This window comes from Sabethes cyaneus, chromosome 3, assembly GCF_943734655.1.
Source record: "Sabethes cyaneus chromosome 3, idSabCyanKW18_F2, whole genome shotgun sequence".
NCBI lineage: Eukaryota > Metazoa > Arthropoda > Insecta > Diptera > Culicidae > Sabethes > Sabethes cyaneus.
In genome coordinates, this window is record NC_071355.1 from 59,110,488 (window position 1) to 59,178,340 (window position 67,853).

A 67,853-nucleotide genomic window follows, 5' to 3' on the forward strand; every position below is an offset into this window, starting at 1 on the left:
AATACTGTTTTCTCTTACGACCACTTATCTTGTGCAGAAGGAGCAAAACGACAAGCAGAGCTAATATTTTCTTCGCACACTGGAGACACGAGACTATTCGCTCCGTATCCCAAAGAGAATTTGCGACAGACAATTATATGAACTGGAACGATTTGCTCCGTGACCTTGAGAGCATGCATTCGGAAGCGCTCCGGCAAAAAAAGAAAGATGAAACCAAACTGATGCTCACTCGTCGGCAGAGCAAAACAGCAAAGCACTGCAAAAGCAAAACAAAACTCATCGCGTCGGAGAAGGTAACAACCGACTGAGGGAGAGCAAATCGATTCGTCTTCTGTGCTTTGCAGGTAAAACGCCGAGAATTGAGATTTTTTGCAGAGCACGGAAGAAGCCTGCATGAACGGAACCGACTTAATGAAGATAAACGCGTGGACGGAACCGTTCGTGTATTTAGTGACCGCGGACTACAAACTAATAAGGAAACCCAGCTTTGCGTTCAAGTAGGAAATCGGGTATTTTTTGCCCTTAACATCTAATACAGTAAACATCGAAACGTTGAGATAAATTTGGAACTTAACACTTGCTGAGACAGATGAAAGTCGAACACTGCTGAACCTCGGATGAAAGCATGTTGTAGCCCAGTGATGGCGCTATTAGCACTCTAGTTGGTGCCACGAAAAAGCAGGTTAAGTAAAGGAATCGTTCGCAACACTTTTAATGGTGCGTTTAGAATTTCGGGACAATCGATGTTGGACGTCAGCGCACTGCTTCTCGGTGTAGTTCAAGAGTGTCTATTCGAATGAGCTGACAGCGATCCTCGCATCGTGTATTCCTCATCGGCTGTCTCAGCATTCGAAGCTCGTAGCGTTTGAATCAGCGCTGGATGCTTTCGATGCGTTGAATGGCATTGTTGTAGTGAGGAATCTTGCCTTGTTCGAGCGGAAGTGCCGTGGATGATCGGAGTACAAACTGAAAACGGAGAGTGACGTAGGCATATACATTGCGAGCTACAGGCATTATTTGGAGAGATTCTTATCGAGCATCTGGCAAAAGTCGGTAGGCTGCGATGGGTCTGACATGTTGTAAGGATGCCGAACAACACTGCGACGAAAACGGCTCAACAACCTAACCGGCTTCAGGCAACAGAATGACCCAAGATGGTTCCGCCTGGTCGAAAGCGACTTGTGACTTCTAAGACGCCTGGGAAATTGGTGACGAGCGGTCCAAAATCGAGTTGAACAGTGACGACTGCTTGAAACAGCATGAGCCACCCAGGCACTATGCCGACTACGGCGACCACCTACTCGAACTCGTTTCCGTCAACTACTTCACTATTGCCTATGTGAGTTCGATCACGCTTGGTTCATCTTGCTAACAGATACTTGGTTTATACGTATTCACCACTAATCCAAACTTCACTGCTTCACGGTTCAGTTTGGTATACTGCTCAGCCACCGCCTGGAACGTGCTTCCGACAATGTCCACGTCGCCAGCGAAACAGATAAATTGGCTAGATTCATTGAAGATCGTGCCTCACATGTTAAAACCCGCACGTTTCATAACACCTGCCTGCGAGATTTTGAACAGGCGACAGGACATACGCGTTGTTGCCTTGTCGAAGTCTCCGGGCTAGATAACGCACCCGATATCCTCACATAGCATTGTATACCATCCATCGTGACCTTAATTAGTCTTGTCAGCTTCCCGGAAAAGCCGTTTTTGTCCATAATTTTTCATACTCTTACAGTCGATAGCATCGTAGGCGGCCTTGAAATCCATTAATACGTGGTGTGTAAGGACTTGGTATTCGCGACATGTTTGGAGGATCTGTCACAGCATAAAGGTTTGGCCCGTTGTGGATCGCTCGTCCACAAAACCGGGTTGATGACTTCCCACGAATATACTTGTTATAGTCATTATTACTGCTGTCTTGAGACTCTGTCTCCACACCATTCAGATTCTCATTAAAGTTCTGCTTCCACCTTTCGATCACCTCACGTTCATCCGACAAGATCCCTCCGTCTTTATCCCGACATGTTTCCGCTCGCGGCATAAAGTGTTTGCGAGATAACTTCAGTTTCGTGTAGAACTTACGCGTTTCCTGTGAACGGTACAACTGTTCCATGTCCTCGCACGCCATTTCTTCCAGGTAGCGCTTCTTATCCCAAAAAGAATGGGTTTGCTGTCTTCGTTTTAGTTTATAACGTTCCACTTTTTGACGGGTCCCCTGCTGCAGCATCGACACCCGCGCTGTATTTGTCTCGTCTAACATCCCCTGGAATTCCTCGTCGAAGTTGTCGTTACGTCGACTCTTCTCAACGAACCTAATGGCATCTAGCGCTGCGCTGTTGGTGGTTGCTTTTAAGCTATTCCAGCAGTTCTCGAGATATGCTTCGTTTAACTCTCCTTCACCTGGCAGTGCAGCCTCAAGGGATTGCGCGTACTCAGCAGTAGCCTCAGTTGACTTGAGTTGTTCCAGATCGCACCGCGGCGGGTGACGATACGGAATATTGGTAACAACGGAAAATCTTTGGCGGACTTTAACCATCAAAAGGTAATATTCAGAAACGATGTTTGTACCACGATAGGTTCTAACGTCGATAATATCGAAGAAGTGCCTTCCATAAATCAAATCGTGGTCGATTCGCGAGTCCGTCTGCTGTGGTGATCTCCAGGTGTACCGATATGGGTGGCTGTGCCGGAAGTAGGTACTTCATATGGCAAGTTGGAGGTGGCGAAGTCAATGAGTCGATGACAGTGTTCGTTCGTAAGCGGGTGTGCGCTGAACTTTTCTTTAACCGGTCTGAATTCTTCCTCCCGGCCAACCTGAGCGTTGAGGTCTCCGATGACAGTTTTGACGTCGGGTCTTGTGCAGTTGCCGTATTCACGCTCAAGCTGCACGTGGAAAGCATCTTTATCGTCCTCGTCACAGACCCCTTCCAGCATACCTCCTGTAGCGCTATAATGTCGAACTTGCGGGCCCTTATATAAGGTGGAAAGGATGCTGGTACCCCCCAGAAAATTGAGATACTTGCATTTCCATGTTCCAAGCTTCCAATCGTTAGTCCTTTATCGTTGCCTTCATCTATGCCGATTGTTTCGTTCCAGATTTACCTTATATGCTTCTTGTACTGGTATTTTTTACGAATGGCTTGTAAGGCCTGCACCAACCCCCTGTGTCACCGGAGGACCATCGTGACAGTACTGTGTTACTGGTTACCCGATGTCCATTAAGGTTGCTCGTATCCCGGCTGGTACCAAGAGGATGCAGGGAAAGGAGTTGTTTGATAAGAGACTAAGGATGTTCTGCCCCAAGTTACGTGACAACACATACCAAGGGGTGATTGAAACTTAGGACTGAGGTGATGGTTACATTCGTTAGAGGGATCGGATAGTCCGGCGTCAAGATGTTGCATTGACCAACCTCGAAGTCTTGCATCTCAATTAGGAACTGTTCAGCTATGGTCTTGCAGGGACGCTGGTACCGGAGGCAATGGCGATAGCTCAAGCGCGATTGACCAACTAAAGTGGCGAGGTAGTAAGGACTTTGCGAATGTTGGAAGCCATCTGGTGACTTGCTGAATTTGTGGATGCAATTCGTGGGTTTTTGAGAGGCAGTGGAAGCAAGTTTTGGACAAGAACCAACTTTAGTAGATTTATCATTTGGGACGAACCAACCACCGGTTGAAAGCCCCATTAAAAAACTGTTAATAAATAAATAAATAAAAAGTTTTACCGTTTGGCTGTGCGTGTAATGCGGCGCTTGGGCAAAAACGAGGGACTTTTGAGCGCGATATGCATCGCTATCCTGGGAATTTGTAAAATAATTTACTTGTAGATCTCAAATCGTAAAAAACTCCTTTGGAAATGATGATGTCGTTTTTTTTCTGATACAGTCTCAATCATTTGTGACAAAACCGATAGTCTCATTACAACGCAACGAATCGGTAAAACAATTGTAGTTCATACTGTGCCAGAAGTTCAAGGCTTAGACATTACCAATAACGATTTGATTTTTATCATGTTTTTTTTTTCTCAATATTTCATTTCTAGATGGCCGGAACCTTGGTGACCTATGAGCTGGTACTAATGGATCAGGTGAAGCAAGCACCCGATCTGACGAAGGATTGTTTTCTGTTTTGAAACGACAAGAACCAGCTGTCGCCATTCTCATCGTTTGTCACGATTTTTCAGATTACTATATAGTATGCAAAGTAAATTGCATTGCACCCTGCAGCTAATTGCATTCTACGCAAGGGCACTACTGCACCAATAAAATGTACAGTGAATGGTTGAAAAGTACGCCCATTAGCCTTTCCGGTGCCACAGATTTCGTCAGTTATCGAGCTCTTCCGGAGCGGGATGTCCAGCAGCGAGATTGATGATTTTTGGGCGGCTCTACGACCGTTCATATTTGTGTCGCAATTATTCTCCTTCTTTCCGGTGGGTGGCGTTTTTTCCAAGGACATCCAGCGGATTACTTTCCGATGGTTAAGTCTGCGAACCTGCTACTCGTTGTTGTTACTTGTGTTGGGTGCGCTAATTATTGTGGCACAGGTTAATCATGTTGCCCACTCTGATGTTACGGCCGGCGGTATTGGTGAGTACGAAAATCTTTAAAATGTAGACATCGTGATGATTTATTGTTGTCTACCGGTTGTAGCTGCAATTTTGTACTATGCTTTCAATTACGGTGGTATAATTTGCTTTCTAATGATAGCACCGCAGTGGCGAACGATCATGCTGAAATGGCGGATGTACGAGGAGGTGTTTCTTCATCCTCCCTATAGGCGGAAGGGAAAGAGCTTAAAGTTCTACATTAGAGCGGTGGGCTGTACTGTGCTACTACTGGCATTCGGTAAATATTATTTTTACTATTGCTTTTGTAATTGATATTCTGTTTCAAACTTGTTTCAGTTGAAGACTGCATTCATGTGGTATCCTGTTACGTGAGTAATCAGGAGTTTATCGCACGTTGCGACAACAGTACCCCTTTTTGGGAACTATTTTACATTCGAGAACACAGCCACGTTTTTGCATACATTCCCTATAACTTGTTAGTGGCATTGATGGTTGAGTTTGTCCACAAAGTTTATCTTTTCACGTGGTCCTTCATGGATTTATTTATTACGCTGATAAGTATCGGCTTGTCATTGAGACTCGAACAGTTTTATGCCCGCATGCAACCCCTGAAAGGAAAAGCAACTTCGGACTCTTTATGGGCGGAATTGCGTCAGGATTACATCCGATTGTCCAACTTGGTTCTGTACATGGATGAAGTTCTTTCGCCTATGATTTTACTCACCTGCGGTTCGGATATCTTTTTCATTACCTACCAGTTGTATATGTCCGTTCAGTAAGTACTCACAAATTACCATAAACGTCTTATTGATGAAAGATTTTATTTCGTTTTTGCAGAATTAACGCTTCTACCCTATCCACATTTTACTACTTGATGTCACTAATGTTCCTAATCCTTCGAGCGCTGCTAATGTTACTGGTTTCCTCGCACATTTTTGCCGCCTCCAGAAAACCACTGCAAATTTTAAGGGCTGTTCCAACCAGCTGTTGGGATGTGAACGTGCGACGTTTCACTAATGAAATTATAAACATTGACAGTGTACTCTCCGGGCACAAATTCTTTTTCCTGAAGCGAAAAATCATCTTAGCGGTACGGAAAACTTTTTTCAATACAAATTCTGGAATGATATTTTGATTGTATATTTTTTAGATGGCAGGAACTATGATTACATACGAGTTAGTGATGCTGAGTGAGGTTAAATCAACTAATCGCGCCGATTTCTGTGAAGGTTCTCACCGTTTGTATTGAAATCACGAGCAACTGTTTGAGCTTTTTTTTCCATGTGTGGACTCATTACTGCGACCAGTATAGTTGATCTATTGTAATATCGCCCGGGTGTTTGCTGTATGACCTGCACTGCATTTCTTTTTTGCTATAATCGCTATTGAATGAGCGATATGCTTATTTTAAATTGTATGCGTGCTTGCGTGTATTGGGGTTTACCCTTCCTTCAATGCTTGATCTACTTTACCCACTTATTCCTCGCTGCCAGCACTATCCCATATTATAGCCGTCCCTGGCGAGGACTCATTCGTACCTCTGACCCAGTACACTTAACTATAGGAGGGACATTTGCACTGTCAAGAGGCTTCAGAGGGTTAAATATAGAATTCAGCACGAAGGAAGGGTAAATGGAGGGGCCTGAGAATAAACCCATGCTAAAGTCACTTGACATCGAATGGCTTGATTCTACTAAGATTCGAACCCACGACCACTCGCTTGTCAAAGCAGACTCGGTAACCTTGCGGCTACGGAGCCCCCCCTGTTTGAGCTTAGAGCAATAAAGTTAAAAATATTAGCACATAAACCAGTATTAATAATCTTAATAAAAAGAGAAATCAAATTAGTTTCCTGTCTAACTATTCCGACAAATTTTCTATCTTTAAATCATTCATTTTATCGGATATTTTCAGTTCTTTTAAGGTACCGTTTAGGATACAGAGAGTTCAAGTATATGTTTTTGTCTATCATGAACAGTCCAATGCCAAGCCAAGGCCGCAGCCTAGTGGTCGAATTGAATTTTTGATCGACACCGATGAGTGAGCAAATTTTGCGTTCAACCAGGGATGTTGAACCACCCGTGCGTGGGGTAGGTAAGGATTGCCGTCCTAATTGGCTGTAGTCATTTAGTACTTTCATTCTGTCGTTACTGGTTGGTTGTTTCCCCTAGTTCACGCAACATGTTGAAAACCGATTTCAGTCCGGGTGACGAATTAATATTTGTTCAGCCGTTTAGAAGTGTGATCCTTCCGAAGTTTTCGTTAAAGACTAGTGATGCTAACTGATCGCATCTTTTGCAGAAGAATTCCATGGACAGCGAAAACAGGTGAAATTGGACCAGGATGCCAGCTTCTTGCTGGTCATGTCCCCAATTATAGTGCTGGGACAAACATTTGGAATTTTTCCGGTTCTTGGTTACAGTGCTGATGCGGCAAGTAAAATTCACTTTAAAGTACTTTCCTTTCGTATGTTCTATACCGTGTTGGTTCAGTTGGGTGGTTTGATGATGTCCGGATTTTCACTCGCTACTTTCTGGACCACGGGAGTGGAGTTTTCCAAAATACGTAATAACTCTGTTGCGTAACAGAGGGAAAATTGAATAACTTCCAGCTTTATGTTTCAGTATCCTGGATGTTTTTCACGATCAACCTAATGATTACGATTGGATTCACGGCTTTGGCTAGAATGTGGCCGAAGTTGATGGTTGAGTGGGAAAGCACCGTGCAGACTCTTCCCGAGCGACCACAACTGGCGGCGAGTAATATGCAGCTGCGTAGCAAAGCCAAGCTAATCATGACTTCGCTAATGTTTAGTGCATTGTTCGAGCACGTCCTTGCCAAACCTGCTGGGCTCTACCGGGCCTATAAATGTGGAATTAGGAATCTTTTGGAAGCACACCTGAAGCAAGCGTTCCCGGAAATGTACTCCTTCATCCCGTACAATGTTTACCTTGGTTTCGTTTGTCAGATAATAACGTCGATTCTGACATTTTACTGGAACTACATTGATCTATTTTTGATTGTTCTGTGCATTGGGTTGCGACAGAATCTCAAGCATGTCAATGATATCATTGTACGGTCGTCGTCAGAGTATGGATCGCTTCAATTCTGGCAAGTTCATTGGAAGCATTACCAAAAAGTTTGCGATCTCGTTCACCTGTTTAAGGTTAAATTAGCATATTTTGTTTCCATATCTTTCGCAAACAATTTATTCTTCATTTGTATCCAAATGCTTGGCTTGTTGAAGTAAGGCTGTGTTATTCGAGAATTTTTCGCAGTATTAGATGAATTCCACTTTTAATAATTGTAGGGATTATCCCGGTCTAATCGTGGCAGTTTACTATTGGTACTCGTTTGGTCATCTTGTAACGCGAATGGTACTCGTAGCACTCTATGCGGCTGATATTCATGACGAATCGAGAAGACTGTTGCCTCTTTTTAGGACTATCTCAACGCAGTACTATAATAAGGAAGTAAGTAAAGTAAAGTAAAGTAAGTTAAAGCTGAATTTTGTTATGTTTTGACTGTTTTGAAAAACATTGTTTTATGTATTCGCATTTTCAATATCATACGTCGCTAGTCTAAACCGCCTTCTGAAAAGTGACGATGACATGTAAGATAAAAGATGCAAGAAAAGAGGAGAGATGTCGAGATGGATGGATGGATGGATGGATGGATGGATGGATGGATGGATGGATGGATGGATGGATGGATGGATGGATGGATGGATGGATGGATGGATGGATGGATGGATGGATGGATGGATGGATGGATGGATGGATGGATGGATGGATGGATGGATGGATGGATGGATGGATGGATGGATGGATGGATGGATGGATGGATGGATGGATGGATGGATGGATGGATGGATGGATGGATGGATGGATGGATGGATGGATGGATGGATGGATGGATGGATGGATGGATGGATGGATGGATGGATGGATGGATGGATGGATGGATGGATGGATGGATGGATGGATGGATGGATGGATGGATGGATGGATGGATGGATGGATGGATGGATGGATGGATGGATGGATGGATGGATGGATGGATGGATGGATGGATGGATGGATGGATGGATGGATGGATGGATGGATGGATGGATGGATGGATGGATGGATGGATGGATGGATGGATGGATGGATGGATGGATGGATGGATGGATGGATGGATGGATGGATGGATGGATGGATGGATGGATGGATGGATGGATGGATGGATGGATGGATGGATGGATGGATGGATGGATGGATGGATGGATGGATGGATGGATGGATGGATGGATGGATGGATGGATGGATGGATGGATGGATGGATGGATGGATGGATGGATGGATGGATGGATGGATGGATGGATGGATGGATGGATGGATGGATGGATGGATGGATGGATGGATGGATGGATGGATGGATGGATGGATGGATGGATGGATGGATGGATGGATGGATGGATGGATGGATGGATGGATGGATGGATGGATGGATGGATGGATGGATGGATGGATGGATGGATGGATGGATGGATGGATGGATGGATGGATGGATGGATGGATGGATGGATGGATGGATGGATGGATGGATGGATGGATGGATGGATGGATGGATGGATGGATGGATGGATGGATGGATGGATGGATGGATGGATGGATGGATGGATGGATGGATGGATGGATGGATGGATGGATGGATGGATGGATGGATGGATGGATGGATGGATGGATGGATGGATGGATGGATGGATGGATGGATGGATGGATGGATGGATGGATGGATGGATGGATGGATGGATGGATGGATGGATGGATGGATGGATGGATGGATGGATGGATGGATGGATGGATGGATGGATGGATGGATGGATGGATGGATGGATGGATGGATGGATGGATGGATGGATGGATGGATGGATGGATGGATGGATGGATGGATGGATGGATGGATGGATGGATGGATGGATGGATGGATGGATGGATGGATGGATGGATGGATGGATGGATGGATGGATGGATGGATGGATGGATGGATGGATGGATGGATGGATGGATGGATGGATGGATGGATGGATGGATGGATGGATGGATGGATGGATGGATGGATGGATGGATGGATGGATGGATGGATGGATGGATGGATGGATGGATGGATGGATGGATGGATGGATGGATGGATGGATGGATGGATGGATGGATGGATGGATGGATGGATGGATGGATGGATGGATGGATGGATGGATGGATGGATGGATGGATGGATGGATGGATGGATGGATGGATGGATGGATGGATGGATGGATGGATGGATGGATGGATGGATGGATGGATGGATGGATGGATGGATGGATGGATGGATGGATGGATGGATGGATGGATGGATGGATGGATGGATGGATGGATGGATGGATGGATGGATGGATGGATGGATGGATGGATGGATGGATGGATGGATGGATGGATGGATGGATGGATGGATGGATGGATGGATGGATGGATGGATGGATGGATGGATGGATGGATGGATGGATGGATGGATGGATGGATGGATGGATGGATGGATGGATGGATGGATGGATGGATGGATGGATGGATGGATGGATGGATGGATGGATGGATGGATGGATGGATGGATGGATGGATGGATGGATGGATGGATGGATGGATGGATGGATGGATGGATGGATGGATGGATGGATGGATGGATGGATGGATGGATGGATGGATGGATGGATGGATGGATGGATGGATGGATGGATGGATGGATGGATGGATGGATGGATGGATGGATGGATGGATGGATGGATGGATGGATGGATGGATGGATGGATGGATGGATGGATGGATGGATGGATGGATGGATGGATGGATGGATGGATGGATGGATGGATGGATGGATGGATGGATGGATGGATGGATGGATGGATGGATGGATGGATGGATGGATGGATGGATGGATGGATGGATGGATGGATGGATGGATGGATGGATGGATGGATGGATGGATGGATGGATGGATGGATGGATGGATGGATGGATGGATGGATGGATGGATGGATGGATGGATGGATGGATGGATGGATGGATGGATGGATGGATGGATGGATGGATGGATGGATGGATGGATGGATGGATGGATGGATGGATGGATGGATGGATGGATGGATGGATGGATGGATGGATGGATGGATGGATGGATGGATGGATGGATGGATGGATGGATGGATGGATGGATGGATGGATGGATGGATGGATGGATGGATGGATGGATGGATGGATGGATGGATGGATGGATGGATGGATGGATGGATGGATGGATGGATGGATGGATGGATGGATGGATGGATGGATGGATGGATGGATGGATGGATGGATGGATGGATGGATGGATGGATGGATGGATGGATGGATGGATGGATGGATGGATGGATGGATGGATGGATGGATGGATGGATGGATGGATGGATGGATGGATGGATGGATGGATGGATGGATGGATGGATGGATGGATGGATGGATGGATGGATGGATGGATGGATGGATGGATGGATGGATGGATGGATGGATGGATGGATGGATGGATGGATGGATGGATGGATGGATGGATGGATGGATGGATGGATGGATGGATGGATGGATGGATGGATGGATGGATGGATGGATGGATGGATGGATGGATGGATGGATGGATGGATGGATGGATGGATGGATGGATGGATGGATGGATGGATGGATGGATGGATGGATGGATGGATGGATGGATGGATGGATGGATGGATGGATGGATGGATGGATGGATGGATGGATGGATGGATGGATGGATGGATGGATGGATGGATGGATGGATGGATGGATGGATGGATGGATGGATGGATGGATGGATGGATGGATGGATGGATGGATGGATGGATGGATGGATGGATGGATGGATGGATGGATGGATGGATGGATGGACGGATGGATGGATAGATAGAGAGAGATACAGAGGGAATTCCATCAATGAAATGAAGATCGTATTTCAATTGGTGAAATTTGATAATATTTTGGTCGCTTTCTGTGGATTTTGGAAATCTAAGAGTAATGAAAGGGCGTATACTGTTGGGATTTTGTTGAATAAGAAAAGCATCAGAAAATCCATAAGACCTTGCATAGCAACTGTTCGTAGCAATGAAACTTTACACTCTTTATTATACCAGCTGTAACTCAAGCACTATTAAACCGCAATTACAAAGATATTACGCCTTAAAAGCATAGTTTTACAGGTTCAACGCTTCCATGAGCAGGTGCAAAATGACAAGGTGGCATTATCTGGTTTTGGATTTTTCCACCTTACGAGGCAACTAATTTTGAAGGTAGGTTGCACATCATAATATCTTGATATTTACTGTAACTACACATATTTGTATTCCCAAAACTCTTTTTTGACATTTCCATAATTTATTGAGATAAAACTGCTTAATTTATAATCTTAGCTGATGTATCTTACTTCAATTTCCAGATCGCTGGCACCATAGTTACTTACGAGTTGGTCCTGTTGCAAGTAAACGAAGCAGAAGAGAAAAACGGTGATCAAAATCCCTGTACATAAAAGTACTCCAAATACTCCAAGTCACATCTAGGTCCGTCTCATCCTGCACAAATCGACCTCCGCTGGATCATCTTGATGAAACTGAATCAGCACAAGTTCGTAGGTTATGATTGAACCGGTAACCTTCAGCACCAACTTTCTCGTCATGTTGAAGAACTTCATTCCGGTCAGTGCGACCGTATCGTTAACGACTTCTTCGGCGAAACGTTTCGCCTCCAAGCACCATCCGTCACGGGGAATCGTTCGAAGAACTTCGATCGGCCGTTTTGATTCGTCGTTGACCTGAGCGGAGTACATCGTAACCGCTAGGGTTCGACTGATGAGAAAAGATAATCCAACCCAGAAATACAGCATATGGACTACGGACGGATGAGAACTGGAAGCAAGTTTGCAGTTAGTGAATGCAAATTTATGTTTAGTGATATTTGATACGAACTTCATGCTGTTCAAAACGGATACGCATATGTAGAATAGATTATTAGAGATCGACAACATAGTGATGATGGAGATTGTGTCGTCTACGTGTTGTACCAAATCGCAAATATTTCGATAGTTTTGGCGTTGTTCAGCCCAGAATTGTTCTGTCATTTTCTGAAAATAATGTTAAGCTTATGCATGTAATATGAATGAATTCTTACCTCCCGCTTGTGTTTCATCAAATATTCGTTGATTCTTTCGAAGGTGTGCGACAGTCCTATACTGATGACAACCACAAATAGGTCGATATAACTCCATACAAAAGTACTAATTCCATTGATAAATTTCACCAGAAAACCGGAAATTTTATAATAGTGAAAATAGTGAAAAATAAAAAGAAAATTGGTTTGAAAATATTTATCCAATGGATCCGGAATCGCCGGACAATTCGGCGTGTAGTAAACAGCTGCTATAATCGAAAGCAGATGCTCGCTCAACGACATAGTCAGAGTGCTCATCGCCATAATTTTAATTCTCTTGGCCAAAACTCCCCGTTCCAGTATGTTGCTGCTTTGGGGCAGCAGTTGCTCCGCTTGGTGCCACTTACACATAAGTGTAGGCCACTTCTGGGCAACTTGTATGAAGCAGTACAAACCGTACAAGTTGTAAGTGTAAAAGAAAACAACGGTCATTCGGGTAAAGTTGAAGCTTCTCATGAAGAACCGGACGATGGCGTTACCGACAAAAAAGGCTGTTCCGAAACAAACTAAATAGGTGTAAATAATTCGTTTACTGGTCCAAGTGAAATTTAAAGCTTTCGGATTCTTGACCGTAATTCCGCATACCGGCATGACAGCAAAAAACTGGGCTACCACGAGCAGACCAGCTACGGCATCGTGGAACGTTCCGTCGTTTATCCAGTTGTCGCGTGTTGCCCGTTTGGGAAAACTTAGATGACCTGTAATTAGTTTACTGAAGGTTAGAAATCATTTCTTGAATTGTATCGAAAGAACCTTTTAAAAATTTCCATTTGGTTTTAGTGGGAATGTAGGCATCAGATGTGTCTTTGAACCTGGAAACAGGAAAGTATTTTTATAGATCATTTTAATATGATAATTTAATGAGGTGGCTATTGGATCATTCAAAAAGTTAGTGCATGATTTTACGAGAATATTTATATCAAATCTATCGATCTACAATTCCAGGTCCCAAGTTTTAATTCCATGTCCTTGGTTCATCGTCTTTGTCCATGCCGAAAGTTTCGAAAAAAATTTTGTTGATTGTTTGTATTGTGTTCAATTTAGGTAGGTGGCCACACTGCGAGTCTCTTAATGGGGCTGCCATCTTATAGTGTCGAGACAATACAGTGCCTTCTTCCCTGTTGGTATACGACCTTAGTTCTCACCGGGGTTTGTTACCCGATCTTCGCTAAGATTGCTCGTATTCCTGCTGGTACCATAAGGCGGAAGGGATAGAAGTTGCCGGATAAGAGTCTAAGGACCACTATGAGATCTGTATTACACATTCAGTGCACACATTCATTAACTCTTCGTCATAATTATGCTGATTGATTGTAGGCGTTGTGATTTAAATTTTCCAATCACTAAGAAAATATATGAGGTAATTGTGGTCGATATACAAATTGTTCTACATAATTATTTGAGAAATTTTACGAACGTTTCATAAAGTCGGTTCCTAGAAAAACTTATTGATGGTGACACAAAAGGTCATTACGACTCAAACTTCTTAAAACCTATAAAACACATTCCAGCGTTACGGGTCACAATCAGCAATAATTTTCACTGTGTAAATTGGCTCTTGTTTCACCAAATTTTTGGCAAAAAGCTTGAAAAATTGATGACTAAAGGGGACTTTACTTTCCAGTTGTTTGCCAGGGATGGTTCAATAGGATGTGATTTGTGGGGTTGGCATAGTGTCCCGTAGCGCTGGAATGTGTCTTAGAAGCAATTTCCGTCTGATTCGACTGAGCTGCTGTTCTTTGTTAGATAAGCTTTGTTGGCCCTGTCTGTTTCTGCTGGCATCTAGTTGTGCAGATTATTTGTAGAAATAATCCGAACTGCTGGCTAATAAAGTGTCTTAACTACTCGCGTATGTCCACCCACAATAGTCGTGAATGTGACACGTTTACGTATTACTTTTGAAATGCCACTGAATTTCCAGTGATTCTGATGCATAAGCGAAATCATTACAGTTTCACTAGAAAATCTCCCACCTGATTAATATCTGGTTCAGTAGTTCGTGCTTGTGTATGAAGTGTGTAGGCAGTAAATGAGAGGACCTTGTGCAAACAATTTCGTGAAAACGTTTACCTACCTACTTGTCTAGCTTACCTTACCACCTTGTTGACCTTTCCTTGTTCAGACAGGTCCTTTCGTAGCGACTGTTTGGCCATAATCGGAAATTACGTCAAACAAGCGTTTTCACATTGATGAATGATGTGTTCTTAGTAGTGATTCAATTGAAACCTAGTACTGTTGACTGTAGTGTTTGTTGTCATCCAGCAGACAGACAGCACTGTACTAATTGGGAAATTGACTTTTTCATTTCCATTTAAAAACTTCCACCGGAATTGAGTGGTTGACCGTGGAAGGACTGAGCTCTTTATTATACCGGTGATTAACAATAAAACTCATATCACACAGGATTATTATTGACACCGTAAACCAAGGATATGTGCGTTTACAATGAACCACAGAAATTAGCAATGCTTGCACAATAATTGCAGCCAATCGAGGTTTAATTTGCCTGTGGGAACCCAAGCATTATTATGTGGCGGAAATGTCGCCAGCTGACTGGCAGGTTGAATAGGTTGTTGACTGTGCATTCCGAGTATTAATCAATTAATTATTCAGTCGGCTTCTGGTGGCAGTGAGATGGTAATTGATAAATTTCTACGAAACGTTGTTTGCGCAGTGTTATTGTAGCTGCAGGGTAAAATCGGTTGTGTTATATTGAATCAACACTTCGTTATGACACCGTCGACTAAAGGGAAGCTCTTATTGCACCATTATTGGTCAGAACTGGCTGGCGATGAATATCAACAGTCTGTAACTGCTGTCACATTATGTAACAATATTTTGAGTTTCAGCATGACGGGAGCTGTAAATAGCGAAATAGAGAAAAAAATTCAACATTTTTCTGTCCAACTTAGGAAAGCCTTACACTTTACTTCTACCACCCTGAAGCCCTGAACTCGTTGGGGCTGAGTTGCATGGGATTCCCATGTTCGGAGCAAACTCGCACGCATTTACAATCGAACAGATTGAATTTAATATTAAACTTAGTAACGAACATAACTGGAAAGACGACAATCATATGCACAAAAAACTTTCTCCCAGATGCATACAGTTGGTACTAAATCGTATCGAATGTACATTTTTGTTCGTGCGATGTCATTTCGGTCTTGCCGCGATTTGCTGCTGTGAATTCAAAAGCTCAAGTGATAACTGTCGGTGTTTGTAAATAACATTAGAAAATCATAATCATTCTCAGTTCTGCTTCGTTCCCGTACGGTGTCCAGTCCGGTTCGAAAAATAAAAAACAAACACACACACTGGGCGTTAGCGCACCATTATTGATAGGTAAAAAGAGGCAATACCCAAGTGACGTAGGATTGCCCCGCCGCCGGCGGCGTGATGTGCTGACCAGTGATGATCGACAGTAGCCAATTAGTAGTTTCAACTCATTACTGACCGTCGGACTGGAAGAACCCACCAGTGACGGCAGGCTGCTTCGTCGTCTATTCCCTGTGTTTCCTGTGAACATTTGCGGTTTTGGGAATCGCGTACTAGCTTAACCGCTGTCAGTCGGGGTTTTGGATTTCAGCAACTGGACGCGTGACAGTTTCGCGCTGCTTTATGCGAGCAGTGGTGGATCATTACTACGTTTGCACCTCCGAGTTAGTGATTGTGTGTTTAATTAAAATGAAGAGCTTAACAGTAGCAATCGTAGCCGTTGCATGTGTCATCTCCAATGTTGGTGCCGGATGGCCGCGGTTTTCAGGATGTGAGTTCAGTAACGAATGATTTCAATTTAAGTTTTAATTACTCCGGTGCAATTGTTTCCAATGTGTCGTCCAGCTGGGAATTTGTTTGCGGGTAGTTTTAATTAACGTGTGTTTGTTGGCCGATATGTTTGAAACGGTAGTTTGATGCAGAATATTATGGTTTGACTTTGTTTACTGAAAAAATGTACATATTGCAACCAGTGGACCATATTCGAACAGTGGTAATTGAGGAGAGCATAATTTCGATACTCATTCAACTGCATATCAGAAATTACTTTCTGATTAGCCAATTTCTGGCGAATCTATTTGCGCTGTATGATACTCTCCTCAATAAATCACCAAACAGTTTTAAACGATGATGTTTAGTAAGTTAAGAGAGCAAAATTGCAAAAAGCCTTGATCGCTGAAGTTCATTGCATTCTACCATGTCTTAGTATCGAATTTGCGAAAATCAATGTAGGGTCTTTTTCTAATTCCCGTCGTAATAAGTAAAACCATTCTAATTCTCATCATTTGCTGGATGGATTTAATGAATACTCCAAAAGTTCTTGTGCTGATTTGACTAAAACACACTTACCTTCCGATCCGTGAACTTTGAAATCACTGAAAAGCGACTATTAAAGCATATTATTGAAATTACGCAACTGACTTTATTTCTTAAATTCGTCGTACCGTTTTACAATCCGTCCATCAAAATTTTTCATCGTCCGAACTAAAAATCACAACAATATTTACGAAGCTAACGCGCATGTATTTGTGTAGGACGGCATGGAAAATGTTATTCTACAAAATTTCTGCAGGTCAGGCAAGTTTTCCAGGCTGTAGAATAACGACAATGCCTTGCGTGAGTTATTTTCATTTATGAATGACGGAAATTAAAACGATTAGTCGACATTGTCTTCTTCGTCGAACGAAAAAACGTAGGAAATTTCCCAGGTAGCACCAACTCGTATATCAATGTACGAAAATTATCGTAAATATCTCCTAACAAACTTGAAATCGTAACTAAAGCTGGATAAAATTGGACCAAGTTGATTTTCTATCGTATAGAATGATAATAACTGACATACATACGATTTTCAGCACAAAATCGTATAGCCGTACGGAGCGACTCGCGCTTAATCGGATATTATCGTATATAAATACTTATATAGTCGTAACGCTCAAAATAATTTGTAATCACGTATATCGCCTCCAAAATAGTACGGATATGCCAATTTTACGCATCAAATACGATTTATTGGCATGTATATCTGTACGTAATGCTAATTTTTACCTTTTTTATACATATGAAAATGCTAGCTGGGTTGGCTGGTAGGACTTCTTTAATGATAAAAAGCATTTAAATAGATCTCAGCTCAGTTTGATTGATCGCGTATGATAGACAACTAACTAAAATATTATGGAATAACTAGTTTTACATTGTGTGTCATAAAAATGCTGATATTTTTAATAATTTGTGTTGGATAGGACGGGAATAGGCAATTACGACGATGTAGCAACATACCCTATGTATGCAGAATACGCTATAAAATAAACAACGTTGCAAATAAAAACAATGACAATGACCAAGATTGCTTTTCTGGGGAACATTAAACAAGGGAATAATTATAAAACATTCTTGGAGCACAGCTAAACACTTTAGCCGCTGTAGGGTAATCGACCTATGTTGATCCCTATATACAGCTTTATATAATTGGATGAGTTCCATTAGATTTGGCCGTAAGTGTTTAAATTATGTACAGCTACAGATGGGGTCCAAAATAGGTTGCTTAATCTATACCCTGCGTTTGCTATGGTAGTTTTATAGTATGCGTCAACATTTATTTAGAAGGGATAAGTTAGCGTTTGAATTGCTATTTACCACAGTTGCTGATTGGATACGCTGCAGGTTTTAATAATATAATTTTTGTAACGATCGGTTCGAGAATTCGATATTAAATTAATGATGAAGTTGGTTTCATCGGAGAACTCGACATTTTAAGCTAAGGAAATTCAAAATCTGATGTCAGAAGCATCAAGCCATGCACAAAGCTTTCAATTTTAAATCAATCTAACCCCAAGTAATAAATTCAATTTTAAGTAGTTTACAACACTTCACTAATAATAAAACTTGATTTATAGTTCTAAAATGTGTGCTAACTGATTCGTAAAATCAGTCCTGAATGTCCTGAAGTATTCATACAGTCCTAAAGTATTCGTACGAACTATTGTATTTTAAGAAACGCTTCGTGCATTATACGAATACACGAAAAAGCCTACGATAAAAATAGAATAATATCTCAAATGTTGCCTTCCAGTTGGCGTTGAGGTACGTTGTATATTCAAATCTCGGCTGATAGAGGCTGTTAGAATCCATAGGACCAAGTTTCTTCGAGACGCGGTGAGAGTGCTGCTGACAACTTATCCTGCATGGTTTTAAACATCGCTCTTAAGGTGATCCGTGGAGCAGATATCGAAACAAGAGGTTTAATTTTCAGTACTTAGAGGTACATGGATTTTTTTTTTTTTCCATGTGTGGACTCATTACTGCGACCAGTATAGTTGATCTATTGTAATATCGCCCGGGTGTTTGCTGTATGACCTGCACTGCATTTCTTTTTGCTATAATCGCTATTGAGTGAGCGATATGCTTATTAAATTTTATGCGTGCTTGCGTGTATTGGGGTTTACCCTTCCTTCAAAGCTTAATCTACTTTACCCACTTATTTCTCGCTGCCAGCACTATCCCATATTATAGCCGTCCCTGGCGAGGACTCATTCGTACCTCTGACCAGTACACTTAACTATAGGAGGGACATTTGCACTGTTAAGAGGCTTCAGAGGGTAAATATAGAATTCAGCATGAAGGAAGGGTAAATGGAGGGGCCTGAGAATAAACCCATGCTAAAGTCACTTGACATCGAGAATGGCTTGATTCTACTAAGATTCAAACCCACGACCACTCGCTTGTCAAAGCAGACTCGGTAACCTTGCGGCTACGGAGCCCCCCAGAGGTACATGGATACCTCGATATAAGACAATTTATAATTTCAAAAAGTTGTCTTATATCGAAATTGTCTTATATCGAAACATGATTTTTCCACAAAAATTTGGCATTAGTAGTCACCAATTTTGCTCTGTGTTGTGTGTTTATGTTTTTTGAACTATTTAATATTGTTTGAGCTACTAGTTGTATACAATTTTTATGATTATTTTGAAATAATGAATAAATTTATGGCGCCGCTTTTGGAAAGGAATATGTGCTCTGCTGTCGTTACCAACTATGTCAAAGGGATTTGTCTTATATCGAGGTAAAAATTGTATTATATCGAATTGTCTTATATCGAGGTTGTTTTATAACGAGGTTGTCTTATATCGAGGTATCTCTGTAACTTCTTGGCTACGCAGGTGACTTTGTTATTAAAACCAGAAACTTTGCCACGGCGGAGGACATCTGCGCTAGATTTAAAGCGGAGGCTAGGAGCAAAGATGTGCATCGAACCTTCTTTGCCCTTCGCAATATGCTACGATCAAGAGGTAATGTACATACCCCCTGTTGGAACGATAGTTTTTATGGATTTGACAATGGAAGACATACGTGCCCTACAGATACTATAGATTACAGAGGCGACAAGGCACTCAAAAACCGCTAAATTTTGAATCATAGCGGAGAGTTACCTTTATTTATAATGGTACCTTTATTTATAAGCGAAGAGTCAGCTTTGATTCAAATTTTAGCGGATTTTGAGTGTCTTGTCGCCTCTGTAACCTGTAGTCTCTGTAACGTGCCCTTGCGGACGACATTTGGCGGAGTATAAGCTAAAAACAAAGAGTAGCGGAGGTGTATGAATCAAGGGCAACACACACTGATTAGGAAGATTACCAACGTACATTTGGCGAAAGTCGGTAAGCTACAATGAAGCGGACACGTCCTGAAGAAAACGGTTGCATACATCAACCCAGCGGCACCCAGAACAGAGGGACTGAACGTGGGAGATGGCTCGTCCAGATCTAAAGCGACATTTTTTAAGTGAAAAAACTGCGACTTCAGAGACGCCTGGGAAGTGAGCGACGAGTAAACCAAGAGTTGATTGGAGCTTATAACAGTATGAACCACCCCTGATCTAAGCTTCAAGCTTGAAAATGTAGAACAAATTTTCTCTCCGTGGGGCCGGGGCGTAGGGGGGTTTGAACCCCCAAAAGCTCCCCCGTCGCTACGCGCATGCTTCAGTGGTATTACTTCGAAGGTTTAATTACAAAAAGGCCTATCGATTTACATGTAATGAATCTAAGGAGAATTTTCAAAATCATGGCGATAGGACCCACTTGCCTCATTTACCGGGGCAAGTGGGACCTATGTTCGAAAATGATTAAAAAGCACAAAATAACAGAAAATTTTAAATGTTAATATACAGCAACGTTAAAGTGTTGAAAGAGCAACCAAAGACAATGTTTCTACTATGGTTCATCTTCTATGGTTCTTCTATGGTTCATCCAAATATGCCGTAACAAAAGCAGATTACTATTGAAGCACGACGGGCGACTTTACAATTAATATAATACACAATTCGTGAGCAATTACGGAGTAATGCAGGATTGTAACGCAATATAGTTGAGTATGTAACTGTATCCAATTGGTGCGAGACGTAGTTTATGATTCACGTTTTATTAGTTCGTAAATACGATTATGATGTTAATTCTATCAAGCACAATACGACAGAGATAATCGTGAAACGATCATAAGAAATAGTTACGGTAACAACAATAATGGGCAACAAATATTTATTTGTATAATTGCTTATACGACTGTTATAATGCTAATATCAAAGAAACGAGCGTAGAATAAGCTATCAATAAAATTGTTGGGTAACGCTTTATTGTTTCACTTCCAGTTGCTGATTAGCTCAACCTTAACATAACATCGGTTATGTCACGCCAGAATGTGCTCGAATTGTTCGCTCTCTCATATGCCATGCTAATAGACTTCTTTTTTGGGACCTATAGGTTTAGTCCTTTTCGGTTTTATTTTGTAGTTTTACCGATATAAATATTATGTAATTAAACTAAAAATGTTCGATAATACATCTAGAACAAGTAAGATTTGAAGGATTCTTTTTTAATTTATTACACTTTATTTTTAATAGGTCCCACTTACCCCGGGTGCTCTGAAGTGTCGCCTTCATTTCGAACCGTATATTTATTGCCGTTTGTTCAATTATACATTCGTGTGTATCTTGTTGATATATTAATTATGTTTACCTACTGTCAGAAAAGCATGTAGGGGAGAGTAGTCAACAGTGAGACAACAGGAACAGAGACACTTCGGGAATAGCTTCGCCATAAAACATACAAGATCCATGATATTTTCCTGCAAAGTAAAGTTTGTGAATCTGTGTCACATAATACAGTTTGAGAAAAATTTGTTAATTTTTTAGTATGTTTTTCAGCAAAAGTCGTTTTTGGGGGGGGTCAAAGTAAATTTTATTGCGATCATTTTCAGGTGATTTTTAACGGCAAATCGCATAACTAATCCAAATTAAATTTACTACATGGCATCTCATAGGAATGAGAGATAAAAATAAAAAAATATAAGACCATCGAATTGTTTGCTAACACCACTATTTCACTATTTCTTACAAAACATTCCTATTGGGAACAGTGAGACAAACAGATGTGGGTAATTTTCAAAAAAAAAATTTGTGTTGAATTGTAAATCAATCCATATGAATTGATTGTAAATGAGTTCTGAAGGTAAGTTGAAGGTCAGATAACCAGGATTGGACCTTTATATGAATATAAATGTAGATGTGAGAAAAATCGGAATTTTCAATAATGCACAACAGTAATGTATCCTTTATGCACAAAATAAACAGTACGACCTCTAAACTATTCTTTGTAACCAAAAAATATGGTTTAAGTATAATTCTAATATGTGTCTCAGTATTTAATACTCGTTGTCTCACTCTTCCCACCTACTGGGGAACAGTGAGCCAAAAAGACACCTTCACATTTGCGTTTGTAACTATTTTAGCTTTCAACCAAAAGGGCTGAAACTTTTTTTCAGACAACTAGAAGGATATACCCTTCAAATGAATTGAAGACCTCGTTGGTAACTATCACTAAAAAAATTTTAAAATTTTTGGAAAAAAGTGTCTTCTTTAATGTCCCAGAAGAAAAAATTCCCTAATTGGTAGAAAGCGGTGAAAAATTTCTAGCCGCTGGATTATTTAGAAGGTTGACTGAATTTTCTTTAAAGAGAATTGACAACATCCAGCTTTCAAATATTTTTAACAGGGCGGAGAGGGTTGATGTTTTCAGAAGTGATGGGATGTTCTCCTACGAAAATGGTTTCCTTCTTATAACCGTTCACCCTGGTGATCTCGAAAATATATTTTGATTCAGTTTCTTTTCCTTCCTTGCTCAGTAGAAGAGTTTCCACACAATGAATCATGTGGTAAAAAGAGACCATTTTGTTTTGAAACGTGTGTTTGAACATGAAAGATACCATCCCTTTAGTATTAGATGGTTTCTCATTACATTACATTACATTTTATCATCGTTTGTATAATAGCTTCTTACTTTTTAGTGTCTTTCATGCCTGCCGGGCTGCTCTAGCACGTTACAGCGCGCTGCACGTGGTGCACTGTATTTTAGGTTAGGCATGGATGTTAGAATAGGTATGTGTAAGCACTAGGCTAGTATTTATATTTATAAGCTTTACCTGAATAAGTAAATAGTTTTAAGTATAATCTAATATAGTTTAGTTTCACTTTAGCTTTTAACTAGTTATAAGTTTTAATCCACTTTAGTATAAGTTTAGTATAAGTTATATAAGTATCACTTGTAGCGTAAGTATGAGCGGGCTCTCTTCGGGAATGGTGTTAGCTCGGGTGACCAGGTGACCGCTCCCTGCGGTGACAGCCATAAATAGCTCACATAAGAAAGGAGATAGGAGATTCCCCATAGGGGTTCCTTTCATTTACTCATTAAAGTTGTCTCTAAATTCGAAATAATTTTTCTACAAACAAAGTTGGGCCAATCTCAAGTAGTCCTTAATCTTTGTTCTTTACTCATTTGCACTACGTTGTGAAAATAGCCATTTTTCAAAGGTTTTAAGGTTTCGTTCACAGGAACGCTAGGAAACAAGGCCATTACACCTACTGATATCATAATTTCCTCAGTTCTAATGTTACCTGAAGTTTTTAACTTTTCAATGAAATCTCGTGTGCTCTTAATTGATCGGTCTGGGTATTTCTTTAGCCCAGATTGAAACTCCTTCAGTAGCCACCTTGCTGCTTTTTTGGTTGGGGATAATACTGCAAAAATAATTTTCTCTCATTTTGATATCAGGTTCTTGTATTTTTGCGTGTCCCTTTATTCTCGGAAGAACAGAGTTAGATATACGAAGACTTTTTCAGGTATTACCGATAATATTTTTATGATCGTCAGTAGTTTTATCTACACGTTTTACCATTCCAGCAAGGGGATTAGTCCTTCGTTGCCTGGACCATACAGGCGTTATTATTTTCTGGAGCATCTGATCATCATACTTAGTTCTGTCCATTATGACGGTTTTATTCCCCTAATCTGCTTTTAAATAAAATACTGATTTTTCCTTCAATTCCGTGATAGTCTGCATATCAGACTAATTTTCATGACGAGGGAGCTCGTCTTATAAATTTTCGAAGTACGAATAAATTTGTCGGATGTTTCCGAATCTCTAAAAAATTTATAAAGAAAATCCATCTAACCTTCTAAATCATTGGTCCTCAACCTGTTTAGATTGATAACTTCCAGACTAAATTCTGTTACTTTCTTTCTTGCCTTCTTTTCAATTCTTCATGATTTTAAAATTTTTGGTAAACAAGTGAATGATCGTTAATTCAGTAAATTCTTTAAATTTAATCATAGTGTGTAAAATCGTTATGGATGAGATATTAGTTGGAGCAATTGACAGTAGACCAAATCGAGGATTGCCTTGGAATCCTCTAACGATGGAGCAGCTAAATGACCTCGATCTAGCCGACGACATTGTCTTGCTCGCACAACGCCGAAACTGGATAACTGGATATCCAATGAGGAACTCCATCGTCAGTGTCATCAACGGCCGATAGCAACAGAAATTCGTGAGCGTAGGTGCAAGTGGATCGGACACGCCTTGAGGAAAAGAGCGAACGAGGTTTGCAGAGAAGCACTCGATTGGAATCCATAAGGACAGCGTAGTAGAGGCAGACCCAGAGGCGCATGGCGACGCAGCCTAGCCAACGACATTCGGGCTGTAGACGAGAACCTGTCCTGGCGGCAGGTAAAAGCCATGGCGGGTAATCATCAGTAGTGGAGATCTCTGATTTCATCTCTTTGTTCTGCCGGACCGGCGGACATAGACACATAAGAAAGTAAATTGTGTGTAAAATTCGATTACAAAACAAGAGTAACTGAAAGAAGAAGAATTCGCATTTTCCAGCTGGCAAACCCATAAACAATAACTTTACCAATATTTTTGAAAATTATGGTTCGTAATTCGAATCCTCAAACGATCTGCGTTTTTTGACTTGACTGATGCAAAAACACTTGGTCCACGTCATTACATATGGCGGCTTCATTATTGTGCTTTTTTCATTTATGTGAAGCCACAGGATAGCCCTGCGACGAGTTAAGCAATCCAGATGGTTATGCCAAGCCCAAAATAAAATGAGACCCAAAAAACAAAGCAAAATAGGATAAAAAGAAGAATTTTCAGCATTAAATTAATGTTATCGTGAAATTTTATGAGTTAAACAGATAAAATATGACAATTCAATCACTAATAGATTTACCGAGACATGTAAACATGTACCTAATGATAACCTGATGATAATATACTTAAGGAACTTCCACGTCCGCTTAATAAGTTTTTATTTTTGCCGCTTATATCCTATTAAACATTATTATCTCCAGCTTGTATCAGTCTTGTTATGATCAGTCTGGTCCATTTGTTTTGTTTATTTTGACAAGCAATTATTTTTATATCAATATGCAAAAGCATATCATAATGGGTGATAAGCTTAAAAATTTTGAGTTCTTCTAGTAAAAGTTTATTCGTTTGGTTTAATACTGCATTGCGTGAGCATAATTCTGATTTAAATTGCGCTTAGATACAGAACACAGTCAATTACGTATGAATCGGTTGCTTGTGAAACCCCACATGTGATTTTAACACAAAAAACCTAATTTTCTCGAAATATTTTCAACGTCAACTAAAAGGGGCTTGTGAAATCAACTTTTTTTTCAGAATTTGAGAGAAAATGTCGGAATCTCCGGGGATTCAAAACTGTCGAACACTCATGCAAGTTGACTCATGTCAAATAGTGCTTTTGGGGTTTCCCAAACAAACGATTCATATAGTAACACAAATGTAATTGTATTCCACTTAAGCCACTTTCTAAATATTTCCTATTTGGCAGTGATCCACAACGAAGGCTGTGCGAACCCTTACAAACAGGCCGGCCGGTGTGTCTTCGTCGGCGAGTGTCAAATCGTGCTGGCTGTCCTTCGAAAGGAAACCCTCTCGACTGATGATGTGGCTTTTCTGTATCTTAGCGAGTGCGGTAGAAGGGAAGGAAAAAGTTTGGTTTGCTGTCCGAATTATTCCATTGTCAACGCCACCGGTGGTGGTGCTAGTGATGGTGTGTCCACTTCCCGTCAGCCCGGCACGGCACCGTTTGATACCTCGAGCCGCGTGGATCAAACAACCGGAAGTGAAATCGACCGTGCAAATTGGAAATTGCTTCCGGAACCGGGTGAGTGTGGAGTGCAACCCAGCTATCAGCTTTTCAATGAAAATGTAACCAAACTGGACGAGCAACCGTGGACGGCGTTGATTCACTTTGGCAATAAGCGTATGTTTGTTGGAACTATTTTTAGGGTTTGGCTTGATAACTTGAATTTGTTATGTATTTGCAGCCTACGAAACTGAGTTCGAGTGCGGTGGGGTGCTTATCAGCTCTCGCTATGTCCTAACGGCGGGCCATTGCGTGTCTGATAGGACGAAGTGGTCCAAGTGAGTATCGTTTGATTCCGACTGGCAGATGAAAATATGTAGTAAATTAAATTTCAGTCTAACCGTACGTCTGGGTGAATGGGATACAGAATCTACGGTAGACTGTATTGCAATAGAAGGAAACGAGGAATTTTACTGTGCTGATCCAGCGATAGATGTTCCGGTGGAGAAAGTGATCATTCACGAGCAGTACGCTCTTCGGCATCGACCTCAACTGAATGACATAGCCGTGCTGCGGTTGGCCGAACCGGTAAATACCACTACTTGGATTAGACCGGTGTGTCTGCCAGAACGACCGATAGTACCGCAAGGAGACGAACAGATTTTTACTTTAGCTGGATGGGGCAATAATGGATGCGGTATGCAATAGAAAACTACTTGAAACAATGTTGATGATATGTTGCCTAATCCGAGCTTTCATCGTAGGTTATAACAGTCGCTACAAAATTCGATCCAAACTGAACGCTTTGACCCCACCACAATGTAAACAGAATCTACCTAGAGGCTTCCGGCGGACACATGACTACCTATGTGCGGTTCCAGTCAATGATGGTGAGCGGTGCCTGGCGGATTCCGGTGGAGCTATAACCAGTACCAGACACGTGCCGGAAGTCGGTGTGGTGCATGAAGTTGCGGGATTGTTAAACGATATGAAAGACTGTCATGTCAACCAGCCAGTCGGTATTTTCACCAGCGTGAATCAGTATATTGACTGGATAGTCGGTAAACTGGAAGAATAAATAAAACAACAACATCACGGAAGGTGTTGGCTCGGAAGCTACTGAATTAATAATGTTCCGTTCCCTGGTATTTTTCACGGTCACACCTGCCGATGAATGATTAATCATTTCGATCATTGCGTGGAAGGGTACGATTCAGGGTAAATAAATCATGCATCGTGGTGTGATGATCAACCGGGGAATCGAATGCCAAAACGAAAGTAAATGGAAATAATTGTCGAAACAATACCCGGCCGTTTATCCTTCGTCAATAATTCAGGCGTAGTATTTCGCTTGACAGCCTGTTTCACGGGTTTGCATCGAAGCGAATCAATCGAACTTTCGCACTATACCTTGATGGATATTGGTTATTGGCTGTCGCAAAATTTATATTTGATACCTTTTTCCTTGTTTTCAATCTATAAGAATGACTTGTTTTTTCATATCCTCAAATCACTTAAAATATATGCAATATTATCAAAATAATCACATAGAAATTAGGGAATTCTTCATACTGAAGAACGATTATATTGTTTATTATTCATAAAACAATATTTAATGCTATAAGAACAAGAAATATATCGCTCTCTATATGTTAACAAGTTTTAATTTTTTATTGATTAAAGAGATTTTAAATTATAAATTCATTCATCTCCCATAGCTTAAAACTTTTATTTAAGTTTTATGTGTCTTATCTGTAGTATTTAAAATTTAATAAATCAATCACTGTGTAGGGTCAGATGTCGAAGGTATTGGTACTTGAAGTATAACCAACCTTAAACAGTTGTCGCAGCTGTCACACTGGAAGCAGCTATCTATAAATTTGCTGAATGACAATTGGCGACGGTCCGTTATCGCTCCTGTGCCGAATGAATTATGGTCCTCCAGTTCAGTCGATCCTGGGCTGCCGTTCTCCAATTCTCTCGAACATCTGCAGCTGACCGTGCATCGTCCTCGACAGTGTACATCTATCGGGGGCGCGGTCTGCCACGAAGTCTACGGTTTCTTCCTGGTTTTCTGCTGAAAATAGTTGTAGCTACACTTTCGTCCGACATTCTGGTTACGTGTCCAGCCCACCGCAGTTTGCCACATTGTATTGTGTTGAATATATGTATATAGGGTACTACCACTTGTTTTAGCAGAACGTCCGTTCATAGCAATGGGCCTATCATGACAAAAAGAATTCCGAAGTGATTCGCGATTGGGGCTTAACTGGCAAATTGTAAACAAATCGTTTTACTACACCATCAGCCTTAAAAAGACTGCTAATATCCTTGGCAAGAATCCTTTCTTCTGTTTTAATCGTTAGAATTATTTAAAACAAGTTTCTAGTGATGGGCGATAGTGTTTAATCAAAATAAAAGACAATTTGCAGTTTAGCTCCTTTCATTGTTATGAAGTGACAGGCTTATTTACAAATCGTTTTGTAAACAGGCGATAGTAAAGAGCGAAACTGCGTTGTTTTCAAAACACAGGCGCATTGTAAACAGGCGAAACTAAATAAAAAAATCAAAACAAGGCGAAACAGGGCTGGGCAAATTTCATTGTCAAAATGCTTTGAGGCTCATTTAAAGCTTTTGAGCTTGAATGCACAAATTTTTTGCAGTATTGTTGTGAAATTATAAGATTGATTTATTCTACACCAATTGATTTTTGTATCTTTTATTTAAATTAAGACTTGAAAATGTACTGGCAAATTATCACAGTGATATTCCTCATTCTTTACACTTTGTTAGTTGCGCCCTTATCGCGAATCACTCCGGAATTGTACATATTGAACGATCGGTCATATTAACTAGATCCTGTATGAAGGGCCAAAAGGGAATTGGCCGGTAAGCAACATAACTTACACGTACCAGGGGTGTTGAGAATCGCCTTCCAGGGACTAGATCCATGAGCCAATCCTTAACCTTCTAACGGGTAAGACCGTCTGTAGACGGCCTTCGCTTTTGGAGCTCCAGAGCCACATACGAAATTTGTCTTGAATTGACAATATGAGAAATATGTTCAGAACACATTTCCTGACATGTTGATACTAATATCGCAACATTCTGACCGTGCGTTCAGAAGTTATCATTTTTCAAAAACAAGAATTCTGAAAAATTCCGAAAAAAATTATGGTGCGAATTTTCCCTTTTTTACGTTTGAAGAAAAAGGACATCTAGCACAAAATGTTCGATCTCAAATTTTTCCCATGAGTAATTTACATGCTTTTTTTCAATTTTGTGATATATTTGAACTGAAAAAATATTTGGGTAGAGCGTTAGGCATAAAAAACTAAAAAGAGAAATTGGACTATTTCATACCTAGCGGTCCACCAGATAAATATTTTCCCATGAAAATCAACACACGAGCTTCTTTTGAGTGCACTTTCATGACAAAGTAATTATTTGCTCGATAGCATCGTTTTTACGATGTTGCCCGTTAGAGGGTTAATATAATAATGGATCGTGTGATTCCGCTTGCCTAAACTACATTTGTAAGATTAGGCAGCCGGTGCCACACGACAGCGCACCTCCTAGCTCGGCTACTCAATTTCAAAGATTAAGCATTACCGGGTATGGCCGCGTGGAGGCGCTAGGTAGGAACTTGGGACGGCCAGAGCTGAGTTGAAAGCTTTGTTATGTTGCCTTCCCCATTTCATACCCCCTGCCACATTGAATTGTGTTTTGCTAAAACTGAACCCAAAAACAATTATTAGTGATAGAGTTCAAATGTAGTAGGGGAACTGTGGGTAAAACCGACACCCTAACAATTTCCACAGAAATTCCATATTTGTACGTCAATTATTGTCCAACAAACCTTCCAGAATCTTAGTTTAACTCTAAATCCTTCATTCCACGAGGTCTGTTTGATACTTATTGCTAATGTTTTTGATATATAATGAAAAAGAAAACTATGTATCTTCAGGCATAACAAGTAGCAGTGCGGGTAAACTCGACACCTCATAAATATCAAGTGAAATGTTTTTAACATATTATGATTCTCAGGGAAGGTGCCTATAGTAAGCCTAACGACAGGGAGAAAGAATCAACCCCCTCCCGTCCTTTCCCCCCTGATTTTTCATTTATCCTTGCATTTGTCTTTCTAATTCAACGGTCAATAACAATTTCGACCTTTTCACTTGTTTTTCGGCCCAGACTCTCAGTTTTATATCAAAACATAAAAATAAACGCATTAAACTTAAAACACATACTATCTAGAAGCACAAAGCCTTTGTCGGCTTTATCTTGACTAAAAGTGTCGATTTTACCCCGAATTGACTCAAAATTTTAGAACAATGGTTTAGATAGAGCAACCATAAACGTAAAAATCGCCTGTATTTTTACAAAGTAGACTAAAGAATAATCGCTGATAAATCAAGGATGCAAAAAGCAACGAATTTTACAAAATTTTCCTACTAAAAGACTTAAATTCCACTTGCAAAATTTTACTAGAACTGTTTCTTAACTGCTTACCGATCTTGTTTTGCTGTTTGTTTTGACAGCTACGGAAATTCGGCAGTGTTAAAATGACTCAAAACGTAAGAAATAACAAGTGTAAACAAAATGCATTAGACGATTTGCAAAAAACAGCTTATTACTTAAAAAATCGAAGGGTGTCGGTTTTACCCACAGTGTCGGTTATACCCCGATTAGTTCTAGTGTGATTACTTTATACGTAGCTGGAAAATCGCAACTAGCAATTGTTCGTGAGCTCAAACACCCTGATGTAAATACAGCTTTTGTTTATCGTACCATAACTCGTTATACTGATACTACTAACTACTAGCATCGTAAAACGTCATGGATCTGATCATTAAAAGAATGTAACGTCACCTGAGATGGTTCGAAAAGTGAAGAAGCGACTATAGTCACATTCGGGCATCTTGCGATTCGTTTTGACGTAGGACTACGTCTTTCAAGAAGGTAGCAGGTACGGGGTGTCATTCCAAAAATTTTTCTCGAAAAGTGGTCAGGTTTTAAACGCTAATAGCCTAGTGGTTTCCCGATCGATTTTCAATATGCTTACACCAATCGATTGGAAAATCTTCTAAGAATTGACCCAAGTGAAGACAAGTATAGATTCTTGTTGTTGAACTATTGAAAAAATAATGAACCTATGTTTTACCAGAATTCTCGCTTCGTGATTGGTTTTTGGAAATGACGTCATCAAAGTGGAAATGCGCAGTCAACTTTCAATAGATTTCCAAGATATTTACACCGATTGATCGGAAAATCGATTTGGAAAATATAGAAAATTATTGATTATCAATGCGCGTCATTGAAAAATTGAATTATTTTCATATTTTTGCCATCCCACCTCAGTGCTTCCCTAGCACGGATGACAGAAATATATACGATATGAGCTATGGGTTAAGGTTCCTTATGATTGTATTTAATTTACGCCCTATAGAATCCGATCGAAAATTGTTGAGCTTCAGCTGTTGCTGCTTCCCCGGATAAGGCAACGAAGACATCCAAATTAACCAAACGAGACGCCAACAAACCAAAGAATCCATCGACTCTAGTGAACGATATGGTTTTGGTTACTGTGCCTTTTACTGCGCATCGTCAGTCGGTCAGCGACTTTCGTTGACAACACATCGGCAAGCAGCATTCAAGTCACATCCGTGGCATAATTTTAAAGGTTGTATTTGAAACATTGTTTGCCTTACAGTGCACATCATCGTCAGTCGGTCAGCGGCTTTCGTTGCCGACACATCGGCAAGGAGCTAGCTTGCGACACATCGGGCAGGCAGCTTTTTGAAAACTTGCACGAACCGTCTACTGATTACCAGAGGAAAAGCACTATTCAACGTAGAAACAGATCATGAACATTTATTTACTGTTTGGTTTAGTGTGACTTCGATTCGTTTTAATAAAGTCGATTCAATCAATTCATGGATATAACTCCAAAATCGGTTGAGGATTGAACGTATACAATGTTACTACTTTGATAAACGTTGCGTATGTAGGTTGTATACATGAAGAATCATATTATTACATACATGGATACATCCTACTTACGTAGTCCTACGTCACCTATGCGGTTGTGTCTTGTGCACAGCCCCTCTGATTTTTTGACCATCTCAAGATCATAGTCAATGCCAAAGTGAATTGATTTCGAATGTCTGGATCACCGTTCAATTGTATTCCTTCTCCGACAAAAATCAACTAAATCCAAACATACAAAGCTACTTGACACTAAATTTTTTATTTGATATTTTTACACACGTCGTAGTTTGAAATAAATAAAAATCAGCCGGATTTATGGCTATTCGAATAGGTTACGTATCGATTGCACTGCAGCCTATTTTCATGCATTTCCAATGTTTTCGGGGTTATGGTCAATATTCATAACCAATTTGTCTCTGTTAGTATTAGTGCAGCATCCTTGTTGGGGACCTTGGACCACTGCGACCAGTTCTTTGATCTAGTGCAGCATTTTCATATGTATATAAAAGATAAAAATCAGCATTACGTACAGATATACTTGCTAATAAATCGTATTTGATGCGCAAAATTGGCATATCCGTACTATTTTGGAGGCGATATACGTGATTAGGAATACAGTGGTTTCCCGATTTTATCTACCCATCCGAAATTTTTTGGTAGATATATTTGGAAAGTAGACAAATTTGGGGAAAAATAAATTGCTGCAAAATAATTTAAATGAACAAAAAATATTTTTAAAATTGACCATTTTCTTCAATTGTGTATTATTTCAGCGTTATTTTGTGCATAGGGCTTATTTTATTCATATCAACCATTTGCTATAATGCATGTCAACTCAGCAATAATATGAAAAAAGACATATCGAATTCCAAAATTGCTCTGAATTTATTTAAATTTTGTGTACTTATTCCTTTGCAGTAAATTTTAGAACTGTATTTTTATTTGACCCTTAGGGTTCTCTTTTCTGAGTCAGTGTGGACCCAAAAATTACCATTTTTTCCATCTTTCGTTCTTTAAAAATTCTGAAAGTTTGAAAATTCAAACTAAAAAGACTAAACTTTTGATCTATTGAACCAATTGGAATGATGTTAATGCCAAATGGAAAATATTTTAACGAGTTTTTCAGAGAAAATATTGGCCTGAAACCCAAAGTTTTTTTATTATCGCAAAAACATTGAAAACATTCACTTTTTGTGTTTCCATGATGTGTAGACCAAAGAAACTCTAAGTTTTCATTAAGTGTCGAAAGTACAATGGAGCCGCATGGTTTTTGTTTTTACTTGTAATAAAAGAGGTTTTTTGACGAATAAATGCGTCTTTAAAATAAAACGCCATGCGAGTCCATTGCATTTTGGCATCTTTATTTCTTAAAAAAGACTATCTCCAAAACTAAAAAGGTCACATATCTGTTTTTTGATATCGTATGTAAACAACTAGCTTGCCGTTGAAAGTATAATGAAAAAATAGAAAACGAATTTTTTAAATGCTTTAAGTGATTTTAACAGTTTCCTACAAAAAATGTTTTTGCAATCATAAAAAACTTTGAACGTAAGTTTACTGTTTTTTTCTGAAAAGCTCATTAAAATACATTTTATTTGGTAATAAAATCTGTAAAATTGATTTAATGGTTTAAAAATGAGAATTTTTAAGGAAAGAAAGGTGAGAACCATATATAGTTCCTAGCTGAGATGTGGTGTGCCCGTTAGCGTTATGGGATAATGCAAAGGAGCATTGTGAAATGTTAAAAATATACGTTACAAAATAAATGGAAGTTACTTTGCGTTTGACTTCAGCATTATTATACCCATTCTGTGTATAATTACATACCACAGATGCCATATAGTAAACTATAAAATACAAAGAAATATTCTCTGTTATGCATAAATTCATGAAATCTTTCAAATTTTCATGCCGCATGGTTGAAATGACAATTTAAAAAAGAAGGTAGATAAAACCGGGTCAAAATGGTAGACAAAATCGGGGGTACCTAAAATCGGGTGTAGATTAAATCAGGTGTAGATATAATCGGAATACCACTGTAATTATACGCGTTACGACTATGGGGTTTATTTCTAATTCCCGTCGTAGTAAGGAAACCCACTCTAATTTTCATCATTTCTTAAGTAGATTTAATAAATACTTCAAAAGTTCTTGTGCTGATTTGACTCAAACACACTTACCTTCCGATCCGTGTACTTTGAATTCACAAAAAAGCATTTTATTGAAATTACGCAACTGACTTTATTACTTAAATTCGTCGTACCGGTTAAAAATCCGTCCATCAAAGTTTTTCATCGTCCGAACTAAAAATCACAATAATGTTTACGAAGCTAGCGCGCATGTATTTATGTAGGACGGCATGACAAATGTTATTCGGCTAGATTTCTGCTGGTCATGCAAGTTTTCCCAGCTGGAGAATAACGACAATGCGTTACGTAAGTTGTTTTCATTTTATGAATGACGGAAATCGAAAATTTTCTTCTTCGTCGCACAAAAAAAAACGTAGGAAATTTGGCTGCTAGGTATTCTTTAATGAAAAAAAGCATTTAAATAGATCTCAGCTCACTTTGATTGATCGCGTATGATAGTCAACAAACTAAAATATTAGGAAATTACTAATTTTGCATTGTGTCATAAAAATCGCTGATATTTTTATTAATTTGTGTTGGATAGGACGGGAATAGGCAACTACGACGAAGCAGTAACATACCCTATATGTATTTATGTACGATAATATCCGATTAGGCGTGACTCGCTTCGTAATGCTATACGATTTTGTGCTGAAAATCGTATGTATGTCAGTTATGACATTTGCTAATGCTAATGCTAATGCTAAAATCGTATTTATGTCAGTTATTATCATTATATACGATAGAAAACCAACTTGGGCCCACTTAATCAAGCTTTAATTACGATTTCGAATTTGTTAAGAGATATTTACGATAATTTTCGTACATTGATATACGAGTTGGTACTTGGTGCTAGCTGGGTACGTTCTTCATAGGTTTGATTTACTTTGATTGACGTCCCGGCATGTCACCATTTTTCTGTGACTGAATTCAAATCGTTAGAAGCACTGCACAATTGGCGAAAACGTGCTCGTACGTAATCCCAAATAATCTGAGCCGGTAATTGGGGGTCGAAAATTATCGCTGACATTTCTTGTGAATCGGACATATGCTGCCATTTAACAGTCCGCTGCGCTGGTGGTTGGATTGCGCAATACACTCTTTTGCTCATGACTGTAAAGCTTCGGCAGAAATGTCGTCTTTTCGGACTGCCTTGGCGTTTTCAGCTTTCCCACTATTTTTTTCATCTTAACCAAAGTTGGTAGATCCACAGTTTTGTTTATCATTCTTTATGCTGTTTCAATCGACGTCACCGTGTTATTCGCCGTTCAACAGCACACAGAAATATTACTTCCCACGCCAGGAAATATTAGCTCCTATACAGGCAAAAATAGTAAGGTACATTTGAAAAAACAAAAAAAAGGAATTCAAATCATTTAGTGTGAAAACAGAACCATATGAAGCAAGTAGACACCTGAGACTAGACACCATCCACACAAAAAGTAAACCAAAGAGAGTGCGATTTTTGTCTAGCTAAGCTCCAATCGAGGATCTCTATCTCTATCACTGTTCTCTTGTTCAGTAATGAAGTCTATCTTTGGTGTCATTCACAAAAGACGACTGTCAAACAGGGGGTGTGGGGGGGGAGGGGGGGGGGGGGGGGGTTTGAAATAACGGACGCTTTTGGACAAGAGGTTAACGTGATTTCGGACGTCCAATTACAAAAATCGAAAATAAATAAAATATCCGGCAAATTTAGCTATCATTCAGCTGCAGCTTGATGTGAAGATGTCAATGGAGTGGTAAGGACTGATAGAGAAATGTGCAATGTATGATAAAACGCTTTATTTAAAAAAAAATATTTTGCATTGGACGTCCGTCCTAGTGGGGGTGGGGGTTGGTGTTGGGGGTTTTTTAAGCGCCGAAAAATACCGGACGTCCTTTGTGAACGACACCTTTAATCTATATTACGAATTAGTCAATCGCCTCAGTTTAAATTTCAAATGACAGTCATTCGATTGTATTTTTATTGTACCGAATTAAGTCATTAAGTCGTAAAACTTTTATTGTGATTAAGAATCAGATAGCAGTGCAAGATTTGAATGGAAATATAAGTGTTACGTTCTATACAAGGTTGATACTGATATGGATAGTGATTTGAATTAATTTAAATAAAAAAATCAAATATAAAACAAAGATTTAAAAATATCGCTACCGTTCCCAAATTTTATCGTGTTTGATATTTAGTGCATCTTTTATCACTAGTGAGAAAACCACAAGGTATCAAGCGACGAGATCAACCTTCAGAGAGCGAGAGGAAGCCTGTAGAACGAACAGAACAGGTTTAAACAAAGCGAATCATCTGGGGTTTACAATCAAAACATTATCACACAGAGAGCCAGAGGCAATAACTTCGGGTAAATCCGACCGTTCGTGATATCTGGTTTAGGCGAAATAAACTGGAAATACGTCACTTGCACTGGGTGTATGTGTATGCGATTCGATTCTCAAAGCGAAGCCCGTCGGATCAACTCAAGTTGCCTTAGTTTAATACGAGTCTCCGATCGGTATTGACTGACAAGCAGCAATACGGTGTGAATCATTCTAATGACTGCTAGTCAGATCTTGATCTTAGTTACGCTAATTGGCGTTTTAAGCGTAACGATCGTGCAGAGTCAATGTAAGTGAAAATTATTTGTTTGATAATCAAATGATCATTCTATTTTATCACCCAACAGATCAGAGCACTTGTAGAACACCGGTCAATGAGCTGGGGACATGTGTCTTTGTTGCAGAATGTTTGTTTATACGACAGGTTCTACAAAAACCGATTCTCGATAACAACGACATTCGCTTCATTGAAGCAAGCCGATGCGGAACACATGACAGAAAAGCTCTGGTGTGCTGTGCCAAGCCATCGGGTGGATCCCCTGCAACACCGGTCAGCGCTAAACCGGCGGCGGCAGTGGCTAGTCGGGTTGACAATGTTCCAGTGAATTTTAGCAAGCTGGGCTTACTGCCGAAGGCTCCCGTTTGCGGTATCCAATACAGTGATAGAATTGTAGGTGGTGAGCGAACGAAAATCGACGAGTATCCATGGACGGCTCGGATTCAACATTTTGATAGACGCTGTGAGTTTGCTCTCCGATCAGAGGATTTCCGATGTGTTTACACAACCTAATTATATTCTGTCATCTTAGCTAATGACTACGCTTTCCATTGCGGAGGATCGTTGATCAATGAGTTGTACGTTCTAACGGCGGCTCACTGCACCGTAGGAATTCCCAAGGCATGGACCATGTAAGTTTTTATCGACTTTAATTTGTTGTTTTGATTAGATAGCTTACTCAAATAGTTCATATTTATGTAGACATGATCGCTGTTTATTGTTGTTCCGCGTTTCTTTTCAATCCATTTCATTTCTTTCACTAATCAGACTATACTCCAAATACTTTCTACGTTTATATACGTGAAAAATACTGTGAATAATTTCCACCAGACTTTTTTCTTTTGAATTTAAAGGGATTTAAACTAATGCAAAACGGTTTACCGATCATTATAATAATTGATATTATTTCTACATTTTATTATGAAATGAATTTTTTTCGTTATTTTGTACGTTGAATGGGCAGGTGGATTTATTTGAGAGCACCTCCATGCAAAAGCTGCAAAACATGATATGATAATTTATGCATTTAAAATCTATTTTTATATAACAACTGACGTAAGTTAGGCCATTGCAAATTGTTTTTTTAAGTTTTTGTCAACCCCTCTTCGAAATTAACGCTAAAGATCGGGGGGCAAAAAATAATTTGTTGGACATGAGTCAAATTTTTTTGTATAAAATTAATTGTCTGTGGTTATAGAGCGTCTAAAGAACTCGAAAAACGAGTTTTAACGCTTCTAGCAAGAAACAGAAATGGAAGTGCAAATAATGTAATAACCAAAAAAATAGTAAAAACAATTTCATTCGATTTTGTCTGCCTTTTGATAGGTTTTTACATTGAAAATAATAACGTGTATTTGAAAAGCAACAATAGATTAGGTTTTCACAATTATACTTTAAGTAAAATCGTCATTTTTTTGCTATTATAGAAAAATCCCATTGTTTTTTTAGGCCCCGTTACAACGGAAGGACAAAAACTTTATAAAATATTTGTAATAGGCTTGCATCTTAACCGTTAAAACGAATTCGAAACTCGTTTCAAACAAAAGTTAGTGGAGCACACGATCCGTTTTACTATAGCTAACTGATATGCATTTTCATTGGCAAATGGAGGGAAATAAACTTTTATTTCGTTTTTGCCATATTCAATGACAGATCGTTTAGTATCGCTATTCATTAATAGCTGCCACCATACAGCGATCACTTTTGCAGGTATTTTTCAATGGTATAGCGTTCATGTTCTAATTCACATTTATGAAAAGCAAAAACTGAAGATAATAATATTGGCATTATTCTTCGAGTATGCAATATTGTACCTATATCATGCAATTTATATTAGAAATTGTTTTTCTTTTCAAATTTCGTTAGAATCAGTTATTTCATTTGTCGTGAAAATACTCGAGAAAAAAATTTAGATCATTTTCACTAGAGCTAGCGACACTTTTTTATAACTTAGAGCCCATTTTTCTTAATTCTTCCAAAATAATTTATTTATTGTATTTCAATTTTAATATGAACTGATCCAGTATATCATTTATGCACTTACTTGACTGTTGTGCAAAAAAGATCCTTAAAACTGTACTTTGATTTGCTTGTTATGTTGAATTCATTTCTTTAATCTGATCTAAATTTATTTAAATGGATGATAAAATTCAGGTAATTTTGGATGAATCACTTATCTACGAGTAAATATTTCCACTATCCTTATGTGGCTATAAGCGCATCACATTAGGTTATACCGAGCGAAGCATGTGGTGGGTGGTGATGTAATCTGGGAAAATGGGAAACTTGATTCTCAGACGCTGAAAAAATTATAATTTTGGTGCACTACCAAATAAGCTTTTACGATCATTTAAATATCTTAAACTATCAAGTGCACACTGCAACATGATGTATACATTGTATCTCAAATTTCACCTTCTTTGAAGTTTTGATTTTATACTATAATTAGTGTTAAAACCCATTTTTACTTTGACTACTTGACTGGGGGCGAAATGAGCACCCTCAGATGGGGTGAAACGAGCACTATGTCGCATAAACTAACCTGTCAGTTTCTTTGTTTATCGCGTCTATGCTTGTTTACAGTGATGGTATGAATATGCCAAGAGAATCCAGAAGACATAATTGGTCAAAAAAGGCTTTGCAAGCGACCTTGACCACTATTAGGCGAGACGGAATATCCACATAATAAGGCGCCAAGTTCCACGGCATTCTGCGGTAGGCGTTAGCTCGGTATGTGAGGCCATACGAAAGGGCAATCTCGGGGCAAGAGGTGGACCAAATTGAATCCTTCAAAACTGTCTGTTTTCACTCCCGCTGCAGAACAAGAACTGGTGGTCCATGTTTTGTAAATGGAGGTTCGATGCTACGGTATTACTACCCGTGAAATCAGAATCCTCGTATACCAGCTGGCAGAGGGAAACGGAAAAGCATATGTCTTCAACACTAAAACACAGCTAGCCTTAGCGTCATCCGAAACATTCTTTGTGTGCTCCAGAGTAGAGATGGTCGGGTATGAAAATTTGAATACCTGAACCCGACCCGTACCCGATTAAATAAAAAATTAAGAACCCGTACCCGACCCGAATCCGCAGGTTTATTATTTTTGATACCCGTACCCGACCGCAACCCGTCGGGTACGGCACGGGCCCGGGTACCCGACCATCTTTAGTGTTAAATGTGGTCAATAGAGATACCCGACCCGACCAGTACCCGGTTTCAAAAACAAAAATTAAGAACCCGAACCCGACCCGAGCCCGCAAATTATTTTTTTCAATACCCGAACCCGACGGGTACGGGTACGGGTGCGGGTTTCGGGCAAATTTTCCGCTTCCCGACCATCTCTACTCCAGAGGCAACCTCCGCGGCTCAATTGGCTTCAAGCGGCTTACGGTCAATAGTTTTTTCGACGTTTTGACACGTTTTATGTTTGTGTATGTATGGGTGTGTATGTGTATGTGTATATGTGTATGTATGTGTGTATATATGTGTATATGTACTTGTTTATAAGGGTGCTCATTATGCCCCAGGGCGTGCTCATTTTGCCCCACACACTGACAGATTTTTAGTTTTTGAAGCAGAAGTTTAAATTGCAATTTTCGTCATCAAATCAATTATTTTTCAATTTGTCAACAGTATGCCTTTAATTATCGATAGTGAATGTATGTTTTGCAATGACGACCCTTAAAAAATTCAGTCATTTTGGGTGCTTAAATCAGCCAACAAGTTAGGGTGCTCATTATGCCCCTAATACCCCTACTACTTTGCATGATCATCTGTTTCGTGATGATAAAATAGTTTTGCAGGTTCGAGAAACAAAGGAATAATAATTACAAACCTGCTTAAAATTCTGTCTTATGCTCTATATACCATTATATACGAATATTAGTACAGTAATGTTCCGGTTTTGTCAGCTCCCGATTTTGTTTACCCCTGATTTTGTCAGGTCATTTTTAGTTTTCTGTTTTTGATCTATTTTTACAATCCCTCCCTGCAGTAGGTTCGCTCCTCTAAATCTCAATTCATAATTTCATTATTTTATCCATTAAATGTTACTTTTCTAAAATATGTAAAGGTTCAGAAATCCGTTTAATTTCCACTGAGATATTCCAAATTGAATTTTAGGGTCCAATTGATCCCAAGGTACGGACAACGTAAGTTGGTTTGTCTTTGTACAGACAGAAGGTTTATTTATTTTATTTACTGCGTCTTTAGTTAATACTGTACAGACTGAAACTTATATCTAAATTAATTGTCTCTATTGTTTATCTTATTATAGTACGAGGTGGTATTTTCAGCCTATTAGGCGGAAGCATGGACAATATTTATGAATTATGGTGACAACCTATTTCTTCGATATAAGTTTTTCATACCAATTGGTTGGATAACATTTATTTAATATCTGAGTGCGTTTTGTTATTTATAAAACGCCTTTAAATTTAAATTAGGGTCGCGGTGAATAATGAGGTTGCTGCGATTATTTTAAGCTTGTGATACTGTGTACTTTTAATGCTGCGCGTGCATCCACTGTAATTTCTTAGTTGCTCAATAGCGATAAAGCTTATTTTGGGTATATTGTTCGGGCTTATCAAAGGCCTTTCGCCTACCAACGCCTGCACTTTATCTATTTGAAGAAACCTGAGAAATTGCGATGAGTAAACAGCACCACCCAAGGGCATATTCGACGGATTGCTATACTTCAACAGCAGACCAAAAGGGAGTCAGATGATGTGTGTTGGTGTTTTTCAAACACTGTCAACATACCGGCAATGGATTTTTGGATTTTTACTCAATATGCTAGAAGCGTTCTTAGTGCCTCAGCCTTGCGCATTTGTAGTACTGTAAATGATGCCTCTCAGTTAGTTTTGGCTTTAAAATTTAGATTTAAATACGAGATGAATTTTCAACGAATTAGTGGGAATTGATTTATTGTTTCATGTCAGAATAGAATTTTTGTGTTCCTCCTTGATGAAAAGAAATAGAATTGTTCTGTGATACTGTAATGTAAGTTGTTTAATTTCTAAAATAACCAAATGTGAACAAAATTGTGTGTTTTTAAACCTGCTTCGAGAACGGTTACATATAAGCGATTGCTTTTATTGCTTCAGCATAATTAAGGTCTTGTGCTGACTCAGTGGTTTTTCGTTGTTATCTTTATTTTCGGGTGAATTTTTCGGGCCGTACCAAGGCAAACTTGCTTGCTTAGGTGGCTTGCCGTCCTAAGACAAAGCCTGTTGAACAAAGTTTCTCCATGTAACTCGGTTGAAGGCTATCGCTATCCAATTTCTCAGACACCGAGTACTCTCTGCCAGATCTCGCTCCATCTGATCTAATCATCTTGCTCGCTGCGCTCCTGGTCGTCTTGTTCCTACCGGATTTGAGGCGAACACCATCTTCGCAGGGTAGTTGTCCGGCATTATTGCAACATGCCCTGCCCATCGTATCCGTCCAGCTTTAGCTACTTTCTGGATACTGGGTTCGCCATAGAGCTGTTTGAGTTCATGGTTCATCCTCCGCCTCCATACTCCGTTCTCCTGTACGCCGTCGAAGATCGTTCTTAGCACTCGTCGTTCGAAGACTCCGAGCACTCGCAGGTCCTCCTCGAGCATTGTCCATGATTCATGCCCGTAGAGAACAACCGGTCTAATAAGCGTCTTGTACAGGGTGCACTTTGTACGGGGACTTAGTCTGCTCGACCGCAATTGCTTGTGGAGCCCATAGTAAGCACGACTTCCGCTGATAATACGCCTCCGAATCTCATGGCTGGTATCATTGTCCGCCGTTAGCAGTGCGCCAAGGTAGACAAATTTGTCGACTACCTCAAACTTATCGCCGTCGATCAATATGCTGCTGCCCAAGCGGCGTCAGTCGGCCTCGGTTCCGTTGGCCAGCATGTACTTTATTTTGGACGTATTTACCTGTAACCCAATCTTTTCTGTTTTGCGCTTTAGTCTGGTGTACTGTTCAGCCACCGCCACAGATGTTCTGCCGATAATATCCATGTCATCGGCAAAGCAGACGAATTGACTAGATTTGTCGATATCCGCTCGGTTCATAACACCTTGTAGCGCTACGTTGCACAGCAGGCATGAAAGACCATCACCTTGACGAAGCGCTCTGTGTGATTCGAATGAACTTGACAATCCACCCAAAATCCGAACACAGCACTGTGTACCATCCATCGTAGATTTAATCAGTTTGATGAGCTTCCTGGGGAAGCTGTTCTCGTCCATGATTTTCCATAGCTCTTTCCGGTCGATGGTATCATATGCGGCTTTGAAGTCAACGAACAAATGGTGCGTAGGAACTCTGTATTCACGGCCCTTTTGAAGGATTTGCCGCAGTGTAAATATCAATCATTATAATTTTTATCCGAAAATATGAGTATCTTCAAAATATTTTAAAAATTCAGAATGTTTTTTTCAGACAGTCGACATAAGTCATTCACATATTGGTTTTATTCTATTGCTAGGTTTATAAAAAACACGACGTACATATTTTGTGTCAATAAATATCCTCGCGTGAATGAAAAGTTGACTTCAATCACAAGAAACTCAGCGGTTTCAGTTTGGGAGAAGTGAAAATGATGATTCCGGTGATGGAAATGGTAAACACAATTACTGAGGGCTTAGGAACGACTAAGCTGTTCTTGTGGTTTTTTGTTCACGAAAAATACATCGGGCGCATCACGGGGTTGCTCTCTGGTCAATTGGACAATTGGCTGAATTTGCTGGGGCAGTATGGAATGTACCACCGCACTGATGTGACAATAATTACTCTCTGCCAGTAACTCCTGGTTTTGCCGGTAGAAAACAGAAGAAGTATCCAGGAACAAGGTTTGCCCTAGAGTGTACTTTTCATTTCTTCTGGGATTATAATATTACCCTTCGTTTTCTTTAACACACTTACTCTCGGCAATGGGAGCAAGTGTCCTGCATATCAGTATTTTCTGTTACCCTTTGATTGTTCTGGAATCTGTAATATGGCTACTTTTGCAGGCAACACTGGTCGAATGGTCGCTGCAGTCCTACGCCTTTTTTAGATGCTCTCCAAAGTCCAAACAATTAAACTTGATGGCTGTTGTTATTTAGCACAACTTCTATAACAGTGATGTCTTTACTTAAAATACTACAAAAGGAACAATTGTAGTGGTACTTTGACTTCTTATTGGAATGACCATTCTCATCAAGCAAATTTGTTTTGTTTTAAGAAAATATGGTGTTTTTTATTCCAAATCGGTCTTTTTGGTCAGAGCAACCAGCGCTCATTTTGTTCCCAATTGTCATAGTTGATACGGTATTATTGACTACCATGAATCAATCCCAGGGCAAAAAAGATCTGAAATTGCATAGCTAAGGTTATTCGACTGTATAATCTACACCTATAGATATTTTAAGATTTTTGTAGTTTCTGTATTCTTGAGCACCATCGAAGGTTAAGTTACAAAAAAATACCAGCGATTTACATGAAATGAATCTGAGAAGAATTTTCACAATCTAAAGCAAACCACCAAATATCTAACACAACATCTGACCATCATTGTGGAAACCTGCCTTAATTCAAACTTTCGCTGAAAAAATTGAAAGAGATTTTGTGAAAAATCTCACACGACAGAAAATGTACACTAAGTTTCATCAACACCGTGAACCCGTTGGAGTCAGTCCCGGCGTAGTGGTTAACATTCTTGCCGAGGACCCGGGTTCAAATCCCAACCCCGCAAAATTCACGAATGACCCAAGCTGGTTATAGTGACTATAGCCTAATAAAAAAAAATGCAGTGCACCCGTTTTTTATTTTTAAATGGGCTTATCACTTTGACCACAACATTATTGATCTATTGTAATGTTGCCCGGGTGTATGCTGTATTCTGCACTGCATTTCTGGGCTTTATCGTTATTAAGTAAACGATAAGCTTATATTTTTTTTGTGCGTGCTTATGTGTTGAGGGTTTTACCCATGCTTCGATGCATGTCCTACTATACCAAACCTGTTTCGCCTCGTTATAGTTAGAACTGGTGAGTCCTCCTGAGGTTCAAAACCATTACCTCATTAGGTCCTCATACCAGTATACTAACCATAAGAAGCGTCTTCGGGATAATGTAGAACTCAGTATGAAGGAAGGGTGATGAGGGGCCAGAGAATAAACCCATGCTAAAGTCACTTTGACATCGAATGGCCTGATTCTACTAAGATTCGAACCCACGACCATTCGCTTGTCAAAGCAGCCGTTAGGCGAGCTCATTTGTAGTCTGAATATTTGGCAATTCATTTTCTATTCATTTTCACATTACGCGCACCCTATACATTTGTTGTTCTGATTTGACGAAATCACACGGTTTGAAAACGTATCAAATGCGCGTGAATCCTCAACGTTCGAATTGTAGAAGTTAGAATATCTCGGCAATTCCGATTAAAACGGTCTATTTTGAATATTAAAGAGAGTTAAGTTGTACATGAGGTATTTTGCCAAAGCAGCTGGGCAAGAAGAAATGTATTACTCATATTTTAATATGTACGCATTCATATCACCGTGATTCAGATTAAAGAAGGTCATACTAACGGGGGCTCATGGTATCCGTCAAGCGATTTGCGAATCTATAAAGGTGAAGAGTTCCCCGGAGTTTTTCCCCGGAATATAGAGAACAGTGGGTAGGCCCAAAATAGGAATAGACGAAGAAACTGGTTTGGTAATCACAAGCTTATACCTTGCTCAGTTAGACTAAATTAAATCCAATATGATGACATATTTGAAAGTTCCGCTTGGGCTTTTCCAGTTTTCGGTCGCTTAGAAACTAGAAAACATCAAAAATAGTTAACTAGAAAGTATTTTGAAAACTAAATGACAAAAATATTGAATTCAATTTGCACTGTTTTAGATAAATTGATGGACTATTAGCTATTTTGTTTCTACAGGAAATTGTTTAATATATAGCTCTAGATATTGCCTGAAATTTTTAAAGAGACATGGATTCGCACTTCGTAAAAGTAAATTTTACTTCAAGTTTACATCAAATCGACACACCAGATGATCGCTGTTAAAACTTCAATAATATGCCTCCAAGACTAAAGTACTATTTTTTCTTCCAGCTCCGCTGTCCGTTTGGGTGAATGGGACACCACCGCTGATCCGGATTGCGATGAGCTCGATCCCACCGATTGCTACGATCCGGTGCAGGACATACGGGTCGAGAAAAGCATCCCGCATGAAAACTTTATCAGCTCAAAATCGGAAGTCCACAACGACATTGCCCTGCTACGGCTAGCGCAGAAAGCACGCTACTCGGAAACGGTGGTACCGATTTGTCTACCACTGGAACCAGCCTCTGCCAACCGTCCGTACGAATCGGTGAAGTTGTTTGTGGCTGGCTGGGGTCAAACGGAAACCGATCGTGGCAGCCGGTACAAGCTGTTCGTGGGGGTCAACGGTGTATCGCAAGCTGCCTGCCGGGAGCAGTATCCGATGGCAAATATAGACGATCGGCACATCTGTGCTGGCGGAGAGGCCGGTAAAGATTCCTGTAAAGGAGATTCCGGAGGACCACTCATGGACGTGGTCGCTTCTGAGCAGGGACAAGCGGTATACTACCTTGCTGGAGTGGTCAGCTTTGGAAGGCAATGCGGCACGAGGGGTGTCCCTGGTGTATACACCAAGATAAGCAAATTCGTGAGTTGGATATCGAACCATATTGATCCCTAGATTTTATTAGCATTAACATTCTGAAATACTCATTACATGTTGATCGTGTATTATCATCCGAAATTCCTTTAATTGGATTTTAATCGAAAACAAAATTCAAGTAACGTGTTTATGCTAGCTATTACTCTTCTATATTTTCAAGAACCCAATCAACGTAGTTACTAACTCTAGTGTAAACCCCTGGCACGTTTTCTGTTCCACATCGATTCGCACCGAAGCTTACGATACCCTTAAGGTACCAGGACATCTTGCCATGGGCACTCTCCAGCTTCATCAATGGGCCTCCTGAGTCTCCTCGACACGAATCCTGTCCTTTTTTACCACCGGCGCACAAATGACTCTCGATGATGTCCACATTGGCGGAGGTGAAGGCTTCAGCACAGCGATCGTTGTTCCAGCCAGCGACCCTTAAGTACATTTTGTACCGACTTGTTGATCCGGACTCAGTCTGTCCCCAACCGGCAACTGTCATCAGTTTGTCTGTGGTATCTAAATTCTTCAGCTCTTCCGTGTTCGGTAAGCAGATAGGACTGATGTACGCGGTGTAGTTCACAGGTACTGATAGCCGAATTAGGGCAACGTCATTGTAGTCGGCACCATTCTCTTGAAAGTAGTCCTCATGGATGTAGTACGACGATATTAGAATGTCCTGGGACGAGTTGACGCAGTCAGTTTGATCGTTCGCACTGCATTCAATATCGGATTCGGCATCATAATCTCCCAAGCGAACTTTGTACCTGAAATTCATTAGATTTAAATTTTGCATGACACATATTTGATGGCAAATATTTACACTTTCCAAGTTGACGGAACATTTTGGATACAGTGAGCCGCTGTCAGTACGTATCGCTCGTTGATCAGCACGCCGCCACAGTGGAAACCCAATCTTTTGTTCGCTGCAAAATAAGCTCTAGATTAGAACAATCTGGTCACTAAAAGTAATATCACTAATCTGTACGTTTAAAGTATTGAATACGAGCCAACCATGGGTATTCGTCGAGCTCGGCAGTTTCTCCTCCTACTATTCGACTGCTGGAATCATGACCACACGTTCCCGAGGGAGGAAGCCCTGCAGGAGCGGCAAATCGGGCTTTTAACGACTTCGGTAGTGGACAGCAGACTCCTCTTCCCGAACTTAGCATACCACAGTTTGATTTAATGATGTAGTTTTTCTCATCACTGGATAAAGCACCTCGCATCAACAGGGCACTGATTGGATTACAGTCTTTAACCGGGACGCAGAGTCCCGCCACTCCGGCTCCATCTTCGCAATTATCGTACAAATCGACTAAAATCAAAACAACACGGTGAAAGTGTAACTAAATATTTACCGACGAATCGTCAAACTTACCAGCGTGACAAGTAACGATCGCAATGAAAAACGCACCGAGCGTCAGATAGATCGCCATTCCACCGAGAGATCCCGTATGCTACTGATACCTCTGATTAGGGCCTGCGGAAGCAAGACGTGTGTTGCGTCAAGATGAGCTGCACTGGTGTTGACTAAGTTCGACAGAGCGAAACAAACGCATACATGAACAAATACTCGTTTGACCAGAATGACAAGATCGCTCTGGTTTTTTTTATTGCTTCGTTTTTAAGGATCATAAAAGTTGGTAATATAGACATCAAACACTTTAGTACAATAATTTTTTATGTTGTACCTTGGAGCCGCAAATGTGTTATTTCCAGGAATTGTGCAGTAAAACATGGAGTAACTTTGAAACAATTCGCCTAACTCAACTTTATCGTGCACATCAGCCGGCCGTTTGTTCGTCCGTGAATCCCCCAGAATGTGGCATTTTACTTACGTGCTCATACAGTTTCGATGGTTTAGAAACGCCAGTGATAAGCCGAATATGAGAACCAGTAATGTTTTTTTCCGAATTGATAACCTGACCTCCTGATCTTGGCATTGGTTTCGTACGATGCTATGAATGGTGGCACCGGAGTTGAAGTAACAAATGCGACGGTTAAATGGAGGAGTTTTTTGAATTTGTGCTCTATGTTGACGTTTTATGATTACATTACATTACATTACCCAATTACATTCGGTCGTATATATGTTAGCGTTTTAGGCCGAGATCAACATTGTTTACAGGTTCTGGCAGAAAATACGCAGACAAAAGTCTGGCCGTCATCCTGTTTTGTTTAACAGATTTACAATGCTCAAGAAATACCACACCGAATCGTTCGGAAATTCAAAAAAACAGTAACATTTCTCGTTTTGCAAAACTCGTTTATGATCAGTTAGAACGTACAATCACCGCAATATTATGATTTGAGATTGCTTGATTCTTTTCGGTGAAATGATAACTATGTTTGTTTTATGCGTGACGCGTTTCAGCCTACTGCATTCTTTCGGCCATCTTCGGACGCAAAACAGGCACGTCTAGTTACTTCAATGCCATTAAACGCTTAAAGTAACTAAACGTGCCTGTTTTGCGTCTGAAGATGGCCGAAAGAATGCAGTAGGCTGAAACGCGTCACGCATAAAACAAACATCGATATCATTTCACCGCAAAGAATCAAGCAATCTCAAATCATCGTTTATGATCAGTTTAAAATTATATGCATAAGTATTAAGTATCCATAAGTCTTTTTTTTCCTCTAATAAATTGCTGAATTAGTTACTTTCGAATGTTCGTTGGTTAAACTCAAATGTCGATGAACCGTTTTTTTATCGTTGTAACTGATAAGCTGATATTGATATCCCACTTTAGGCAAAACGGTAGAGGATCATCGAACTTACTATACAGAAACACAGCAGATAGGATCATCGAACTTACTGTACAGAAACGAGTCACGTTCACTCTCGCAGTTATTGGCTATTGCCAGGATCGCAATAATTGCCTTTATGTTTATTGACCTTTGAAAATGGAGAAATTTTGCTTTGTTGGTTGGATCTATTATTATCGCATGGTAAGACCAATGTTGAGAACAATTTCGCCAATTCAGAAATTCGCCAATTATTGACGCTAATTTATGATTAGCGAACTAGCGGTTTCGGTAAATTCTGAGTACGTTAGCGAAACCATTAGCTTCCCCAAAAATAAATTGACATCGCTAAATCGCCAAAGTTGCCTAGAAATTGGAAAATTATTTAAACTGCACCTCATCATTTTGAGATGGCATTTGTCGGAAATAACATCAAATCTAAAATACGGCTGAATCATCAAAATGTGTGTTATTGTTTGGTGAATCCCGAAGGAAATTTCATAATACAATATCCGGAGTCCCTTGCGTTGCAAATTAATCTGTGTCATACGTATATTTAGAATGCTGAGCTGATAACTTCAAACGGGAAAAGTGACTCATATTATCGAGCCTGGCAATTCAATCTAGATTATTTTCCCACCTCTGTGCTAAACCAGAAAACTTTCAGCCTTAAAATATCCTTAACTTGATTAGGAATCGAAGTCGATGTCTTTACCGTAAAATTTACCCGACCGACTACGTCAATCATATAACCAAGGGCACCACCGATTAGCTTCACTAAATTTTCGGTCGCGGCTCCCATCACCGTTTTTATGAGTCATTTGTTCGTACAATCATTATTTTTCGTAAATAAGCATTCGGTTGAATTGTAATTAAATTACAACAAATTAGCACAAATTTTGTGCTAATTCAATGCTTAATCTCTACGGCCTTAAAAAGAGTTAAAGTAGATATTTTGTTGCACAATCTTAATAAATCACTTACAAATTGGGAAACTCTTGAGTGTATTAATCGTTTTTGTTAATATTCGTTTACTTTTATTTCTATGTTATCCCTAAGGTTATGTTTAGATTATCGTTCTAATTCAAAAGAAACAAGCATTCATCTTGTTCGGACAGATAGATTTCGAACGAAATCAAATTGAGTCTAACTATGACCTTTGTATTCTTTTGGGACCTTCTGAACCTTGAACGTACGTAATTCAGCTCGAGTTTTGGTCTTCTGCACGAAACTTTTGCTTAGATTCAGTTATTTTTGCTACCTCTAGAACGGAAAAGTTTGGTTTCCTGTCGAAGGCCACAACTACGCGGCGGTGACCCTTAACAGTATACGGACGCCTTTTTTCTCCACATCTTGACTCACGATCGACAGTCAGATGTTCTTCGAACCGTTTTCTGACACGGGAAACCGTAGAATTCGGGACTATCAACTTTTTACCGTTAGGGTCAATCCCGGCGTAGTGGTTAGCATTCACGCCTCTCACGCCGAGGAACCGGGTTCAAATCCCAACCCCGCAGAAGTCACGAATGACCTAAGCTGTTAAAGTGACTATAATCAAAACAAAAAAACCTTTGCTATTACACAGTGAAGTAATTCCCGCTGAAACGGGCCACTACTGACACGAGGTCTTCAAATATTTGAGCTTTTGCGCTTAACTGGTTGAAAATGGTTAAAAAATAAGAATGACACTTTTGATACCTCGAAATAGTAGACCCCTTGTGCGCCAAGGGGTCTAACAGGTTCAAAAATAGTTGAATTTTGAGCTAACCTCGAGTTCTTCATCATGTGATATTTCATAAGTTGAATGAAACAGCTATGAAACAACTAACAAATGGTCCGGTTCTGTAAAGAAGAAGGCTTTCGAATGGAGTAAAAATTTTTTTGGCGGTCATCTTGGATTTGGTCGCCATATTGGATTTTATCAAACAATCGCCGTTTTCACCATGAGACCTCCAACCGATTTTCATTTTAAGAAATTTTTTACTCCATTTGAAAGCCCTGTTGTTCTTCTTTACAGAACCGGACTATTTGTTAGTTGTTTCATGGCAAATTTATGAAATATCACATGTTTTTGCTCAAAACTTTTTTTCAACCTGTTAGACTCCGTGGCGAACGAGTGGTCCACTATTTCGAGATATCAAAAGTGTAATTCTTATTTTTTAACCATTTTCAACCTATTATGCGCAAAAGTTCCAATATTTGAAGACCTCGTGTCAGTAGTGGCCGTGGCCCCGTTTCAGCGAGAATTACTCAGTGGGCTAAAAAGGGCGCATTAGAGTTTTGAGTGGGAAAACTTGGTTTTAGGTTTAAGGAACCTTTAGAAGAGTTGCTTGAAATTAAAAGCTCTATCGTTTGGTGGAGTTCAATTTTTGATTAATCCCCCTAAAGGTGAAATAAAACTTTTATATTTCTCCAGTTTCAATTTAGCACATTGAATTACAACAAATTATTACAACAAATTTTGTTGAAAACAGTAACATCTATCTCTCCAGCGAAGATAGAAAAATCCTATCTATACCTATAAAGAAGGATTTCTGTCTGTCTGTCCGTATGTTCCTTATAGAATCGAAAACTGCTGAACCAATCGGCATGAAAATATGCATGCAGAGGTTTTTTGGGGCCAGGAAAGGTTTTAGTGATGGTTAGAAACCCCTCCCCCGACTAAGAGGAGGGGCTCCCATACAAATGAAACACAAATTTCTGCATAACTCGACAACTAATCAAGCAAATAGAACAAAATTTGGCATGTGGGTGTTTTCGGTGACAAGAATTTATTCTATGGTAAATTGAGACCCCTCCCCTCTTTATAAGGGGAATTATAACTCCTCTCCTCTTTAAAAGGGGGGGCTTCCATACAAATTTCCTCATAACTCGAGAACTAATCAAGCAAATGGAACCAAATTTGGCATGTGAAGGTTTTCGAGGGTAAGAATATTTTCTATAGTAAATTAGGACCCCTCCCCACTTTAAGAGGGGGGGCTCCTGTACCAAAGAAACACAATTGTCCTCATAAGTCGAGAAGTAATTAAGCAAATGGAACCAAATTTGGCATGTGTGTGTTTTTGGAGACAAAATTTTTTTCTATGATGAATTGGTACCCCTCCCCGTTTTAGGAGGGGGGGATCCTATACACATGAAATACAAATTTCCTCATAACTGAAGAATTAATCAAGCATATGGAACAAAATTTGGCGTGTGAAAGTTTTTGAGGGCAAGAATATTTTCTATGGTAAATAAGGACCCCTCCCCACTTTAAGAGGGGGGGCTCCTACACAAACGAAATACAAATTTCCTCATAACTCGAGAACTAATCAAGCAAATGGAACAAAATTTGGCATGTGGGTGTTTTTGGAGACAAAATTTTTTTCTATGATGAATTGGGACCCCTCCCCATTTTAGGAAGGGGGGCTCCTATACAAATGAAATGCAAATTTCCTCATAACTCGAGAATTAATCAAGCAAATGGAACCAAATTTGGCATGTGAAAGTTTTCTAGGGCATGAATATTTTCTATGGTGAATTAGAACTCCTCCCCACTTTAAGAGGGGGGGATCCTATACAAACGAAATACAAATTTCCTCATAACTCGAGAACTAATCAAGCAAATGGAACCAAATTTGACACGTGGGTGTTTTTGGAGACAAAAATTTTTTCTATGATGAACTGGGACCCCTCCTCACTTTAGGAGGGGGGGCTCCTATACAAATGAAATACAAATTGCCTCATAACTCGAGAGCTAATCAAGCAAATGAAACCAAATTTGGCATGTGAAAGTTTTCGAGGGCAAAAATATTTTCTATGGTGAATTAGGACCCCTCCCAACTTTAAGAGGGGGGGCTCTTATACAAACGAAATACAAATTTCCTCATAACTCGAGAACTAATCAAACAAATGGAACCAAATTTGACACGTGGGTGTTTTTGGAGACGAAAATTTTTTCTATGATGAATTGGGACCCCTACCCACTTTAGGAGGGGGGGGGGCTCCTATACAAATGAAATTCAAATTTCCTCATAACTCGAGAACTAATCAAGCAAATAGAACCAAATTTGACATGTGGAGGTTTCTGAAGGCAAAAATATTTTCTATGGTGAATTAGGACCCCTCCCAACTTTAAGAGGGGGTGCTTCTACACAAATGAAATACAAATTTCCTCATAATTCGAGAACTAATCAAGCAAATGGAACCATATTTGGCATGTGGGTGTTTTTGGAGGCAACCATTTTTTCTGTGATGAATTAGGACCCCTTACCTTTTTAAGAGGGGGGGGGGGCTCTCATACAAACGAAATACAAATTTCCTCATAACTCTAGAACTAATCAAGCAAATGAAACCAAATTTATCATGTGGGTGTTTTTGTAGGCAAGAATATTTTCTATGGTAAATTTTCTATGGATTTCCCCACTTTAAGAGGGGGGGGGGGGGGGGCTCCTATACAAATGAAAAACAAATTTCCTCATAACTCGAGAACTAATCAAGCAAATGGAACCAAATTTGACATGTAAGTGGTTTTGGACGCAAGATTTTTTTCTATGGTGAATTGAGACCCCTCTCTTCTTTAGAAAGCGAGTTATGGCCCATCTCCCCTTTAAGAGGGTGGGCTTCCATACAAATGAAATGCAAATGGAATCTCTTATCTCGAGAACTAATCAATCAAATGGAACCAAATTTGGCATGTGGGAGTTTTAGATGGCAGAAATTTTTTCTATGGTGAATTACTACCCCTTCCCCTTTTAAGAGTGGAGCTCCCATACAAATGAAATTCAAATTTCCTTATAACTTGAGAACTAATCAAGCAAATGGAACCAAATTTGGCATGTGGGAGATTTTGGAGTCTTGAATTTATTTTACGATAGTTTGAGACCTCTCACCCCTGTGGTAGGGGGATATGGACTCTCATACAAATAAAACAGAAATTTTTGCGAAACTCAAAAACTAATCATACTCGAGAAATTCGAGACTCTTCCATAAAACATTAGTCAATACAAGACCACAAAAACTACCTATAGTAACACTAGATCATTCAGGACGAGACGGTCGCGAGTGTTGCCGGTGACCCGCCGTCGGAAGCGCCGCCCACTGGGGGGCTTGCAAAACTCGAGATTGTGACAAAGATCATCCGAGATTCATGATATATGTACAACACAGGTTAATTTGTGGCAATACGAAGTTTGTCGGGTCAGCTAGTTTCTTATAAATCAATCGTTAAAACCAGTTTTTCAATTTTAGCTTTTTTCCTACTTTTTGTATGACTTTTTCATGTTCTACAAAGTTGTACAAATAGTAAAAATACATAACTTTGCTGAATATAGTACGTCTCTATCCTTGCTAGTTTAGGAACCGTAGAACTTTCAAAGTAAAAAATAGCTCACTTGGTTGCGGAATCGTCTCTCTCTCTAATCCTCTCCCTTTCACACTCCTCTCTCATCCTCTCCCTCTCTCACTCCTTTCTCATCATCCCTCTTTGTCACTCCTCTCTTGCCTTTTATGACTCCTCTCTCTCCTTTTCTCACTCCTCGCTCTCCCTTTTTCACTCCCGCCTCACCTTTCTTAATTTTCTCTCTCTCTCTCTCTTCATTTCTGTCTCCCTTCTCTCTTTCTCTCACTTTTGCTCTTTCAGTCATCTAAGAAGCAATTTCATTTTTTTGGTGCTTCACCTTCCGGTTTTACTCGACAGACTTCGTAGCCGACTGTTAGAGTACAGGACAATTACGGGGCTAGTGCAATAGTAGGATCATTAGTACGACTCTACTACGACCTCCCAGCCGAGATTCGAGCATACGACGACTGGCTTCTTGGGCCAGCTTCGTACCCCGAGGATAACTGAGCGGTTCCAAACCACTCCCACTTTTAAAACAAACACCCGTTTTACTACCCCAGTCCATGGTACTTATTCATTTTTCTTATTTGGACCTCCGCTTTGTCCGGGACACTTCGATTTCTTAGTTACTGTGTTCCGGAAATTTCAAATGCAAGAGTGGTGGAATTACAATGTTGGAAAACTGTAAAAAAAAGCCGGATGAATCAAGTTTTTATTCTTGGAATTTTTTTCAATTACTTTTTTGTATTGACGTATAATCACGTATGTATTGACGTATCTCTCAAATGGGACTAGACACTAGACGTGAATGTGAAAGAGTGGAAAATTAAATAACGGAGAGTAACTGAAGCAACATTTACTAGACTTGTAGTTCGTTACCCTTTACTAAGTGAAAGATCCACGGATTGAAGCAGGTTATAATGCACGGGGACGAGGCATAGTTTGTGTCCAAAAATAAATCAGCTTCGCTAGCGATGGTGGAGGACGTCGTACGCTTATGTGATAGTTGGTTGCGAAACACGTCGAATAAAAAAATGGAAGACACCTGGACTTTGCTTTTAAAAAAATATTCATTGTGATATCAAATGTGGAAAATAATGTTCGGCAATATTCAGTCACGTTTTAATCGTGTAGTTTTCGAAGTTAGTGTAGCTTCACTTAAACAACGATTTGAGTGTGACTGAAGAACACTTGAAGAAATCTTTATGACCCTCTTATTATTAATAATTATTATAAGTACAGCTCATTCTTCAGGTTCTGTTAAAAGATACTTAATTTTTTTTTCATAATATCATTTCGCCACAGAGAACAAACATTCATCCAGGAACAAACTTTTCGGGAATTCTTGGATACAATTGCAAATTGAAATCGCCTAATATACTAGCGTCATGATTCTTTTCTCAACAAAATGATTTGCACACTGACAATAGCTTGCCTCTGGCGCTTTGAATAGATTTTTTTTGCACGCTTAGCGCCATCATCTCTATAGTTTCCCATTTAATTTGACGTTCGTTCTATCCAAGTTGGGACGTTTTGCCTAGATGTCTGTTATCTGTGGTCTTGCTACCTTGTAATAACTGGATTTTTCTTTAAGACGGATGCATTATCAAAATGCTTCAGTGATAGGCTTAATTGCATTGCATGTCAGTTCGTAACTAATGGTATAAGTAGCAACAGATATCTGATTATTATGTAAATATTTCAGACTGAGGGTTTGGGTCAAGAAAAAATGTGTCACGTGTATCAATATGTATGATTTGACTTCAAGCGTTTGTGCGATTTCATCATCACTGATTTCAAAAGTACTAAAAATACGTCAATACCGTACTCGACTCTTGACCAGGAGTTATTGAAAGCTCGTGTTGTTTTGAAACTACGGCAGTGATTGTTACTCATGTTGCTTTTAAAACAAAATACTGACTTAATGGGCAGGCTAGGAAGCTGCCATATTCCAAATTTATTTTTCTTAGGAAGACTCGTACAAACCGGATTACTATTACAATAGGCGATGAAATGCAAAAAACCATCTAAAGAATAAAATTCAAACAATTTGCCTTATAGAGGAGTTATTTACTTGCGGCGTTTTTTGTATCAATTGCAGGCACTCAGCTTGCAAATCAGCTTAAAAATAATTGTTTTCTATTCATTCATGGTCGAGGGCATACTGTACTGTGGGTTGCAAGTTTTTTTTATTTATTACTTCTTTTAAGGAATGGGTATGTACCTTCAATTTCTTTCGGTTATACTTAACCTATACTAAGTTTTCCGACTGGAAGTATCCACATTTTTCTCCCAAAAAATATCACAATTTACAGACATCTGATACATGTTGAAGTATTGTTTTTGTTTTGTTTCTCATACTTTCAAATTTGATCTCTACGGCAAAACCTTTGTGGACCGGTTTTACCATCTTCCAGTTCCGAATGCGAAAACATAAAAGCACCCAATTGTTATTGATTTTTAAAGAGTTTATCGTTCGTAGTTTGAAATAGGTAAAGGCAATATTGTGTCGCATTCAGTAATTGAATGAGTTTCTTTTTTCGATGATGTGATAATCTGTTTGTAAAGCCACTTACGATGAATTCTATGTGTCTAGTGGCATTTTAGTTGAAATAATCTCTTGAAAGCAAGAATTTCCAAATGGTTGAATACCAAATAATCGATAGCAGCAGGATCTACCAAGCCGTTGTCCAATCACAATAGCAGTTAATATACATCTCTAAAATGTTTTCCTTCTCCTCGAGCAGCTTAGAGCCGAAGTGGCTCGTACTGTATAAAAAACTTGTCTCCATTATGCTTGGTCGCGGGCGATTCGTCGCCAATTCGTAGAGCGTTAAGTCGGTTTTAATCTGATCGAGCCATCTAGTTCTTTAGACCCCCCAAAAATATTGGGTAACAACTTTCATTCAAATATAGCTCAAATATAGAGTAACAACAACAAGCCAGTTGGACGGAAGGAAAACCAGCCCACTGATGAAGGCTGAATAACTGATATGAATGTGGCGTAAATACTAGAAGAATGCGTCAGACGATAGCTGAAGAGTAGTAGGCTGAAACGTTACGCGATATATTCATCAGTTTCATTATTTCACCGAAAATTTTTCAACTAAAGGTGGTTTTACACCTACGATGAACAGCGAACGTGAACTAATCGTTTGACAGTTTGCTTTTTCCGTCGTGAACAGCATCGCGAACATCTTCCGTGGTGAGTTATGCAGTTCACGTTCACCATTCGCAACCACGAAATTGTTACTTTTTGTTTGGGTTTCGTGTGTGGGAAAAGAGAATGGAAATATTTTTTCTTTTGTCATCAAGCACGGCTTTCATGTAGGTGTGAGCAGTCTTCAAAATCTCTTACTGTCAAAGTGTCAAAGTCGCGAACTGAAAACGCTTCCGAAAAAGTGGACAGAAAATTTCATTCATTTAATGCATTTAATGACAACTAAAGTTTGGTTTAGCCGGTTTGTTTTATCGTTTTTATGCATGGATAATTCCGATTTATTAGATGTAGCTGCGTTTGGATTATGTGTCGTGGCCATGTTATTGATTTCAAATGCAGCAAAGCGTAAAAAATGCAGAAAGCATTGGGTACACCCGTATCTTCAAGAGCGAAATAAAAAAGGAAGATTCAAAATGGACTTCACAGATTTGTTAGGGAGCCCAGGTTTTTTTGGAGAAAACTTTCATATGAACCACGAATCATTTGAATTGATCTATTCACGAATAAGCAAGCATTTGATATGTAAGGTGAGTACTATTTTAAACTTGAAATAATCTCCTACGACAGGGGTTACTTCGCTGACTGGACACGGTCTAAGCAGGTCTTACAGAAGAACTTAATATGTGTTAGCTGTCGACAGAGTTTAAACGAATATTATGTAGCGAAATCTAGCAGAAACTTTCGAACACTCAGAATCGTTTGAGCCGGGCTACTCAATCGTTATGAATAGCAATATAATTTTGTACTTTTCGCCAGTTTCGGAAAATTTTCAATCAGTTGCTGTAAATTTTGCACAAATCTTTTCAACAGCGTAGCGTTAGAGTTGCTAAAACTCTTCATGAATCGTTATATAATACCTGGGGGATGATTTATATATATATAGCCTGGCTATATATAGGCTGACTATCCGGAAAATTAGTATGCTTACTAATTAGTACTTCTGTAACAGATTACAATCCTATTGACTCTTACAGTTTCTCGCTATAAACATACATAGCATTAAAATGTTGCAAAATAATGTAACAGTGAATCAGGTGATCTATTAAACGCTGATGTACAGTAGCTTATGTAAGAGTACAATTTGATATTGGATTAATTCTATATGATTTTATTTAATCGACTACTTCAATGCAACTAGAATTGGTTTTTCTAATATCAATTATGACAGCATACTTAGCTTGTAATCACCATGATATGATCTGGCTTAGTTTAAAAAACTGTCAGAAACGCTATGATTCAATATTAAATTATTCAGACTGCCATTTTAATTTTGCGAGAACTGTGACTGCTCTTTTTGTTTTTGTACACCATATATTTGTGTCTTCGCTCGAATTCGTACGCTAACGTGCAGATTTCGTCTTTCTACATTAGAAAGCTTAACAGAAGTTTTAGGAACATGTTATTTAGGTGAAATCATAGTACAGAGATCATAGTGTCAAATGTTAATATTAGGGTAAGATATCTGGTTTTGGAAAAGTGGTTTTAATCTATCAAAAAAAATTAAATATTTTTTTATTTATTTCTGAGTTAACTCAGAAAGCAACGGTTAAACACTGTGGGGATGGATTTATGCTAAAGGTGTTCGCTTTACCTTAATATTAACATTTGACTCTATGATTTTACCTAAATAACATGTCCCTAAAACTTCAGGGATTGTTCAAATGAAGAAAAACGAAATCTGTATGTTGGCGTACGAATTCGAATTTGTATCACTGTAAAACTTAAATAGACACAGTTGAAGAGGTATTGGCAATATATCAATCACTTAAAAATAATCGACATACGTTTTATTACATATAATTGTCTTGCAATATAGTACCGTGCAAGCACCATATTCAAAACAGTGCATAATTCCGAACAGTTGCAAATTTTTCATAAATATTGACTAAATACTAGCTATTTAAACTATTAATCACTACATCTGATGATTTTATATTACTAAAATGGCTTAAAAAGCTAGAGTTTTATTAATATTCAAAAAAAATTGCAACTGTTCAGAATTAGGCACTGTTTTGAATATGGTGCTTGCACGGTAGTTTATTATTTTTATAATAATCACATATAATTTTCTAGAGTTGTTTATTCGTTGCTTGGGCAAACCATTGTGAAAAGATTGCAGATTATGGAAGGATAGTCACAGCCACGACCTAATATGCAAATGTATAATTTAGTCGTACATAGAGCGTTGATCCGAGCCCGTCAGGCAAAGGGCTGATCTAAGCACGCTATTGAACTGAAATTTTGATGACTGCAAAACGAGGCCTTTTGGTGTGCAACACGCGAACTCGATTGAAACAATATTTGAAACAAACATTTACAGTTATGTGTAAACATCGATGGAGCTCTCTAAATGTATATTTTGACATCTATCCGAAAGGATATCCTTCAAATCAAGCAAACCATACTTAATTGATTAACGAGAAGAAACTAATGAATGCAGAGTGTTGAGTGCCATTATTTGGGGCAAGGTGGAGCAAAACGGCTCACAGGGCAAGATAGGTCAGTTACATTAACATGAAATCAACAATGAAAGTTTTAGCTTAATCCAAGCCAACGTTTTTTTACACATAATACCTAAAGTAATGTTCTCTTATAATCAAAATTCGTAGCTTATCTTTTATCCAAAGAAGCTAAGCCTTGGGCTTAAACGTCTTTCTAAGACTTGACCCTTCTTTATCGACAGACTTTACAGCCGGCTATTAGAGTACAGGCAGGACAGTTACAGGGCTATAGTGCAACAAGCCTACTGACTGATCTAGCAGCATCGCCTAGCCAAGATTCGAACATACGACACCTGACCTGTTAGACTAGCATCGTACTTTGAAACCAACTAAGCGGTTAATATCTTTTATCCGTTTTCAATAGAAAAAATTGAATGTAAAATCTCTGCATTTCCTACGCGATAAATACATGCAATAAGTAAGATTTAATATTTCCTTAGCAGAAAAAATAACAATGTTTTCTGTGTGCTCCTATTACTTGTAAAACTATTAAATATAATGAAATTTGTTATATAAACCTATATAAACCTATAACCTGTTATACAAACCGGCCTATTTGTTATAAACTATTTTTTTGTAGTAACAATGAATAATAATTATTTTTGTATCTGCATACAATTCACAAGTTTTCAATTCTGTGACCTATTTTGCCCCGCATTTTATGCGGTGATGTGTTGTAGTGTGCATCTCAAGAATCCTCCAAGCGATTCTGTGGTAACCAGCTTATAATGGTCTCTCTTTGCAGTTGTCATAATTTGATCACAAAAAAACACAAAGTAAATAATACATTCCGTTTTCGAAATTTGACCCGTTTGTTTTCGACTCCGCAGCCAGCTTGTAGAGTACAGGACACTAGCGGGGCTAGGGCAGCCTCTTCCAGCTGAGATTCGAATCTACGACAACTAGGTTGTTAGTCCAACTACGTCGAGGCCATCTGGGAGATAATTTGGACATTTAAAACAATATTAAATGAATGTGTCCAAATTATGTACAGCTCCAGATAGAATACCAAATACGTTGTTTACACTATTGCTCATTTATCCTCAAGAGACATTAATATTCCATTCTTACTATTCCAGCCTTTGTTAGGCGCAGGGCCAAATTTCGCACATGTGCAATCCTTATACATATATAGGTGACATTGACAACGTTTGACAATGGACATAGGACATAGGACAATGGACAACAATTATGTTGATCACACAATAATATGCTTTGCTTATATTATTGTAACTAAATTATAATAGGCAATAAAGTCTTAATAAATTTAAAGTCTTAATAAATTTAAAGTGATATTTCCATTTCGGCATTTTTTCATTGCAGGTGAACACCCGACCAAACGATTATATACCACCAAAAATGAGACTAGCAATTGTGTTGGAATTTATGGCGTCTGGCACAGTTGGCAGACACATGGCATCTATTTATCGTTTGAGCAAATCTTCTTTTGGAATTATTCTGGATCAAGTGTGCAATGCAATCAATTATGAATTCCAGGACCAATTCATGCAATTTACCAATGAGAATTGGTTGAACGTTGCAAATGAGTTTAATTATCGTTGGAATTTCCCAAATTGTTTGGGAGCAATAGATGGGCGCCACATTCCTATAGTATGCCCACCAAATTCTGGAAGTCTATTCTTCAACTACAAAAAATTTTTTTCTATCGTGTTGCTGGCCATTACTGACGCGAAATATAGATTTACATATGTCAATATTGGAGCTTATGGTAGTGAGGGAGACAGCGGCATATTCGCCGCGGATAAAATTGGAAAAAAAATATGCAACGATACTCTTCCACTACCGGAAGTTACCAGTATCAACGGAATCCACATTCCTTTCTTTTTCGTTGCCGATGATGCATTTCCGTTGGGTCAGAGGATTATGAAACCATTTATTCCGGCTAAAGGAAAAACCCTAACAGAGGAAGAAAGAATATTCAATTACAGATTGAGTCGTGCGAGACGATGCGTAGAAAATGCTTTTGGGATCTGTGCCCGAAAATGGCTTTGCTTGAGTCAACCGCTTCGTCAGCATCCATCCCGTGCATCAAGGATAGTTTCAGCTTGCTGTATACTCCACAATTTACTCATCGAAGATTCGACTTATTGTCCGACTGGTTTCGCTGATCACTACAATGCTCAGGGTAAATTAATTGAAGGTGAATGGAGAAAAATCAATCGTGATTTTATTCCTTTGCAAAAATGCGCTGGCCGTGTTCCTGACAATGCAAAAGAAATTAGAAACATACTCAAAAATTTTGTAAATTCGGATTCAGGCAGCGTTTCTTGGCAATTTTCTTCTGTGTGCTAATCATATAAGCAGTTAAATAATGTATATTTTAAAGGAAATTCACTCTAAAAATATCTTGGCTGATGTAGAGATAACCACGCTAATTTTAGGCAATTTAATTTTTAAATAAATTTTTTGCTGGCCCATAATGAACAGCAAAATAGTTAAGAGTTATTTTGTATATCTGTCATTGTCCAATTGCAAAGCAAAACTTACGTAAGTGGCGCATAAATATTTCAAATAAAAGTCTTAACTCCTTAGTCTCCTTACTCATATTATTGTCGGTAAGTATACGAAGTCATCAATCACTTCCAGTTCATCGCCGTTAATAGTCATTATTCGTGGGAGGCAAACTTTGCTTTCTCTGGAATCTCTTCCTACCATATATTTAATTTTTACTTACTTATGTGCCCATGTCCGCCGGTCCGGTAGAACAAAGGGATGAAATCAGAGATCTCCACTGCTAACGGTTACCCGCCATGACTTACCTGTCGCCAGGACAGGTTTTCGTCTACAGCCCGGATGTCGTTAGCTAAGCTGCGTCACCATGAGCCTTTGGGTCTGCCTCTTCTACGCTGTCCCTGTGGATTCCAGTCGAGCGCCCACTAAACTAAAACCCTACTCGAGTCTCCAGCCTCTATCCATCCTGGCACCACCGGTATTACTTCAGGGAGGGGCTATTGTGCTTAACGCCTCTTAGATAACTACTGGACTATGGTGGTACGGCTATTTACTCGCCGTTGATCGGCTCTCCAGCGGTCCAGTGCCTAGTACAATCTGGGCTAGCTCAAGTACAATCTGGGTAGCAGCCGCAATGACCGCCCCCTAGACGTCCGAGCTTGAACACATCCTTTGGACTAAATAATCCGGAGTAGTGTTCTATCCGCTTACTGCCATCATGTTGCTACTGGCGCCCATGAAACGAGTGCATATGAAGAAAGCATGTGCTGCGGTTTCCTCTACATCCATGCATTCGGCACATGCGGGGGACTCCGTACTTGTGCAGATACTGTATAAAACAACCATGCCCTAACAGAATCTGTGTCAGGTGGAACCTGACTTCGCCGTGGTGCCTGTCGATCCACCCGGATACTTCCGGGATAAGTTGATGTGTCCACCGGCCTTTTGTAGAATAAGACCATGCTTGCTGCCATGTGACCATCGAGACCGATCTTGTTGTACTCCGTATGTCTCTAGTTCCACTTAGTTGAAGCACTCTACATCCTCACTGATGTTGATGCCAATAGGCATCATACCCGCTAAGACGCAGATTGCGTCATATAAAACTGCGATACGCGCTCGCCACTCTCAAGTACATGAGACGATAGGTGCTTTCCAGCTTAGCTAGATAGCTTTTGGTTCCTAACGCCGATGACCACACCGGTCCGCCATACTTAAGTATGGACTGGACCACATTATAATAGCCTTCGCTTGCTGCCATATACCGCAGAGGCTAATAGCCTTCGCTTACTGCCATATACCGCAGAGCTATTAGATATCATACGAGACAATGCCGAAATAGCTGTGGAAGCCTTCTTGCAGGCATAGTCGCCGTGGCTTCCGAACTTGAGCTTATCGTCGGCCATGAGTCCTAGGAGTTTTAAGGACCGCGTTGACGAAGTAGTGCAGTCCCCGAAGCTGATATTTGCTTGCTGTACCGACTTGCGGTTGTTCACCATGATAACCTCCGTTTTATGATGCGCTTGGTTCAATTTCCTGGAGTGCATCCAATCTTCAACAATACTTATAGAGCGGGCAGCCGTCAACTCAACTTCTCTTATAGTGTCACCGTAGACTTCTAAGGTGATGTCGTCCGCAAAGCCGATAATCACAACCCCAACCGGGAACTTTAGCTCGTCATATATGACGTTCCGCAAAACCGGGCCCAGTATGGAACCTTGCGGTGATTGGAACGTACTTCTCACCCTCCTCCGTGTTGTACCATAGCCCGCGATTCTGGAAGTAATTTTCCAAAATCCTGTATAGCGACACCGGCACTTGGACGTTTCGAAGCGAGTTGGCTATGGAGTCCCAACTAGCGCTATTACACACATTTTTCACGTCGAGCGTGACAATTGCGCAATAGCGGATACCCGTCCTCTTGTGCTGGATTGCCTCGGCTGTCTTAGTGACAGACAAGATGGCATCCACCGTAGATTTGCCTTTTCGGAAGCCGAATTGGTTCCTTGACAGACCGTTTGTACCCTCAGTGTACTGTACAAGCCTGTTAAGGATAACCCTCTCCAGTACCTTGCCGTCAGTATCGAGCAGACAGATCGGCTTATATGACGAGGGAACACCCGGAGGTTTTCCCGGCTTCGGCAACAGGACCAGGTTCTGTCGCTTCCATCTGTCTGGGAAGTGGCCATCTTTCAGGCATCTACTCATTACTACCCCGAATAATTCGGAAGCCTCTAAAATAGCCGCTTCAATGGCATCACCCCACGGGTTCGCGTTGGCACTAGCACATAACCTTTCAAAGCAGGCCCGTTTACTAGCTTTTACTCCACTCTTAAGCGCTGCGCGTGCAGCAACAAATGCTACTCGACATTCAGGCCTGCCTTTGTCCGAATAAGCTCTTTGCATAGTTCTCCTTGCACGAAAGCACGCTCCGCGGAGTTTCGCAATTTCATCCGTCCACCAGTAAGCCGGTGACTTCCCATACCTGGGTCCCATAGCGGACCACCTGATGGTTACTATGAGTGTAGCCATTGTCTACCCTCCAGTCTCATCAGACCAGGACTGGCGAATGTCACGTCGATGATAGACTCCGCACTTGTACTTTTGGTGCTGGCGTTGACCAGATCTACGTTGAGCTTTCCCCACTCTACCGCCCAAGCGTTAAAGTCGCCCGCCACAACCACCGGCCTTGCACCAATCAGTACAACTGATACTCGGTCTACCATCCGCGTAAACTGCTCGATAGACCAACTCGGCGGAGTATAACAGGTGCAGTAGAACACTCCACCCATTTTGGCAACCGCGAATCCCTCATCTGCGGTTGACACAACCTCTTGACCCGGGAACCTGCTTGCCGTCCATATAGCCACCGTCCCGGACCTATCCGAGACCCAGTTACCATTTCCGGCAGGGACGCGATATGGATCCGAGATGATGGTAATGTCCGTTGCCGATTCAGAAACTGCTTGATGTAACATCTGCTGAGCCATGCTACAGTGGTTCAGGTTGAATCGTGTCACTTGCACTGATTGGCTTTGATTGGCGACACAGCTAGCTTGCGATACATTGGGCAGGCAGCTTTTTGAAAATTCGCGCGTACCGCCTACCGATTATCAGAGGAAAAGCAGTGTGACTTCGATTCGTTTTAATAAAATAGATTCAATCAATTCATGGATATAACTCCAAAATCGGTTGAGGATTGAACGTATACAATGTTACTACTTTAATAAACGTTGCGTATACATTGTATACATGAAGAATCGTATTATTACATACACGGATACATCCTACTATCGCTACAAAGAGACTTACGTAGTCCTACGTCACCTATGCGGTCATGTCTTGTGCACAACCCCTCTGATTTTTTACGTTTTCAAGCCCCTCGCTTGTTAATGGCCATCCTATTCCCCCTTTCAGAAATCCAGCAACTTGTACAACTGGTATCGTTCCAAATGCAAAAGAAATGCACCCCTTTGCCTATTTAAACTGTAGGTCCCTTGTAAGAGACCATCTCCCTCTTTTTTCAACCTCCCCTGCGCTGAATCTTTTATGCCAAAAACAATGTATTTGACAAATAACGTTTGATGAAGAACAAAAATTTCCGGAGTTATGGCGGAACATACATTCATGCTCACGTTCCTCGTCCTCATACTTGTTAGTACCTTCCCAGTTAGCTCCCTTTTCTATCACGTAGCTAATTATGCATTGATTTGCTTTATGATAATTCCCATAATGTAAACGAGTCAAAGGTTTTTTCAATATATATTCCTCCTCGGTGGAATCGCCCTCTTTTCTCAAAATCACTTGCACAACTGCAATCGGCTTAAATGCAAGAGAAATACACCCCCTTTTACTGATTTGGGCCTCCCCCCTTTTTCGTCAACCTCCCTATTAGAGACCCCCCTTTTTATCACCCCTCCAGTGCTGATTCCTTCATGTCAAGGAATATGTCGACCAAGTTTGATGAAGAATCGTCTAAGCATTTCGGAGTCATAGGCTCCCCCCCTGTTATGAGCCCCCTGCTTTGTCAACCACTTCAGTTATGATTCTCTTATGTCCAGTAACATGTATGGCTAGTTTGATAAAGAACTATCCAGGCGCTTCGGAGTTATGGCCTCCCCCTCTTAGCTTCCCCTCCCGTCTTATTGTCAACCCCCAGCGATGATTCCTTTATGCCAAGGAACATCTATATCGAGTTTGATAAAGAACCGTTCAGGCGTTTAAGAGTTATGGACACCTCGCTCCTGTTAAGGACCCCCCCCCTCCAGTATTGATTCCCTTATGTCAAGGAACATCCCCTCTGTTATGACCCCTCTCCCTTTTGTCAACCTCTTCAGTTCTGATTCCCTTATGTCAAGGATTATGTGTGCCAAGTTTGGTGGAGAACGGTCAAGGCCTTCTGAATCTGGAATTATGGTGGAACATACATACATACAAACATGTTCAGAAAATTTTAGATGTGTTGTTCTTAATTGCCGTTGTGGATGCCTCTTTCTGAGTTGATGGCTCCAAAAATCGACGCTTTACCAACCTTTCCTTTTCGTTAAAAATCAAGTTTTGAACGATTGAACCGATTTTCACGATATTGATACCGAATAAAATGTATTATCATTTATTTTTATTTATTAATTTACCAGCTGACCCGACAAACTTCGTATTGCCACATATATTGTACATAAATCATGAATCTTGGATGACTTTTGTCACAATCTCGAGTTTTGCAAGTTTCTGGTAAGTTGATGGGTGTTTTAAAATACAAATTTTCCTCACAGTAAAGTAAAAAACAACTTCCTTATTGCTTAGCCTGACAAAATACAGCGGATAGCATTTAAATATTCGCCATCATTACAAACCATTTCGCCGAATACCTAAATACTCTTAAAGCGGGGATGGGTCTCAATTCAC

General features: G+C 39.9%; 4 protein-coding genes across 4 annotated transcripts; 2 read left to right on the forward strand and 2 right to left on the reverse strand.

Moving 5' to 3' along the window:
• Nucleotides 1-12,192: 12,192 nt before the first annotated feature.
• On the reverse strand, nucleotides 12,193-14,995 carry LOC128739627 (gustatory receptor for sugar taste 64f-like). The gene is made up of 5 exons (XM_053835124.1): nucleotides 14,934-14,995; nucleotides 13,596-13,654; nucleotides 12,804-13,540; nucleotides 12,602-12,756; nucleotides 12,193-12,541 (listed from the first exon to the last, which is right to left on the reverse strand). The coding sequence occupies exons 1-5, from the start codon at nucleotides 14,993-14,995 to the stop codon at nucleotides 12,193-12,195; spliced, it is 1,362 nt and encodes a 453-aa protein (XP_053691099.1).
• Nucleotides 14,996-16,196: 1,201 nt separating this feature from the next.
• On the forward strand, nucleotides 16,197-27,844 carry LOC128742695 (CLIP domain-containing serine protease B4-like). The gene is made up of 5 exons (XM_053839133.1): nucleotides 16,197-16,608; nucleotides 26,035-26,469; nucleotides 26,534-26,630; nucleotides 26,688-26,989; nucleotides 27,057-27,844. The coding sequence occupies exons 1-5, from the start codon at nucleotides 16,461-16,463 to the stop codon at nucleotides 27,368-27,370; spliced, it is 1,296 nt and encodes a 431-aa protein (XP_053695108.1). The 5' UTR covers nucleotides 16,197-16,460; the 3' UTR covers nucleotides 27,371-27,844.
• Nucleotides 27,845-36,721: 8,877 nt separating this feature from the next.
• On the forward strand, nucleotides 36,722-46,743 carry LOC128744454 (CLIP domain-containing serine protease B4-like). Its single transcript, XM_053841484.1, has 4 exons — nucleotides 36,722-37,035; nucleotides 37,094-37,486; nucleotides 37,556-37,655; nucleotides 46,108-46,743. The coding sequence occupies exons 1-4, from the start codon at nucleotides 36,963-36,965 to the stop codon at nucleotides 46,715-46,717; spliced, it is 1,176 nt and encodes a 391-aa protein (XP_053697459.1). The 5' UTR covers nucleotides 36,722-36,962; the 3' UTR covers nucleotides 46,718-46,743.
• Nucleotides 46,698-48,181, reverse strand: LOC128744456 (CLIP domain-containing serine protease B4-like). The gene is made up of 4 exons (XM_053841485.1): nucleotides 48,069-48,181; nucleotides 47,676-48,005; nucleotides 47,511-47,613; nucleotides 46,698-47,454 (listed from the first exon to the last, which is right to left on the reverse strand). The coding sequence occupies exons 1-4, from the start codon at nucleotides 48,124-48,126 to the stop codon at nucleotides 46,839-46,841; spliced, it is 1,107 nt and encodes a 368-aa protein (XP_053697460.1). The 5' UTR covers nucleotides 48,127-48,181; the 3' UTR covers nucleotides 46,698-46,838.
• Between the last annotated feature and the right edge of the window lie 19,672 nt (nucleotides 48,182-67,853).

Bases quoted from the DNA above. Each gene is read 5' to 3' on its own strand.
- LOC128744456 (XM_053841485.1), bottom strand. From the start codon at position 48,126: ATGGCGATCTATCTGACGCTCGGTGCGTTTTTCATTGCGATCGTTACT. The intron at 47,614-47,675 runs GTACAGATTAGT...CTTATTTTGCAG, and splicing joins TCGTATTCAATACTTTAAAC to CGAACAAAAGATTGGGTTTC. The intron at 47,455-47,510 runs GTAAATATTTGC...AATGAATTTCAG, and splicing joins GTTCCGTCAACTTGGAAAGT to GTACAAAGTTCGCTTGGGAG.
- LOC128744454 (XM_053841484.1), top strand. From the start codon at position 36,963: ATGACTGCTAGTCAGATCTTGATCTTAGTTACGCTAATTGGCGTTTTA. The intron at 37,036-37,093 runs GTAAGTGAAAAT...ATCACCCAACAG, and splicing joins AACGATCGTGCAGAGTCAAT to ATCAGAGCACTTGTAGAACA. The intron at 37,656-46,107 runs GTAAGTTTTTAT...TTTTTCTTCCAG, and splicing joins ATTCCCAAGGCATGGACCAT to CTCCGCTGTCCGTTTGGGTG.
- LOC128739627 (XM_053835124.1), bottom strand. From the start codon at position 14,995: ATGGCCAAACAGTCGCTACGAAAGGACCTGTCTGAACAAGGAAAGGTC. The intron at 13,655-14,933 runs GTAAGCTAGACA...TCCTGTTTCCAG, and splicing joins AAGGTCAACAAGGTGGTAAG to GTTCAAAGACACATCTGATG. The intron at 12,757-12,803 runs GTAAGAATTCAT...CATTATTTTCAG, and splicing joins TGATGAAACACAAGCGGGAG to AAAATGACAGAACAATTCTG.
- LOC128742695 (XM_053839133.1), top strand. From the start codon at position 16,461: ATGCGAGCAGTGGTGGATCATTACTACGTTTGCACCTCCGAGTTAGTG. The intron at 16,609-26,034 runs GTGAGTTCAGTA...CCTATTTGGCAG, and splicing joins ATGGCCGCGGTTTTCAGGAT to TGATCCACAACGAAGGCTGT. The intron at 26,631-26,687 runs GTGAGTATCGTT...ATTAAATTTCAG, and splicing joins GATAGGACGAAGTGGTCCAA to TCTAACCGTACGTCTGGGTG.